Raw genomic sequence first — 72,089 nt, forward strand, 5'->3', positions numbered from 1 at the left:
CAGATAAAATCTACGACAATTACAGTGGAATCTTCACAGATTTGTGACATTTCCCATTCAGGACAACAACATGGAGGATCCAATGTCTCTTGATTTTGTTCACAGTCTGTAGTGGTGGTTGGACTCGACCAACCTCACCAAGGGGATGAAGATGCATCCTGCACCTCCAACAGTGGTGATGACGGATGCAAGTGCCCTGGGTTGGGATGCCATGATGGGGCATTTTTCAGTCCAGTCTCCATGGGATTGATTGGATACCAATTGGAAAAAAACTTTCAGGAGTAGAGAAATCCCACTGGTATTTTAAGTCCCACCTGATCGATTGCAATGTTCTGATACACTCGGACAACATGGTGACAGCGACATACATCAACCATCAAGACAGCACTCACAGCCATTCACTCAATCGGGTGGCTTGTTCGACAGCACGATGGGAGAAACTCCATCTACAATCCATATATACTGGTCACATTAGGGGCATGGGCGCTGTTCTGGTTGATGCCTTGAGCTGCAAGTTCCTGTCCTTATCAGGATCTGAGGCTCTCCAACAGGATGTTCTGACTGATCTGCAGGAAGTTTGGATGTCCAGAGGGGGATCTATTTACTTCTAAGGCCAATGCTCTCTTACCGACCTTCTGCTCTAGAACACCAGAAGTGGGGGCTTGAGAAATGGATGCCTTCTCCATTCTATGGCCTCCAATTTTGCTGTATGCATTTCTTCCCTTTCCCCTCATTCAGTCATTACTGATGAAGATGCAGCGGGAAAGAGCACAAGTGGTGGCAGTGATTCCATTTTGGCCGCGGAGATCATGGTTTCAGTTATTGAAGAGCATGGCCATTTTCCCCTATGGAGCCTTCCTCTGATTCCCATCTCCTCTGAAATCTATCAGTCCTCAGCTGCCTGTGCCTTGTTTGGAGGTTGAATGGAGGGCTCTAGAGAGACAAGGTTTGCCCGCTCACATTATTTCTGTGGGCCAAGGTTCACGAAGAGATTCTACACTGTCCTCTTATTCCAAACACTGAGCTAATTTTGACATCTGGTTTTCTCTTCATAACGTTTCTCCTATTTCTTGTACAATTTCAATTAATCTCCATTTTTTTCTGGATGGATTTGGGAAAGGATATGCGCTGTCTACTTTGAAGGGTCAGTGAGCTGCTATCAGAGCGTTCAAAGACTCAGTTTCATTTTCTTCGAATGGTGAGCCTCTAGTATCCAGATTGTTTTGAAGATTTTCTGTAACTTCACCTTCTGTGACACCTCCTGTTCCTTCTCGGGATCTTTCTCTGGTTCTTAACGCTCTCCAGTCTCCTTCTCCTTTTGAACCTTTAGCATTGGTGGATTTGAAATATATTTTCTTTAAAGTGCCATTTCTGGTATCCATCACATCAGTCAGGCGCTTGGGGGAAATGTCTGCTTTAAAGGTGTTCTCTACCATTTTTTAAATTTATGAAAGATGCAATGGTGTTAAAATTAGATTCCTGATTTTTTTCCAAAAACTCACTCTGAATTATTTTTTTCACAAGATCTTCCTTTACCCTGTCTCTGTCCTTCTTCTCCTGAAGAACAGATGTTTCACACTTTCGATGTTAAACGTGCATTGACTGGGTATGTTGACAGATCTGCAGCATTTCGGACTTCTGATGGTCTCTTTATGACTTTTAGTCTTGCAGGACACTAGAAGTCAGCATCTACGGTGACTTTCAGTCGTTGGATTAAGGACACCATCTCCTGGACACACCAGGCTCTGATTTGCCTTGTCCTTCTAATATCCAGGCGAGATCTACTACAGCAGTTTCAACTTCATGGGCTGTTTTTGGAGAAGATTCCTTGGATGAGATCTGTCTGGCAGGTACTTGAGGAAAAGAAAACACTTTTGTTAGACATTATCATTTAAATTGTGCTCAATCCAATCGTTCGAAGTTTGGGAGTGGTGTCTTACAAGCCTTTGCGGATTCTGCTCCTGTTTGACTGTTTCATTTGTTTTGGAAATGACATTAAAATCCCTTGGGGGCGCATCATATCCTTTATATCCCTTGTTGTACTTTATTTCATGTGTTAGCATTTGCAAAGGCCTTCATATTCCTTGGGTGTATGCTTGGGTATTCCTCATTAGTAATGACTGGGTCGAGGATGAGCAACGTAGAGGTAATGCTTTGATTACTTACCCGTTATCCTCATTGTCCTACTCGTACTAGACACAGTCATACTTACCACCCTTGGTATTTCAGGAAGTGCTATGCCAAGGCTAGGTATTTATAGCCCTTAGCTGGAGGTGGGTGGGGTCAGAAAGTGTTTTCTGTATTGTTTCCTGTCTCTGATTGGATATTACTCATTAGAAATTACTGGGTCTAGGATGAGTAGGGCTAAGTAACAGCGGAGGCTCCTCCACTAAGGTGGAGGAGCGTCGCCCTACTGCTTTTCAGCAGTGCAAAAAAGGAAAAATAAAATTATAATAATACAATGTTATTATCATTTTTTATTTCCTTTCTGAAGCCAGTTTAGGGGCCGGCTTGGCTGTTACAGCCAGCAGGGGGAAGAGTGGTTGGTGCACTTAAGTGCGCATGACGGTTTGGCTCACTTAGCATGTTCTCCACCTGCCTGTATTGCACAGCCTGGGTGGAGGACAAGCACAGGCTCCCCAGGGGCGGCTCTAGGCTCCTGGTGGCCCTGGGCAGGGAGCGTAGGCAGGGGGCCCCCGGAAGAGGGGGTCTGGGCAGGGCCCCGGAAGAGGGAGGGGGGGTCAGGGTCATGGCGGGTGTTTGGAAGTGGAACAGAGCCAGAGGCCGCCAAATCCCTGCCAGGGGCCGTCAGCAAATTTGTATCCATCCTCAGGGGATTATTATATTAAGGTTATATATTGGCGTGGTGGCCCTGTGCAGGTGCACAGCTTGCACATGCCTAAGGCCGCCCCTGGGCTCCCACTCCCTGTCTGAGCATCAAACCAGACTGCTCAGACCAATCATGATGCTGTTGTCATGCTGGTGACAGCAGCGTTGTGATTTTTTTAACTTTAAAAAAAATATATTTTTATATAGCACGACCTCGACCCGAAGATATCAGGTATCAGAGCCCTTTACATGAGCACCTATTTTGTTACAGATGGACACATTCATTTTTGTTAGGCGCGGGGAGATTAAGTGATTTGCCCAGAATCACAGGATGTTGAGTGTCCCTGACGAGACTTGAACCCAGTTCCCCAGGTTCGATGTCGCCAATCTAGCCGTAAGGCTACAGCCTTAGGGAAGATTGTGTGCTTCCTGCTTCTGAGGGGAGAGACGGTGGCCATGCAGAGGTGAGTGTTTTTTTCCACGCCCCGGCACCCTCGTTCCGTACCAGCCGCCACTGAGTAAGAGTAATGAGGATTACCAGTAAGCAATCAAGTACAGGTGGTGTATTGTCAGTGACATACACTAGAACATGGTTAGGGAAAAATTAGACAAAAAATAAAGAAAACAATTCTGGATTGGTAATGGTGATTTATTACCAAACACTGCGTGATTGTCAATAACAATACATAAATTTTATAATTAGCAAGCCCCGAAGGGGGAAGGGAAACAAGGGGAAGGGGAAAGAGTGCTCAAAGGAGTGATGAGAACATAGAAAGTTAGCACAGTATAAAAAGGTAACCAAAGTATTGCAAGTTTAGTGACAGTGTAAAGATAATTATAATGCAAAAGCCAAATTATCAGGCCAAAATCACAACATTGTCAATAGATCACATTCAACAGGCACATCTGATTACTAGATTGATCGGGGGTGTGCCGGAGTATCAACAAAGAAAAGTCGACGTTTCGACCCCTAACAGCAGGCTGATTAAAGTCCTTTCACGGGGTCTTCATCAGGACGTCACACACGGAGGGGGAGGGGGGCAAGTCTGTGAGAGAAAATATTTTTACTTTAGTACATGGTAAGGACGACAATTCATCCTATTATCTATACCAAGGAGTGAATTAAAAGCTAAAATAAAATTAAATTAAATTACCATGGGGTACGGCCAAGAAGAGGCTCTATACATGGAAGGGACGCCACGCTAGGAAGTCGTGGTCTATCGCTTGTGGTGGAAGCCTCCACTAAAGAGGAGACAAGTAATCAGTTAAATCTGCATTTTGGAAAAGTCAACCGGCTATTCTAGCAAATTAATATTTAAGGGTACTGGGACCCTCTGATGGAAGATAAGGCATCAACCCGAGGGATGACCGAGCCTTATTACCAAAAAGTCCCACTCAAGGATTAGTCACAATAAATATAGAGTTATACCTCTACGTTCTGAAAAAAGGATCCGCCAAAGATCAACGAATATGGCACACTGAGGAAGAGATGGCTGCTTGGGTCACCCTTAGTGAGCTGAAAAGAGTAAATTAAATACTTAATTTACCGGACAAGCGAATCTTATACCTTAAGAGTTTCCTGCAGGTGGCAAATACTCACAGAAAAGTGTTAGCGGACAACGCCGTCTATGTAGATTATTCAACCAAACTCCGTCACGTCAGTGGCGCGGAGTGGGGGATTTGAAGAGATCTGGCTCGAAAGCGGGATAGAGCTTCCAGCGTTCGTGTGTCCTTAGGACCGACAGTAGATAAATCAGTGGGCTTTTAGTCACCTTCAGTCAGCTGAAAAAAGTAAAGTGAATATTCAATTTACCGGACAAGCGAATCTTATACCATAAGAATTTCCTGCAGGTGGCAATTACTCACAGAAAAATGTTGGCGGGCAACGCCGTCTATGTAGATTGTTCAACCAGACTCCGTCACGTCAATGGCGCGGAGCGGGGGATTCGAAGAAATCTGACTCAAAACTCTATGTGGAAACAGACCACTTGCAAACAACGTTGTTCAGGAAGCCAACCGAGCGTAACTCATTATTACAATATCAGAGTCATCACCCAAGGGGCCTCAAGGATAATCTCCCGGTCGGGCAATTCTTCCGAATCAGGAGGAATTGCTCCACAAGAGCTGATTATTTCAAAGAGTCCGAGGTCTTGAGCGAACGCCTCATATCACGGGGGTACCCGACTAGGATGGTAAAAAGAGCCAGAAAACGGGCGTGGTATAATCCCCGAGATCTCCTACTTCATCCAGAAAACTCACCACGTGCCTCAACTGACCGTGTCATTTGTGTTACGACTTTTTCCACGCGCAGCAATGACATAAAGAAGATTATTAACCAAAACTGGCCTTTGGTTGCTGATGTCATTAACCAAACAGAACTGCCTCTCCACTCCTTTAAGAGAGCCAAAAACATAAGGGACATGGTGGTCCACTCGTATCTGGAACCAGTGAGCCAACCAACTTTAACATCACTTTGGAACTTGCCCCCTGTAATTGGCCATTACAGATGTGGCACGTGTACTGCGTGTGACACGACAATTCAGACCAAAACATTTGCCCACGAGGGACGAACATTTAATCTTAAACACTACACCAACTGTAATTCTACTGGAGTCATTTACATCATTCGGTGCCCATGTAGCCAATTATACGTAGGTCAAACGCAACAAAAAATCAAGTCTAGGATCTCTTCCCACTGCAGTAGGTTAAGATGCAAAGTGGCAGGTGCACCCCTAGTAGACCATTGGCTGACAGCGGGACACTTGGTCACAGACTTACGATGGTTTGTTATTGAAAAGGTCACCCTTGGGAGAAGAGGAGGCAACCTCTTAACAATACTGAACACACGTGAGTCCAAATGGATGTCACTTTTGGACTCCATTAAACATGGGTTGAATGAACAGGACAGCAGTTTAGCACAACTGGCAGCACTGGGTTAAAACTGTGTACTGCCTATACCACTAAATGTTCCCCATTGATCCATCATACCCGTTGACACTCGCAGTTTAGAGAAGTGCATGCACATGAGGCGCTGATGATCGAATGTCTTTTCAGCACATTTCTGGGATCACGTTTTTATAAATTACAGTCCTTTGATATTTGGCTAACTGGTTTACATCCTCCTGTGTGAGAGATGCACCTGTTTTTCAAAGATTTGTTGCATTCAATTTCTCCACCTGCTTGAATACAATTGTGTTATTTTACAAGGTCCACACACTCGTTCTATGACTATTTACTCGATCTCAAGTCTAGCTAATTGGTTTACATCCTCCTGTGTGAGAGATGCACCATTCACCGTGTGTTTTATAATCTGCATTTCAAAACTCCTTTTTTGCAAACAACATTTTTTCACTTAATTTTTTCACTTGGTCTGCATACTCGAGTTTAGCAAATTGGTTTACATCCTCCTGCGTGAGAGATGCACCATTGACTGTGTGTTTCCAAATCTGTTTTAAATTCTGTTGCATTATGAATTTTTGCAATTTAATTTTGAACATTGGGTTTATATACTCGCCCCATGCCGGCCCTTACATCGCACCCAGATGCCCATTCCGCCTTTCGGGAGTAACTCTTCCTTTTCCTTGAATCAATATACAAGTTGGCTCCTCCCACAAACTCCGCATTGCAGTTTCTGCGGAGTTCACGGCAAGACCGCTGCAGACGGCCCTGCGTTCCTTTTCTGTGAGTAATTCTCAGACAGTGTGGGCTTTAAAAGTAGGGTTTAGGTCCCCAGGAAACCCTCTGATTTATCCACTGTAGGCCTCAAGGACACACGAGCGCTGGAAGCTCTATCCCGCTTTTGAGTCAGATTTCTTCGAATCCCCCGCTCCGCGCCATTGACGTGACGGAGTCTGGTTGAACAATCTACATAGACGGCGTTGCCCGCCAACATTTTTCTGTGAGTAATTGCCACCTGCAGGAAATTCTTATGGTATAAGATTCGCTTGTCCGGTAAATTGAATATTCAATTTACTTTTTTCAGCTGACTAAAGGTGACTAAAAGCCCACTGATTTATCTACTGTCGGTCCTAAGGACACACGAACGCTGGAAGCTCTATCCCGCTTTCGAGCCAGATCTCTTCAAATCCCCCACTCCGCGCCAATGACGTGACGGAGTTTGGTTGAATAATCTACATAGACGGCGTTGTCCGCTAACACTTTTCTGTGAGTATTTGCCACCTGCAGGAAACTCTTAAGGTATAAGATTCGCTTGTCCGGTAAATTAAGTATTTAATTTACTCTTTTCAGCTCACTAAGGGTGACCCAAGCAGCCATCTCTTCCTCAGTGTGCCATATTCGTTGATCTTTGGCGGATCCTTTTTTCAGAACGTAGAGGTACAACTCTATATTTATTGTGACTAATCCTTGAGTGGGACTTTTTGGTAATAAGGCTCGGTCATCCCTCGGGTTGATGCCTTATCTTCCATCAGAGGGTCCCAGTACCCTTAAATATTAATTTGCTAGAATAGCCGGTTGACTTTTCCAAAATGCAGATTTAACTGATTACTTGTCTCCTCTTTAGTGGAGGCTTCCACCACAAGCGATAGACCACGACTTCCTAGCGTGGCGTCCCTTCCATGTATAGAGCCTCTTCTTGGCCGTACCCCATGGTAATTTAATTTAATTTTATTTTAGCTTTTAATTCACTCCTTGGTATAGATAATAGGATGAATTGTCGTCCTTACCATGTACTAAAGTCAAAATATTTTCTCTCACAGACTTGCCCCCCTCCCCCTCCGTGTGTGACGTCCTGATGAAGACCCCGTGAAAGGACTTTAATCAGCCTGCTGTTAGGGGTCGAAACGTTGACTTTTCTTTGTTGATACTCCGGCACCCCCCCGATCAATCTAGTAATCAGATGTGCCTGTTGAATGTGATCTATTGACAATGTTGTGATTTTGGCCTGATAATATGGCTTTTGCATTATAATTATCTTTACACTGTCACTAAACTTGCAATACTTTGGTTACCTTTTTATACTGTGCTAACTTTCTATGTTCTCATCACTCCTTTGAGCACTCTTTCCCCTTCCCCTTGTTTCCCTTCCCCCTTCGGGGCTTGCTAATTATAAAATGTATGTATTGTTATTGACAATCACGCAGTGTTTGGTAATAAATCACCATTACCAATCCAGAATTGTTTTCTTAATTTTTTGTCTAATTTTTCCCTAACCATGTTCTAGTGTATGTTACTGACAATACACCACCCTTACGGGGACCCTTCTACATATGTACCACATAGCGCCCAGGTCCCCGTGACTATATGGGTTTAACCCCCCCTTTTTGTAACACAGTAAGCAATCAAGGCCAAAATGTGGGCTAGGGCAAAGTCAGCACACACCAGAAATATTCAACTGTTGCCTGAGGAACGTGTCCTGCTTATCTGAGCCTGTGTCAGAGGACGTCCCGGAACTTTTCTTAAAATTACTTCAGCTTAGGACACAGTGTATACACACTGATACTTTCAGCATGTTCTGGCCTTTTTTTTTTTTTAAAGGTAGAAGCACTTCGCTTGCTGGGACGTCCAGTGATGCTTTTTGCCATTGACAGGGTGATCAGATAGCTCCATGTCAAAGAACACCATGTTTGCATTCCTGGATATTCTTTTACATGTCAGTGTATTCTGGGAGTTGTAGTCTGGGTTAATTTTAACTGGACCAACACAGCTGATAACAATAATATGTAAGGCAAAATCCAGCAATGGAAAAGTGGTGCGTGTCACACTAGCATTATACCACCTGGTCACCGTAACCATAAAGCATAAGGTAACTAGATTTAAAAGCATGCACATGCTGTTGATTTAAATTCTAGGACTGCCAAGAGGTGTCACATATGATATAGATCCAATTAGCAGCTGCGTGAGAAGGCAGTGCAGGGGTCGGGGCGGGATATAATGCCCATATGTCAAGCATGATGGACAGAATGTGGATCAATGTCACACATTCACCCCAGTCCAAAGATCTGGGCCCAAATCCATCGTTTTTCCACTCCACACCACCCTGGGTTAGACAATGGCGATATGCAAATCAGCGCTGACCCTGTGCCCCATGGGAACAGTCCAGTCCGAACTACAAAAGCCATGTCCTTCCCAGAACGGAAACAAGCATCCGAGGACCGGCCCGGTTTCGAGGTAACACCTCTCATCAGCCCGGCTAGCTTGCTTCCAGTGGTGTGGAGTGCCTGGGACTCACGTCTGAGCATCCCCAGTACACTTAGAGCGGTTACTGCAAAAACAACAATGATGGACAGAATGTGGATCAATGTCACACATTCACCCCAGTCCAAAGATCTGGGCCCAAATCCATCGTTTTTCCACTCCACACCACCCTGGGTTAGACAATGGCGATATGCATATCGCCGGGCTGATGAGAGGTGTTACCTCGAAACCGGGCCGGTCCTCGGATGCTTGTTTCCGTTCTGGGAAGGACATGGCTTTTGTAGTTCGGACTGGACTGTTCCCATGGGGCAACAGGGTCAGCGCTGATTTGCATATCGCCATTGTCTAACCCAGTGTGGTGTGGAGTGGAAAAACAATGGATTTGGGCCCAGATCTTTTGACTGGGGTGAATGTGTGAAATTGATCCACATTCTGTCCTTCATTGTTGTGTTTGCAGTTACCGCTCTAAGTGTACTGGGGATGCTCAGACGTGAGTCCCAGACACTCCACACCACTGGAATCAAGCTAGCCGGGCTGATGAGAGGTGTTACCTCGAAACCGGGCCGGTCCTCGGATGCTTGTTTCCGTTCTGGGAAGGACATGGCTTTTGTAGTTCGGACTGGACTGCTCCCATGGGGCAACAGGGTCAGCGCTGATTTGCATATCGCCATTGTCTAACCCAGGGTGGAGTGGAGTGGAAAAACGATGGATTTGGGCCCAGATCTTTTGACTGGGGTGAATGTGTGACATTGATCCACATTCTGTCCATCATTGTTGTGTTTGCAGTTACCGCTCTAAGGTTTACCGGATGGCTGTAATTTACCGAGTAGTCAATGTTATAGTCTTTATTTGCGGAAGGTACTGAAGCGCTTTTACTTGAGCGCCAGTTACGTTACACAAGGACACATTCATTTTTGGAGGACCAGGGAGATTAATCGATTGGCCCAGAATCACAGGATGTTGAGACGACGCCGGGGCTCGAACATGGTTCCCCAGCTCCGATGGCGGCAGCTCTGGTCGTTAAGCCACATCCTTCCCAATTAGGGTCTTGGGCTTAAATTTTATACCCAAATGCATTCTGGTACCTGAAGTTTGACTTTAGGCGAATGCAGTTCGATTAATAGGTCACCACTTTAGAAGAAAATTCTGGGGAGGACCATTGACCCCTTGGCATCATGCAGTCTTCACGAACTGCGGGGCACAGATGTTACATTCCCAGTTGGAAAGCTGAACGGGAGTCGGAGATCTGGGGCTGATGTGCCTGTTGCAGTGGCTGGTGCTAACCACCTGCTCTGTACATGTATGATCCGCAGTTAGGATGCTCGGGCGGATAGCGCAATTACTGCGGAGTTCGTCTTCAGGAATTCATCTGCTTGCGTTGGGTCGGTGAAAATCCCAAAGTCTCTGTAAGTGAAGGTGCAGCTCCCAGCCCAGCGCGACCCCCTCCCCTGCTTGTCTCAGAGGTGGACGGGGTTACACTACGGCTGCCCCCCCCCCCCGGGGCTTCCATATTGGCACAGCAGGGTGGACATGAGGTGGGCTGTTTTTCCATTCAGCGCTCCTGCATCCCGATGGGTGATGATGGCTCGCCTTTGTAATTGATGCTCTGCAGTGAGTAATGATGCACTCATTGGAAGGGTGATCTCGGGCGCAGAGAGGGGTAAATTGAAGGGGACAGGTGACGGGGGAGGGGGCAGAAGAGTGATCGGTGGAGGCATCATGCATGGGGAGGGGGCGGTAAAGGCCGACAGTGATGGCCTCGGGGTCTGGGAATCTGATATGGAGGGGGTGGGCCCAGGTAACGAAAGCTTGGAGGGGCTTCGGGCCAGGTAATGACATCTCCTTGTGAGGTGGGGGAGGGGGTAAATGATAGACAGGCTTGTGTTGTAGGAGGGGTTAAAGGTCACGGGCCCTGTGATTCCTCGTAGGGGGGTTCTTTCTCTTGACTGCACATCGACAGAGGGGTTAGGAGGAAGGGGGCACGGAGATAATCCCGTGCACCTCCGAGGGATAAGTGTGTGGGTGAGGGGTGATGCGAGCTGGAAGGAGTCTTAGTGTTTTTTTAGGGGTGGGGGGCGATCTCAGACGTGGTCGATCACTCTGGCAGGTCGGATATCTTATCCTACTGCTGGATTGCATACTGACGCCAACATTTTTCTAGGTTGACTGAGTAATAAGCAGTGTCTCTTTTACTCTTCCCAAGGCACACGTATCTTCCCCCATCAATCAATCAATGTGACAGTCAGTCACTGGATTCAACAATGTGGCTCCCTCCAGCCCGCAATCCCATGACAACTCGCTATATTTGGCATGACAAATCAGACGAGCAGGCACGTTGAAAGCGCAATACGCAAAATACCACATTATATTTACTTATTGCAAATGTATATACCGTGAACACGGCCGCAAGGTATTGGAGTGCTTTACAAGAGCAACAGTTACTTTATACACGTACGTATTCATTTTTGGTAGGCGCGAGGAGATGAAGTAATTTGCCCAGAATCACAGGATGCTGAGCCGACGCCGAGACTCGAACCTGGTTCCCCAGCCGCAAAATCGGCAGCGCTCTTATTAAAATGGTTGCACCTTTCCATTCCAGTTTGTTTTACAGACTTATTTGTCGCCCCCTGCCCCCACTGTCATCTTCCCCCACAAGAAAGTTTGAAAAACTTTGGGCCTTTTGTCCTTCACACTGACCAATCAGAGGCGGGCAGGTCTTCCCGCACCACGTGACCCTCCCCTCCGCAGCCACCCTCCCCCGTGTAATGCCAGCTGCTGCTGCTGCAACAGGAGGAGGGAGTCTGAGGAGAGAGAGCAGTGGAGGAAGAAAGAGCAACAGAGAACCAGGAACCGAAACGTACTCAGGACTGGGAGAGAGGCGGAGGGGAGAGAAGGGGCTCAGGGGACACAACCAGGAGAGACAGAGAGACTGTAGTCAGAGCAAGGGGAGGAAGAGAGAAACGCAACCGGACCAAGTGACAGTGAAGCCAGAACCAAGAACGAACCAGCCAGATTGTATAAACAAGAGACGGGGCATGTGCAGTAAACATAAGTGAGTGCAGCTAGAGAAGAGAAAGAAACATGGGACCCCAAGTGTGAGATAAAGAAGAAAGAACTAGAAAAGTAAGAGTTGAGATACGGGGCAGAGCTGGGGGGTTGAAAATAGAAGGGACCAGGGACAGCAGCAGAGGCGGAAACGTGACCGAAACCGAGACAGGATTGTCACCCGGAGGCGAGACCTGGATTAGATCCCGTATGAGCGTCAACAATCGACCCGGAAACCTCGAGGTTACCGGGCAGGAGATGGGCTCAAGAGCACGGGACTGGGGACAGAACCGGGGATAGAGTAGAAATCAGAGTCAAGCAAGAGCTGGACGAGAACCGTGCCCCGAGGCAGAACTGGAGAACCAGAGAGTGTCGCACCGGATCCAGTCTCGGGGACAGAGGCAGACCGGGGCAGATAGGGACGGGCCTGGGGGCAGCTGGGGGTGCCAAAGGTTCCAGGTCCCAGTCATCGGACAGCCCCAATGCCCCGTCGAGCTACACCCCCTTCTCTCTGGACCGGCACTGACCGGATCCGGGTCGGGCAGCGGCTGCGGGCCAGCTTAGCCGGACTTCTGGAGCTAGAGGTGCTTAGAGAGAAGCACGCCGAGGGTGTACGTGGGGCCCTTGCGGGGCTCCAGGAAGGGGCCCCTGAAGATGACAGGTGGGGGGTCGTGAAGGAGGTGTCCGAGGGATCTACCGACCAAGAGGACGACCAGCAGAAGGAACCCGCTAGCCATGAATGGAAGCCCAGGAGCCAGAAACCACCAGAACCGGGAGGAGGACAGCTGGAGCAGGTATATATGAAATATTGCACAATATTATACGTGGATATTAATGCAACCCTAAATCAACACACCAGCAAACTCATTCAACACTGAAAAAAACTTTCTTATGGTTATGACATGTACTTACCCCCTCCTTCTGTTCCCCCGAGTCACTTCCATCTTATCTACTAACCTGTTGCCATGTACAACATCTCTAAGGCAAGCGCAGATCTACCATCCCATCATTATTCACGGATTCTACTCATCCAACACTGAACTCCCATCCCACCATCACCCAGGGCAATCCACAGCCAACATCCATTCACCAACACATTGTAATATACAGAATTTACATACACAGTCAGGTCAACCAATCCATTTTAGTCTACTCTAGAGCATCTTCACACCAAACACAATCCACTAGTCCATAATATATATCCTCATTAAACTCAGGAACCTGCACATCTTTAATTCAGACCGTCGCCACATCGATCTACCAGGCAGTCATCGTCCACAATGTCAGCACACCTAACACTGTCCTACCAGTAGCTCTTGTGGCTAGTCACCTGAAACTGATCTATTGACTTATCGTCATCCACTGAATCTTCACGTGAAACGCGATCTACCAACAGTCGCCCATAGCATCTACACAGAACGATCACCCAACCCGTGTCCTTCCAAAGTGTCTCAACCCCCAACACTGATTTACCAACCAATCCTCGTCCACTGCATGAATATACCAAATCGTGAACTACAAAACTTATTGGCATTTAATGCATCTACTCATCCAACACTGATCTATTGACTCATCATCATTGTCCACAGTATCTACACACCAAGCACGACCAACCAACCCATTTTCCTCCAGGCATCTCCACAGCCAACAGTGTTTTACTGACCTTTCGTCCTCCTCTATACCACCTCCTCAATCATTGATATACAACTAACGATCATCCATGGAACCTACACACCCAACTCTGTACCAAACTGTTGTCATCCAGGGCACCTCCGTGTCCATCACCGATCTACCAACCATCTTCATGTAGGCCACCTCCACTTCAAACACTGAGCTACATGTCCATCGCCTTCCCCCAAGTATGGCCTCCAAGAGCAATTGACTCGTATTGTATGTGCTCATTGCCTTTCTGAGGATGAGGTTACCAATGGTATACAGAGCTACTGTTGTTCACCAGTATACTAAGGGACGGTTATGGTACACTGTAACCTACAGGTGGCAAGTGAAACTTGCTGAAAGGCTCCCATGGCAACGATTCCTGATGGCCAATTAAAAATGATGTTTCTCACTGAATCCATGAAACACACAAAAGGTGATGGGAGGAATACTTGCAATTTGTCTAACCACTGGCAATTACTTGGGGTAGCATTCCAACCCATCGTTCTCTTGCTCACCATGCCACCTCAGTTTGGACCCAACCAAATGCTCTTAGCACAAATTCATATCTGTATTTTGAAAACGCATATAAAACGCGCTCAGTGTCCTAAGTGGAAAAAAAACACCCAACACGTTTTAAGTGACAAAAATATAACATACACCTTGGTTTCTCAATACAAGAAGACAAACATTATGTAATTCAAAACGAACCATTTCCAGTCTTTGAAAATTACAACAAAGCTGTTAAATCATCATTGTTTAATTTATAATGGTCGTCTCCTTGTATTGAGAAACCAAGGTGTAGCTTATATTTTTGTCACTCAGTGTGTTGGTTCTATTTTTCACTTGGGACACCAGGCATTTTTTAAATGCGTTTTCAAAATACAGATATGAATTTGTGCTAACAGCATTTGGTTTCCTGATTGTATTTTGTGTGCGTCTCCCGTTCAAAATCCTTCTCTAGCTTTATTAGTGATAGTGCATAATTATCAAGTGTTTTTGTATGTTTACAAGAACCATTGTTTTCTCTTGTACATGTCATATGCCCTGGTTCCGTGTGAGTAGGGATGCCTTTGTTTCCTCAATACAATCTTTTTAACTAGCGGCACTTTGCATGCTAGGAGTTTTATTTGTATACTTATAAGTGGCTAAATAAAAGCTATGCTTAATTGGATGTGAATGCAGTTGAATTGCCCAGTGTGGTTACTAGTCAAGGCCACTGGGTCTACAGAGGGCAAGTGGAACCACCTGGGAGTAAGAAGGGCTGGGCAGCAGAGTCATAATATTGTGGCCTACTGTTGATGCCTTCTAGGATAAACCTGGGCACAGTGTGCTGTCCAAAGGATGATTCATAGTTTCAAAGCTGTTCTTCATATCTACAGGTTGCTGTTGCCGGTTTGTGAGTGGTGTTTACATGTGGAATCTGTTCTCAAAGGTCATACTGGATCTTGGTTGATCTGAGGAGAGCAGAGGGGAATACTGTCACATTAAACACCTCCACTGACTAATTCACAATATTATCGAAAAAAGAGGAGCTTTGCAGTTAGTTATTAAACAGGAGGGGGCAGGGTCAGATGGCAAAGCCCCTAATGTTAAAGGTCACAAAACAGTTGCACATAGAAAGGGAGACAGATTTTAATCACATGTGTTGGTCCTGCCATACTAACTCTAGAAATTATGGTGAGTTCGGAGGTGATTTTGCAATGTGAAAAATGCTGACCTTCTGCTGGAATTTTATAACATGTTTGAGAAAAAGTTTTTTCTGTGCTGAATTTCTCTTGGAAGTTTTACCAAGTACTCCAGAAGCCAAAATGAGAAAACATTTTCTATAATTTCGCAAACGTCTTCCTCAGCCATGTGAGAAAAAGTCAATAAGGATGAGTATCAAATGTACTTTCAAAAGCAGAAGCCTGCCAGTTGTTTTTATTTTTACCATTTGCTTAATTCCTTTTGTCAATAGTTACCTCTCTCCATGAATGTGTACTGGCATTAAAATCCTTTTATTCCCCTCAAATATAAGGAACTAATGTCCATAGAAATATTACACTCTGTACATAACAAAATGACTTCATACAAACCTAATTAACTAAAATGTTTTGAAATAAGTAGTATTGTAAGTCAACCAATATAATGTAGACACTATTTTTAAACAGTCAAAACTGTTATGGACTACTCAAGACTTGGATCACTTTAAATACATAATAGGACCAGTGCAAATAAATCTTTTCGGGGACTTGTGTATTTCAGTAATTTTTAGTGGGACGGATAAACATTTTTATTTCCACATACATTTTCAACCTTTTGCCTTGTCATCACCAAAATACCAAAGTTTAGTTGGACTGCAGTTTGGTCAACAAACACTGTTTCCATGCTGATGCAAAATAGCAGCTGGTCTTTTTGTGTAGGGCCCATAAACTATACTAAGGCTTTATGGTACAGCTGGGCCTGATTTATACTGTCTCGCTCAGCCGCCTGGTAACCCAGTTCTCCGCCTTTTCTGTCATCTCAGGTTTCCCCCAGCGGGGAAGAGTGTTTTTTTTCTCTCCTAAGCCGCTTGATTTTGGAAAGTCTGTGATTTCAGTTCAAAGACAGCGTTTCTTCCTATGTGTTTTTTTCCCTTTAAGGATGAGCTCGTTTTGTCTTCTAAAAGACCCATGTTGCTCTGGTTACGGTGCTGTGTCTCTGTGTGGAGACTTTGCTTACTCACTCTGTCTGTGCCCTGTTTGCCCATGTCGGGCATTCGTAGGCCTCATTAGCTATTCTCTAGGATACGAACCGCTGTTCGGCCAGCTGTAACTGTTCGTCGTGCTGCGTCAGTGTTTGAGTTTCCCAGTGGGTTACGTAAGACGTTAGCATGTTTGCAGCAGCCGTAATGCCTTCCTCGTGTTGAGTACCTTTCCCCATTTGTCGCCATTGTCTTTACTTTGCAGTTTCTGTTTTTTTAGCTTCAAAGAAAGGTCGAACCATTCAGGGGAGGGGTGCGTCATTTCCATGGTGTTTTTTCCATATCAGTAGGGGGCCTTCTTTCTAAGCGCTTTTGACAACATATGCGATAGGAAGGCGCTATAAAAATACCATTACAATAGGCTATCAGTAAGAGGGCCTCCTAGCCTCGCAGAGGGTGTTTCCAGCTTCTGCCCCTCGGGCCTGTCCTTGTTTACCTCGGGTTGGTTCTCTCCGGGGCCTTAATCATAGGGGAGGGCCTTTGCCTTTTAAAGGCCCTTAGTGCACTTTGCTGAGGTGGAGATGTTTATCTTGGGTAATAAAACTCATTGTAGAAGGTTGTTCAAGGGGTGGACAGCCCACTTGCCGATCTGAAGGAAGAGGTTCCTATAAAGATAACGTTGTACTGGCGAGGGTCGGTGCCCATGTCTTCGTCGAGGCCCTCCTTGCAGCCCAGCCCGTGCCATTATTCAGAATAACAAAGCTTTATTGTAAAGACTAAAACATGCATTCTCTGATACCGCTTGGTGAGACGTGGTATTTCTTAAACCTGTACAGCAGACTGGGGGAGTGGGGGGCTATGTACAAATATGTGTAAGTGAGGCGTACTCCTGTAGAACTCCTGGCTGGCTACTGAATTCCAGGAATAGTACTGGTTTACTCCCAGAGTTCATGACTTTGCCAGGAGCAGTACCACTCTCAGCAACATATTTGAGGTTCGAGCCATAACAGTGTATCTACCAAGGAAGCTTAGCGGATCTCTCGCATCGAGGCGCTGTGGTGCAGGCCCTGTGAGGCCCTCCTGCCTGTGAGTCCTTTCTGTGACCTCACACTGCCTTCCGGCCATCTTGGCTTTGGTTTGCCACACAGGCCGTGCTGTTTGGCCCGTCTCCTGCAGGTGTTCCTGTTCTCCATGCTGGTAGCATGCGCTCCAGGCCTTCTTTATTTGTTCATGCTGCTTGACGATAAGAAAAGTCGTAGGTAAGGGTAATGACGGTACATATAGGAGTCGGACTGAATACGTAACGTGAGGTATGCCAGACTGGGTTACAGAGATGTACAAAGAGGCTGCTGTGTGTTGAGGGGACAGCCGGAAACCTGTATTAGGTTTTTTTCAGATCTCATATTTATAGTTTAGAGCACAAGAATGGAAGTGGCTATCAAGCTGCTCCTGATTCCATATCCTTTGCGGTACTCCCAGTGTTGTTGTCAGAGTACAGCGCCCTCAGCTCCAGGCCCACGCAGTGCGCAGAGTGGCCCTGTCCATGCGATGCTCACAGTTGCCATCTCCTTCAGTCAGGGCAGGGTTCAAAGTTGCCCACCTCTGCGGTACTCACATGAACCAAGGCTGAGGCCCAGCTGGGCTCCCATTTTGGAAAGTGCAATGGCCCTGCCCCCTTCCTATAGTAATATATATAGCCTGTGCTGTGGTCGCAGCTCATAAGTGTACGCAGTTTGTTCACTTCCAGATCCCGCACCCCAAAGTACATTGTTATTAGACTCTAGATCCAGATAGTAAAAAAATAAAATAGTTGACAAATATTGTCTTAAAAGAACAGAAGAATAAACGCGCAATAAAAAAAGTAACTTATAAAAGAGGAAAGGTAAAACATATATGTAGTTTTACTTTCTCTCCTATATGTACCCCATTTAGATATCTAAACTTTAAAATACCTAACACTAGAATAGAACATTAGATCCCCGTCTCTATTCCACTTAAACTAAGCACACAACAAGGCGACTCGAAAATGGATTTATCATTCACAAACACTGCACTGAAAATACTTTGACTTCCAGTAACCTAGGTCTTTGCAAGGGCCATTTATGTATCGTGACCCACCCACGAAGCTAATGTGACTAAATTAAACAGTTCCCAGGGGAATGCACTTTATGGCTTTATTTATTCTCGCAACTGATATTAGCTGTATCCTTTGAAAAGCATTTGTTTGGACTACATGCACAATGTGGGCGTTGCCGCCTGCTAGTACATGGTTATCTTAAAAAAGATTGTGCTTTGTGTTTGCTGTGCCTTTTTTTTCATTTTCAGACCTGGTTTACTTTTTATTATCTCTGAGGTGGGTTTCCTTTGTCCTTGGTGAGTTGGTCTTTCTTTTCAAAGCTGTCTGGGAGACACTGATTCCTGATCCTTTTATCGCTATCCAAACTACAAGGAGTCGTTTCTTTACTGTAGTACTTCAGTCTGTCCTTTGTCTCCACCCCCCTTCTCTATCTAGCTGTTCCCACCTAGGATGCCCATCCAGGGTATTCAGGTGAAGGGCAGAGAGCTGAAGTTCGTATTTCCTGTTTGGATTAGCTAGGGTCTAGAGTTAGAACTCCTGCCCTACTCCCTCGGTTACAACGTTCAACCTCTATCGCTGTCTATCTTACCTCTTTGAGTGCCCTCGGAAAGCTTATTGCATCCCTCAGGATTGACCACCATAGACATCCACTCACCTCAAGACCCTCGTAGCACTCCCACTGTGGGTCATACCATCGCTGTCACTGGGTGACCCTAACAGATGCACTGTGATGGAAAGGGCCAGCCCACTGCCTGACCCATACCGGTAAGCCTCCTCTCCACAGAACTAACCACATTCTCCCAGGCAGAGCCCGTAAACCTGTGTACAAATGCCGTTAATAGATTTTTTGAGGTGTAACATCTCAGACTTATGGTAGAGCCTTTAAACCCGCACATGGAAAGTGTCTGTTTACTTTCCTCAGGCCCAAAGCTTTCCTCCGTGGGGTGAAGCACGTGGAGCCGTGTTAGAATGACACAAGTAAATGTAATGTAAATTGTAAATGTAAAATTGATACTTGTATAGCGCACTACTCACCCGCAAGGGTCTCAAGGCGCTTGTACGAATACCGCTGTGGAACTCATCCTGGCTTTCCCTGTGAGGTGTCCACTCCTGGGCACCCCCAAGGTGGAGGCCAGGCATCCTTAGCGTTGTGGGGGCCGTTGTGGAGATTAAGCAAGCTATTGCCCAGAGTTGCCGAGTGGGACTCCATGATTGGAATAGGCACCGAGGCGAGAATTATCAGGTCTGTGGAATTTTTTAGCTCAAGACCCGCCGAGGCGGGGAATTGAACCCTGGTCCCAGGCTAGACCTCTGCATCAGGGTCTGCCGCTCTAACCATTGAGCCACACTTCTCCACAAGTGAACTATCCTGGGGCCCAACGTCTTCCGCTCAGTGGTGAACTGAATGAAGTTTTCCTGGTTCATAGTAGTTATATTAGGGTTCCCACATTTTGCAGAAGGCCAAGTGATTAGTGAACACTGTGGTATATGAATACCCATCAACATAAGATAACAGTAATAACGTTACTACATCCAGGTTTGCAAATGTTTCCTAAAGCTCAGCTGCAGTGGTCCTAGTTGTCCAGTCCTGAAAGATCTTACAAATTCGGTAGTGTTTTCTGTTCCCAGACCATGTAGTGCTTTTCGTTTATAGAGTCCATGCAGGAATTCTGCTCCCTAGATATTGTAATGCTGGTAGTCCGTGTTGTGCTCTGTTACCCTGTCTTTGCATTGTCCAGTGCTTTCAGTTTTGCAGTGTCTGTGCTGCTTCACTATGTAGCAATACCCATACAGTTCTCAGTTTCCTGCAATTCTCAGTCCCCCAAACTCTGTAATGCTTTCACATCTACAATCTCTGCAGTGCTGCCAGATCGTGCAGCTCTTTCATTCATTGCTTCCAATTCCCCATACCCTTCATTGATTCCAGTTCCTTCATTGCTTCCAGTTCCACACACCCTTCATTGCTTCCAGTTCCTCCATTGCTTCCAGTTCCACGCACCCTTCATTGCTTCCAGTTCCCCCATTGCTTCCAGTTCCACACACCCTTCATTGCTTCCAGTTCCCCACACCCTTCATTGCTTCCAGTTCCACACACCCTTCATTGCTTCCAGTTCCACACACCCTTCATTGCTTCCAGTTCCACACACCCTTCATTGCTTCCAGTTCCTCCATTGCTTCCAGTTCCCCATACCCTTCATTGCTTCCAGTTCCTCCATTGCTTCCAGTTCCCCACACCCTTCATTGCTTCCAGTTCCTCCATTGCTTCCAGTTCCTCCATTGCTTCCAGTTCCACACACCCTTCATTGCTTCCAGTTCCCCCATTGCTTCCAGTTCCCCACACCCTTCATTGCTTCCAGTTCCACACACCCTTCATTGCTTCCAGTTCCTCCATTGCTTCCAGTTCCCCACACCCTTCATTGCTTCCAGTTCCACACACCCTTCATTGCTTCCAGTTCCTCCATTGCTTCCAGTTCCCCACACCCTTCTTTGCTTCCAGTTCCAACTCCCTGTCCTTGCACTGCTCTCAGTCCTTGCATTTCTCCCCGTTTACATTGCCCTCACCTCCCCAGTCCCTCCATTGCTCCTAGCCCCTGCTTTTCTCTCTCTTCTCTACATTTTCCCAGCTCCGCTCTGCGTCACTGCTTCCTTCCACTTCCGCATTCCTTTCTTGCCCCAAGTCCCCGCATTGCTGCCAGTGCCCAGCGCGTGCAGAGGCCACTGGTCCCGGGAATCAGTTGGGTGGGGTTGGGGTGAGGTGTGGCACTTATCCATGGACTCCCAATCCAGTATAAAGTATTTTTATAACTGTGAGATGCGAGATACGATACTGCTCGGAATGTCCCGCCGTTTCCTCGTGACGCTCCGCGCGCCCCTGGCTTGATTGTGCGGCTGACAGAGGTTGTGAGAAAAGGTCAGCCGTGGCGGGGGGGTGTGGGGTGGTCGGTCGGGCTGACGCCGTAGTTTCTGAGCTGTTGGTTTTGGGCTTAGTTTTGGGGGAGGCGAGGCAGCCGCGGTGGGAGTAGGGGGGCAGCAGGGGGGGGGGGGGATGCTGACGCTTGATATTTTTAGCAGCCAAAAGTCAGTCCCTTAATGAGAAACCCAGGCAACATACACGACCCTCCATTACTGTTGCGTCGGAGCACTTCTTGACGGCGGAGACACTTCACTCCATTGTCACAGCCTGGTCCCACGAGGCCCTTCAGAGCCCACACTGTATCTTCGCTGTTTGCTCCACGAGGCCCTGTATTACCGCCAGGTGGTGGGGCCAGGGGTGTTGTAAGTGTGCTCTGAGCCCGGGTGCAAAAACACGGAAATGGACCCCACCCTGTCCTGTGGTTTTGTAGTGAACGACAGGGCTAACTGGGGACAGTGGCTCCTCGCACGCCAGTGACCTCCCTGTGCCACTGCACCTGCTGCACTGTTCGTCACGGTTGATTGCCCAGATGTTCTTTAAAGCACACTCTCCCCTCTTTGCTTAGTGGTACTTTCCACAGCCTATTCCACCAATTCAAGAAATACTGTTTTTACCAGTGCGGAGGAGAAAATGTCAATTTCTAGACCCTAATGGTGTGTGGGCAAAGGCAGACCGGATATAGGCAGGTTAGACAGGCATGTAACATACCTTGGTTTCAAAAGTAAAGTTGGAGACTACGTTGATGGAAGCGGAATGATGGGAGCAATCTGACGTTATTGGACAAAGTGGATGGGCCCATTTAGGTACAAGGTTAGTTCTACAAAACGAGTTTAAAGATGGGGCTGGCATAGTGTGCTATACTGTCTGTGGTTAGAAGAAGGGTAGGGAATGAGCAGACCCGATGAGCCTGGGGCATGTAATAAAAGCAATGAGCATTTCTGTACCCATAGATCCCTATAGTGCGGTGTCTTGATATCCTGGTGTCCCACCATCTCCACTTTGGGGTAGACCATTTGTTTAAGATACAAGTAGTGCTTGCTTGTCTCCAGGGGTTGTACAATTGCTATTACTAGATGTACTCAACCATCTTCTCCTCATCACTGGAGTTATAGTTCAGTAAGCTGAACGCTTGCAGTGTAGCAAAGCTGTGGGTTCTAATCCTGGAAAGGCTAACTAAGCCTTCCATCCTTTTGAAAGTCAGAAAATTGAGTATCAAAAGTGGGTAATAGTAACAGTTGTAATTTAGAGTGCTTACGGACTGCAGAAGGGTTGTGTGAAACGCTGTCTAATGAAGAAAAAAAAAATTGTCAGCTTGGCCGGTTGCCACAAATTTGATACGGTAATCTTCACTGTAGGTGTGAGCAAATAGGCATTTTTCTCACATATCTTTCAGCCTCACACCTTGCTGGAATTCAGCTATAAAATAAAGTTGCTGCTTCACCGTAAAGTCTTTGAGGCTTTTTGACAGAAAAGACTGGGCTGTACTAAAACTACAGTGCATATAAGGGAAGTACTGGAGACCACGCATGATAGCATGTAGAAGATGGACATGTTGTATGTCTGTTGGGTAAACATCAGGTTTGCACTGCTAAAGCTTGAGTTTGCAAGGAGTTTGTGGCCTGCAGGTCAGAGGCAGGCCGAATACGTCTTGAGAAACATTAGGACTTACTACAACTTCTACATAGTCAAAGGTTAGAGACTGTGTAGGCCTTTATGATGAGTGCCATGGATGGACTGGCAATAGTTACTTCACCTAGTAAAATCTAATTCCCCATAGATTGGTATTTATCGGGTGCTATAATTAACACCAATTACAAATTCACCAATCAAAAATGGGACGTCAAACTCGTGACAGGCTGTTTTTCACCTGTTCAATTCGGGCAGATTTGATTTAAAGAAATTTAACGGATGTGCAGACCTTATTGTACCTGGTACTTGCTGGGTTACTATAAAGGTTTCACAACTCAAAATTCCGACTTGTGCGTAAACAGGCGGTTATGCAGGGGAGGGGGGACACATTTTCCTGCTCACTTGAAATAAAGGCCTTAGGATGTGTGGGTGAAGACTAGACCGGAAACAGGCATACCGGATCGACCAGGGCATGTACCAGGGGAGTGGACCAACTTCACTAATTAAGCAAGGATAACATTTGAGTCCACACATGCCCTGAACATAAAAAGGACAGAAAGGTATAGGGTGAGCCATTTCTGGTAATTAATGTATCTGTCCCTCCATCGCTCTCCTGAATCTTGTCTCTTCTGAATGCCTCTTTGTTTGTTGGTTCCTGTTGTCATTATGAAGGTGTGGTGAGGGTGAGGCATGGGGAGTACCTCATCTGTCTGGGCCAACAGCCAGGCCTGGCCACAGAAGAGGCGGCGTGGGCAGGTGCTCTGGATGGTGCATGCAGTGATGCCCTTAAGCGTGAGCAGGTATTATTTATAGTGCGGGGTTGATGTGCTTCAGGTGCAGGCATTCTAATAATGCACTTAGGGCGTGGTCGGGATAGGTTGTGTTAGCGCATGCCAAGGTGAGCCGGGAGGCAGGGGATGTTGAGGGCGTGTAGGGTGCTGTCAGGGTGAGGGCAGGTGATGTGATGGTGACAGTGCAAGCATGTGGGTTCAAAGGCAGATATTATTAATAGTGTATGGTAAAGAAAACTTCAGGCTAGCAGTTGTCGGGTACAAGCAGCAACCACAGCCGCCAAACCGTTCCCAGGTAATGCCACAAAAATGTGGAACGCCCTACCTGCACACAGATAAGGCCGGCGCCACCTCTGCAGTTTTTCAAGCGCCTATTGAAAGAGGACCTCTCAATCAGACAGCTTGGTATAAACCTCCCTATCTCTCAGACTTCCTGACCTCCTTTTCACTCCGCCAGCTTAAATTACATGACTGATTACTCTATGACAAAAAGTAGTACTTTACAGTCCATACTTTTACTTGATCTTAAATTTTTTTGTACTTATTAATCATGCTTTTACCCGGAAGACGTACTCTGGGTTTGCTCGCTTCTAATTTGCTCGTATCCTTGCTAGAAGAACTGTTCCGCCACCCTGCAGAGTGGCAGAGATATTTACAACCCACACAAGATAAGGACCAATAATGTCTGCAGCTTGCGAAAATGTGATAAAAATAATGCAAATAAGTTCCCTCGTTCTTGGCCCATAGCAGGGATGCACCCTGTTTGTACTGTTTTTTTTTTTTGTTGCAGGGTCAGGCTTTTCCAACGAGTAGCGCGTAAGCTACTGGTAGCCTTCCAGCTACCTGTAAGTAGCTCTACTGTGAGCCGCCCAGCTAACTAAATAATACGCCCTTGCTTGGTTCAATTAATAAATGTATGCCAAAATTGAAAAGTGTGCATTCGAAATAAAAATGTGTGTATTTTCAGTACTCGTACACTGATATTTGGAGAAAAATTGTTGAATTTCCCAAAAATATTTAACACTGATATTTGAGTGATGAATGACACTGTGTTAGGAAGACATTACTAATATTATTACTTTGGTGCCAGTGGCATTGCATCTATGGCTGTTATGCATTACCAAAGTAGAGGCCTTCCATAATGATATATTCCATATTTTTATATTACTGCTGGCAACCCTGCCTGATGCACCGAGGTGACCACAGGTGCTAAGCCTGAATGGAGTGGCCACTAATGTAATCTGTTTGATATTGTCACTCTACAATACTAATACTATTAGTATCTCAGAAAGATTTTCAATGAACATAAGTAGCTCCTATTAAAGAAATAGTTGGAGATCCCTGCTATAAGTGTTTTGGTCAACACTTGGTGATGTGCATGCCTGGCACCAGCAGGTGGTGGTGTGTATTTCACTGACCAGCAGAGGGCACACTTGGAGTCTTGTACCAGGAGGAGGGGCAGTGTATGTCCTAGACCAGTAGAGATCTCTGTTAATGTCTTACTTAACAGTAGGTGCTATGGTTACATCAGTAGCACTCCAAGGCCCCCAGTCCTTTCTAACCCACAGTCACAGTACACTGCACCTCACCATTTTGCCCTGCACTTACTCTCTCACCCAGCATAACACAACATCATTCTCTCCTAGCAGCTCATGATCCTGAGTGTCTATCTTTTAACTGCCTGGGGTTTGCACCCTGCATCCCTAACAGACCATACACAGGCACACGCCTAGGTCGGCCCAAGAACAATATGGGGTCCAGCACAACAGCACACTAGGCAATAGAGTGTTAGGCCTTGCACTCTGGTTGCCGCCACCTCAAGCTTGGTTAATGCGAAGGCAGGGCCATCTGGATCCAAGGGAAGGCTCATCCTTGGAACCCTGACATCTCTGCCCTCCCAGAAGTCAGAGAACCCATGAGAAACAACTGTGGATCTCGCCCCAGAGTCAAATTTATCAATTAGGGTGAGGCATCTGTATGCTGTAAAGAGGGACGAAGCAATGCTCTTACACCATTGGGACTCTCCTGGGCCTAGAAACCCTCTAACCGTCTGTCTTTAATTTTAATCGTCAGACAAGCTCAACTTATGTCCACCGACACTCATGCACTCACACACCCTATTTCCATCCGTCTCTGCCTTTTTCATTGCCTTTCTCTTTCTTCTTACCTCTCTCTTATTAACCAGCATACCGGTTGCATAAAAATAATGCCTCCCTCAGGAAAGTGGTTCAGTGCCATTAAAAAAGTTAAAGGTTCCAAACAAATGTGGGTAACCCACAACAACCAATGCCCTGATATTCATTAATTCAGTTTATTCTTTTATTATTATCTGTTATTTATTTATGGCCTTGAGCATAATCATATGAGTGCTGTAGGCTTTGAATATGTGTGACTGAAGAAGGTATTTCATTCTCTTGTACTTTTCTCCCACAGGCCAATCCAAATGGGCCGTGATGAAGCATTCTCCAGCCCCCCTAGAATGTATTTAAATGACTTTGGTTTTGGAGATTTAATAGTTTTAATCGAATAGCTTCAGCTGTCCAAATGTAAAAGTAACAAAATCTGCATTCAAAGAGTATAGACTGCCCTGCAACTCGCACAACCTATCCTTGAGCTTTCATCGAGCATTCAGCAGCACCCTACAGCCGACAAAAACGCCTAACACAATAATTTCAGCCTCGCCTACAGATGATAAAACTGAAACATTACCTCTAGCCAGACTACCTCGAGATCCCGAGCACAACGTGGCTCCAAAGTCCTATAGTTGCGAAAGCATGGCCAAATGACGCACTGTTGTGCACCAGACCCCAGAAACCTTCAGATAATATTGGTGGAAAATAACACCCTCATGGGAACTTCACATTATAAGACACCGACTTGACTTGTGATGCATGCACAAAAAGCACTAGACTCTTGCTTAGAAAAGAACAGTGGGACCACCCGATCCACAACCACTAACAAGAGAAAAGTATTTTGGCACACCCATCTGTACACATAAAACACCACCAAGATCATCTTAGTTCAAATTCACTGTACCACAACACCAACTCCCACAAATCATTGTCAAACTCGAGATTGAACTAACTCAATAACCAAATATGAAAAAATCACAGTACGAAACGTACGATTGCTGGCCTTCGAGACCCACAAGAAAGGGGACCCAGATTGAGCGTGCACTACAATGGTGGCTGGCACCATACAGATAATGAAATACATGTGGAGTTTCATGCTTGCAATCAATAGGGGGCAATAAATATGGCACACTAACAGTGACTCTGTAAGGTTGCTAAACCCACAGTTCACAACTGTCTTCATCTTTGTTTCTTGCAGCACGAGGGGTCCAAACTGAAGTGTGGTCTCTCAGAAGATATCCTGGAGGGCAGCGAGAAGTTCAACTGCTCAGTGGAAACCCTGGATGCTGACACTGTCACCAAGCAGGCCGCAGATGGCACCACGAATGCCGCCTTTGGTTTCAGCACTGGGAGGACGGCCGAGATCAGTTTAGGATCGAGGCTGCGTCTCGGGAGTTCAAGCGTGTTGACTGATCACCTCATGCTTGGGAAGCGACTAATGGTGGCGGCAGAGTCTGGGACAACCCTTGAAGACCCACGGGAGGTGATGGACACGGACTCGAGACCAAGCTCAGGTACACGGGCAGTTCACAGAGCAAGGCTCTGTGCCACTTCTGCTTAATGGGGGAAGGGGAGATTGAAACCTCTTTTATTGTACGGTGGGTGCCATGGGCTAGATATTTCTTCAGTAGCTGGGATCAGAAGTGGGATGGGAGCGCCTGCAGTAACTGGTTCAGCAGTGAAGTACAAGCTCCATCATTGGCTTTTAGGAGCCGGAGGTGTAGCTCCTGGGAGCTTCTGAAGAGACCGGTGGGCAGAGGTGGAGTAGAACCACATCACTGACTCTTAAGAACTGGAGACAAGTGCTTCTTAGTATAGTCCATATACTTTACCATTAACAGTAAGTGTAAGTATCAGGCACAAGGAAGCCACTCCAGATCAAAGAATGGGGAACAAGAAAAAGTACATGGTAAGTAAAAGAAAATCTTGCTAGTCACAGAAAGTAGTGCCAGAGTAAAAGCCCAGAGGAAGATTTGTGCCGTCAAGTACATTTTCACGCTGTGACAAGTAAACTAATTATAACACCCATAGAGCATTGACCCTAGTCTGGACCGACTAGAATCAAGTCTTGCAAAGATAGCATCGTGCCATAAATCTGTAAATGCAGTATGCACCGTCATGCCGGTGAGAAAGAAAAACAAAATATCTATAGCTCCACAAGTCAGGTGGAGCTGAAGGTTAGGAACGCGCTCAAAAAGTATGGCAAGAAATCAGAAAACAGACCATAAAACCAAGCAATCGAACACTGGACCTTGCACAGTGACAAAGGAGAGAAATGATTGACCTTAACAGAAGCAAATAATTAAATAGCAGGCAGTAACAGATAACAGAGGTGGTGCAAAACACTATACTTTAGCAAAGGAAAATCTCACAGGGAGGAGGAAGTTTTCTCTTTATCCTGAAGAAAAACAGGACGGCTTCCCACTGCTGTCAGAAATGGGGGGGCTAGTGACGCAAAGCTATGTTTATAAAGAGGACATAGAAATGCTGCGATTAGCTGAGATCATGGAAGCCGAATGATTGCATGAAAAACTACCATAGTAAACATTTGATATGGCCAAGCTGAGATGGGACAAGGGAAGCTAACCAGGCAGTCTAGAAAAAAAACAGGAATCCGGATTGTGAATCCGGGCAGATGTGTAAGGACAAAAGAAGCCAAGCACAGTTAGCCATTCTCAGACTCTCCGGATAATGCAAAGGGAGCATTTGAAGGCAATCTGCAAGACCAGGGAATTGAAAGGTGTCCCCTATGCAAGTTGAGGAACTAGGATGTTGGTCACTCTTGGACCTAGCCACAAGACCAGGTAATTGAGAAATGGTACAGTGACAGGTGCTGTAGACCAACTGTGACATAGGTCAACACTGCAATGCAGTAACGGAGGCAGAGGAATTAGGGTTGAAGCACTTCAGAAGGCCTTCAAGACCAAGACCCAAGAAGGTAACCAGTAGGAGGCAGCTGACAAAGTGAGACATTTAAATGTTAGGTTTAGATGGCTCTGGTCCAGTACTGTGAAGTCAAAGTGGGCAGATGTAAGCACACTGTTTATCAGAAAGCTTAGAAAAGAGAAAAGCCTTAACTGGTGAGCAAGTCTCTACATGTGAAACGGAATCCCGGAAATGTCTCTTCTCACTACTTAATCTCACCAGTTCCCTCGCCTGGCGTGAATTCATGCTGCAGAACAACACTTAATGTTTTCAGGAAGGGAGTCATGAATAGGATGTTTAGGAATTCTTGCCAATTTGAAATATTAAGGCCCATACATGTTAACTTATTTTTCCATAACCACTGAATGGGAACACCCTTTCATTCATCAAGCCCCTTCATTATCCCTAAATAATTGGCTTCTCTCGGTTGGAATTCTTTGTAATAACATGAAACTAAGTTGAGCACTATATTTAGTTCCCAGAGTAGCTTCCATCAAAGTATGAAAACTCCAGCATGCATTAAAGGATTGTTAGATGCTTGGTTTTCATAGAAAAAATAATAATGGCTAGCCCAGCATTCCCCAGGAGACAATTTTCATCTTATTAAAAGGTCACGGTGGCAGCCTTGCAGGGGCAGTATTGTTATCTCGTATCCATGTTATTTTACATTTTGTTATAGCTTGTATGTCTTTGAGTAGCTCATAAAATCTTGGCTATTAAGGATGGTAATTTAGCATGCGAGTTAAAAATGTGATCTTAAATGTCATACACATACATGTATATTAAAGGAAAGATCAATCTGTGTTCTGTTTCAAGACTTCATTTAAAATCTGTTTGATGTACTATAGTTTCTGTTCCAAATGTATGTTATTGGGCACATAGGAATAAAGAAGCAGCAAAATAGTTTTCCGTTCTTTCCATAAAGTAGATGCCCAAAGTCATGTGTAAAATAAGAAACCGAGGCAATTGTGATTAACAGGGAAGTGGGTCTTCATCATATTACAATGTTTCACCATGTACTGAATGTCAATATGTTTTGGCAATCTCATAGTTATTATTGGGGCACCCTCAGGACCAAAGAGTGGCTGTGCTAATTGGTGCCACTACGTTTGCTCTATCACAACTTACTGTTCTGTAGAAATAGAGGAGAAGGAATACAGTTATCCAGTGTCTCGTTTTAAGAAATATTTAGTGGCTTTATTCAAAATCATATGCACAATACTGAAATAAATGCATGTGAAATTATTTAAGAATAATGGACTATGAACCCATAAATGTACATGGTGCTCATATCAGGGAGATGGTCGTGGGAACAGGCACGCTACAGGCACAAAAGTCTTCATAAACTTGTAAAGTGGAGGAGAAGGGATCACTTTTATTTGTGCATAGCCCTCTGCAAAAGCTTGTACGCCTCAACCTTGGTGCACATTGGCAGTGGCTGATACATGCGTCCGATAACGCTTGGCCATCTTTAATTAATTGCAGTTCTTTAAGTGTCAGTTGAGCACCTGATAGAAACCTATGCTTTAATCAGCATTTGGTGTACAAATCGTTGCCACCCTGTTTGTTTTGTTACCCCCATTGTACACTTTAGGCAGAGCATTGTCCCATTTGTGCACATCTCTCCTTGGTCCTTCTGTATGCACCGTGATGAGGTGTTTGTCACTCAGGAACCCACTGCATTTTTTGTCAGCCTCAGGGTACACAATGCCTGGGTCGTTGCTCCTTAACATTCCACACCTCAGCCCAAATTGAAGAAGGGGATAGGAAAAATCTTCTTGCACATGACTGGGTGAGTGATTCCCTCACCAAGAATCACTATGCTGATGTCCACTCTTCAGACCAGCACACATCTGATCGGAGCTGCCACTAGAGTGAATTAGTACTATGGCCAGGTACTACCTACACCCCCTCCTCCCTTATCAAGACCCAGATAATGACATGAGAAGAGTTTTGGATGTCAGGGTCGTAAGAACCCCGGCCGTATTTATTAAACATAAAAGTAACAAGCATACTTAATATATACAATATTTACAAAATTAAGCAGAAAAATATGGCATTACATTGATTACAATTGATAAGTACAAATATCAGATGGCTAACCTCAATATAACTCTAGTACAAAGGTGTTTTCTATCCCAATCTAAAACATATCCATAATAATCACAGCATTTACTTTTTCTGCGTATCCTATGTGGGCCTACGGCAAGGTCACTTACTGGTGTCCAATCCTTATCAATTAACCACGCTCTCCAACAGGATTGCGCATGTGCAGAGGGCCCGTTTACCGTGAGGGTACTCCCCCCCCCCCCCCCCCCCTGGTTACCCCTGTACGCTCTGTATATTATCTCCATAAAGGGGCCCTTGCAGTTCTGCGCCGTTTACTGGCGCTATTGTGCACGTGCGGGGTGGCCAACCAGCCTAGAGAAAGGGTGACTCCCGGGGTGGCCAACCAGCCTAGAGAAAGCGTGACTCCCCATTCCCCCGCACCCATCCAACCAACCGGCTGTAACAGCCCCTGGAGTTCTAGGAGAGACCACTTGTCCCTCCCCCCTTGGGCGACCCCATTCAAGAATGGCAGCGCCCTCTAAGGACCTTAAATTTACTGCTCACCAATCATGACCTTACCAAGGAATAGCTCTAAATACGACGATTGCTGACCTATAAATGGAACAAGTTGGTAAAGAAAACACTCCTTGCTCCTTAACAGTCCACACCTCAGTGCAAATTCAAGAAGGGGATAAGAAAAAGCTTCTTGCACATGACTGGGTGAGTGATTCCCTCACCAAGAATCACTATGCATATGCCCACTCTTCAGACTAGCACCTGTCTGATCTGAGCTGCCATTAGAGTGAATTAGTACTTCAGTCTGTGCTAGCTTAGATGCAACAGCGGCCTTATAACGTATTGCAGTTCATCCCTCATTTTTCTCTATACTGTCTTTCAGCCACAGAAATTCAAGCAAATAAAAAGTATGTAGCCAATTTCAGAAAAGTTTGAAAATATACAGGATTTGAGCGCATTAAGCAATCTATTTCTTCCTGCGAACAAAATCTGAATTGCAAATCATAACTGTTGCTAGTCCTAATCCTTTTCTTGGTTGTCCGGACTCGTGGGCAACGCTACCCACTGGCTGATATGTAAAATCCTTTCAAGCAAAGTGATGACATTGGGAAGGGGAGTCTTACAGGCGTGGGGGAGGGACTCCAGATTTCTCACCATTTTCCCTTTGTCCGGCAGGCTTTTATGAGACCAGCGAGATGGACTCCTGTTCCCTCTCCACCTCTTGCACATCCGTGTACAGTGAGGGTCCCCAGGGGTCCTGCTGGAGCGTGGACTCTCTTTGCCACCTGCCAGCCTTCCCTGATGGCAAGTCTGCCCGTCCGCACTCCACGGATGAGGCTGCGGTCCGGCTCATGGACCTGCGGCTGCAACGGCTGATGATGTCCTCCACTCATCCCACAAGAAATCAGCAGACCGACTCCCGGAGGCCCGTCTCCACCGGTATGTATATCTGAATCCACTTGTGCCTCTCTGCCGCTTACCTACCTGTGCTCTACTGTTGCTTCCCTTGTCCTCTCACCTGCCATGTAGCATCATCCCTGATCCTCTTCACCGCCTTTCTGCAGCACCCTTGTATTATTTTTGGCTGTACCTCCCCACTCCTGATATCGCTGTGCGTCTTTCCTTTCTCCTCATTACCCTTGCTGCTTCTGCTGCCCTAACATGCCCTCTTACACAGGTTACTTCCCCATATCTCTTAGATCTACAGTATCCCCTGCTCTCATAGCTAGGCAACTTTCTCTGCCCTCTCGCACCCATGTAGCATACCCCCGTCTCACCCAAGCATCTTCCCTACACTCTTGTACCCGTGCTCCTTCCTGTGCCCTATTAACTGTGTTGCTTCTTTTGCTCTCTCCTTCCCCCGTCCCTACGTGCTCTTACCCCCTCCATCTTTCCTTGTCCTTTCATATCCCTACCACTTCCACTGTTCTATCCTTGTCTGAGCAGGTCCTCTTACGGTCTTCTTAGGATGACTTTTCTATTTTCAAACTGTGCTTCCTGAAGGCCAAGCACTCTGTGACTTATCTGATATGTGAACTTGTAGGATATGAAAATCTCTTGAATAATGTATTTTCAGCGTGTGTCATTGTAAATCGCGTGTTTTGAGCTCTCCTGTCATGTAGGGTTGTGTTCAGAATATTGCCCTTTGTTTTTGTTCTGAGCATGCATTGAACGATTGATAATCGTGTCCCCAAAAGCCACAATACTATGGGACCATTTTAGATTTATTTTTTTCACCACCCAAAGCGGTTTCCAAAGGCTCCACATTGAAGCTATTCCTTCACGAATACTCCACACTAAAGACAAGCAATGCACAAACAAAGCAATTGCAGATTAACATATGCAAAGAGGTAGCCTTTGAGAAAACTTTCAACAATTTACACATACAGATCTCAGGTTATATAAGAATGGCTGGTTTAGGATGGTCATGGAAAACACTCAAATTGTAAAATGGTTACCTTGATTGGAATTTTATTGGATTTGAAATGTATGTCTACCAAGGGACATCTATGAAAGTAATTTGACTATTCGGCATTTTAGAGATAGATGCACTATGCCATACTGGAGCACAGGGAGTCTTCTGAGTTACCTCTGGATACATTTTAGAAATAGTATGATGAGACCGATATTGGCAACGAGAGGCATAGCATTGATTTCAGGTGTCATAAATCTAAATGAGTGGTGCCAATAGGCTTTCCATTAATAGGCTGCGATTCCTTAGGCCATCCTGAAGAGATCCAGGGTGCTATCTCCCTACTCAACTCTGGGAAGACGCCGGGACCCAATGGTTTTCCACAGGAATATTATGCCACTTATCGCGACGTTTTGGTCCCTCGTCTGGTTGACCTTTTTCAATATGTGGCAGAGTCTGGTTCTTTTCCTTCCGAGACCGACGTGGCCACCATAGTGGTCATTCCAAAAACCCAACCCCCTTCCCTTTCCTGCGCAGAGTATCGCCCAATATCTCATCAACACGGAGATGAAAATCTTCGCTACTGCATTGGCACAACGTCTCCGCCCCTTGCTACATGAGCTGATCCATCCACACCTGTGTGGTTTCATGCCCGCCCGTGGTACTTGGCATTGTATACGGCGATTCCACCTTGCCATGGCCCATCGACACCTGCTCACCCCATACTTGTCCCTGTTGCTAATAGACTTTGAGAAGGCCTTTGATACGGTAGATTGGAGCTACTTGGAGGATGTAATGGTCACTTCCGACGTCTTATTCGAGTCCTGTAGTCGAGTCCTAGGGCAGAGGTTTTGACCAAATGCCCTCTCAGAAGCATTCGCAGAGGCACCCGTCAGGGCTGCCCCCTCTCACCGCTTCTATTCACGCTGGCAATGGAACCACTGGCGTGCCTCATACTTTGCGACCCTCAAATCCAAGGGTGGTCCTGGAACCCTCACCAGACTGACAAAATTGCCCTCTATGCAGATGATGTTCTGCTTTTCCTGGCCGACCCGGAGACCTCCGGCCCGCGCTGTTTGGAGGTGTTTCGAAATATTGAGACAACCTCTGATCTGCGCCTAAACCTGGCGAAGTCCACATTGGTCCCCCTCCATCCCTCGACGGCCTGCTTTAATTGGCAGTCAACTATCCCTCTGCAGAGGCGATCGTTCAAATATCTGGGGATTTGGATAAGCCTGCTTCCCGAATTGGAGTGGGCTCTTAACCTCACGCCCCTGGTCACGAAAGCCAAATCTGACCTTAATCGTTGGCAGTCCCTCCCACTTAACCCCCTGGGCAGAGGGGCCCTTTTTAAAATGATGATCATCCCCTGTTTTTTATACATCCTCCAAAATATCACTTTCCATCTCCTGGGTAGTTGGTTCCGTGAGTTTGACGGGGTACTGACCACATTTCTGGGGGGAATGGGAGACCACGCATGGCCTTGTCCCGCTGTCGGATACCTCCTTTTGATGGGGGGGATAGAGGTGACCAACCTACACCTCTATTACCTGGCCACCCGCATTATTGTTATCCATGACTGGTTCGCTGGAGGTTGGTCTGACCTGGCCTACGGAACTGAGCTCAGAACTATGGACTTTCAACAGATTTGAGCCTATCTGTACGGGCCCCCCATTCCGCTGACCATCCCACCAATCACCAGAGCGGCTCTAACAGCCTGGCGCACTGCTCTGCGTCACACACAATGGGATAAGAAACTCACCAAAACACGCCCTTGTGGCATGGTACATGGCTGCTTGACATATCTGCTCTGAGAGTTCTAAAGATGGGATAGGATCGGGATTACACTCCTTGGGAACGTCTGGATGGGAGACCACATTTGGGCCTTCTCTGACCTGTGGCAACAATACTCCCTTCTCCCTACTCAATTCTACAAATATTTGCAACTTTGTCACGCCCTTACTACACATGTCCCAGCTGTTACCTCACTCCCTGAATTTAATCAGTTGGAAGCCCAGGTCATGATGGGCAATCTAGGTAAAGGAGGAGTGTCATCAATATATTGCTCTCTAGTGGATAACGGCCCCATCACTTTGGATGCTTTGCGGGCCCGCTGGGAAGGATGGGTGGGTCCCCTGGAGGAGGTGGACTGGCGAGATGCCCTGATGGCTCCCATGACTCTGACATGCTCCTCAAAACTATGCCTCATCCAGCTGTATTACCTCCACAATGCATACCCCACCCCCGTTCGCCTGCACAGGGCGGGTTTCTGCCCCTCACCGAACTGCACACGTTGCGGCCAGGCCCCGGCAGACTTTTTCCATATGGTCTGGGAATGCCCAGATCTCGCCTCCTTTTGGGTGGGTGTAGAATCCGAGCTCACACACACTCTGGGGTGGCAGGTCCCACATGATCCCATCCATCTCCTACTAGGGGTGTTTGATGGCCTAGACGGCTCCCGAGCCGATAAGTGTTTAGTGGGCACGGCATTAGCAGTGGCTAAACAGGACATAGCGGCCACCTGGTCGCAGGTAGGGCCTCCCACTGTGCGTAAGTAACGCAGGGGGTTGGACTGGTGCGCGGCCCAAGAAGAACCTCTCTTTGAGGCCCGGGGTTGCCCTGAGAAGTTTGAGAAGGTTTGGGGCAAATGGCTAAACATATTGGGTTGACCTCTACGGTGACGTCTCACTGCTTTGTTGTTCTATTTTCCACCCAAGAGGGCTATTACACGAGCCTTGTATTTCGAATGGGCCCCCTTATTATCTGTTGATGATGGATACTGATGTATTGGGCACTGTCTCGCTGTCCTCTTAAGTTTTTGTTCTTATAAATGCTAATAAAATTGATTATCAAAAAAATACTTAGGCCAGATACTGCACCGACACCAGTTAAATTGCTAAAAAGTGCACATAATTAAGTGGCTTTATAAACACTGAAGACCGGCTTTGAGAGTTTGGCTTTGAACTCAGTCTCCACACCATGATAAGGAGTCCGTCTCAAAAAGGTCCTCACTCGATCGTCCCAGTTGGAGGATTGTCAATAAGGCGATGACTGCCCTTGACAAACCAAGCGACCAACCTAGAAATAGGTAGTTCAACCTAGAAGAGTGGCTCTGAAAATAAGCATAGAAAGTGCTGCACCAAGGATTCAAAACAAGAAATGTTGGTGATTACTAACTTTTTATTTTACTTTTTATAAATCTTTTTATTTAACAGAACTTAGGTTGACTTTACAAGATACAGTAGTTGAGGCAGAAACCAATATCACATGCCATCATGATTACAGAGTACATAGGTAAATCGTAGGAGTTAACAATGACTATGGGAGAGCCGGGTCTTCTGGCTCTAGGACAGTGGGGGGAACACAGATATCTCCTCTATATTTGTTCCATTTATTCCAGATGGAAGACCACTTTCTGGGGCACGCCTGGCAGACATACACAGTCTTCTCACGGAACATGCACCAGTCTGTCTGCCCTCCAGAATACTACCATGGGTGGCTCCCCCCCCCCCCCCTCCTCCCCCCCGCCACAGTTGTGCAATATTCCGTTTGACCACCATTAAACCAAGTGTGACCCATATTTTGTCTTTGCCGCTGAGATCGATGGGTTCCCGTATGTTCAATAGGCATCGCTTGGCCTCCGGCCATCTCCAACACCCTGTTCACGCATTCATGTATTTTCAACCAGTAGGATAGGATGTACTCACATTCCCATATTATATGCTTAAAGAAGCCCAGCTGACCCAATCCCATATACAGTTGCCGTCCTCTACTTTCCCCATTTTGACTAGGGTTGGTCCGGTGACATATATTCGATGGAGAATTTTCAGCTGCACGAGACGGAACCGGGATGAGATCGCCACCTCTCTTAGGGATGCAACTGCTTCCTGCCATTCTTCGTCTTCTATGTCTAGCCCATCCCTCTCCCAGTGCTACCTGAGTTTCGTCAGAGGGTTTGGAGAGTTAATGATCAGCTTTTTATAGGTCAGGGATACTGCTTTGCCAGGCATGTACCCATCCAACAACCTGTCCTCTAGTGGCGAAGCGTCTAGCAAGGTGGTGCTTGTGAGTATATTTGACAGTAATGCATGTCAGACTTGTAAGTAGCGGAAATGCTCTGAGTTAGCAAGCTAATGGCTCTGTTGTAAAAAGGCGAAGGTGACCACCTCTCCCTTGTCCCATAAGTCCCCATTTTTTGAGATCCCAATAATGTCCCATTTGTCAAACCCCTCTCTGTTGCCTAGTGTGCCGAGCTTCTCTGTTTCCCATAGTGGAGTGGCTTGTGTGAGCTTTTTATCCCACCCCAGGCATTTTGTGGCTGTGTGCCAGACCCATACGGAGTGCTTGGTTGGACTAGTCAGGGAATATTTCTGTGGACTGGAGTAGAGAGCTTGGTGATATGTCCCTCCTGGGAGTAGCCATTTGTCAAGCCTGTACGCCGGGCGATACAAGCAGTGGTTCATCACGGCCAGATGTCCGGCCCAGTAGTAGTTCTTGATGTCGACAAGTCCAATTCGTCCCACGGTCCGTTTCTGAAATGCTATTCGAGGTCTCCCTTCCCACAGTAAATCTCACTGTATACTTTATATCTCACCAAAGTATCTAGCTGGGACTATGTCTGGGATGTTTTGTAATGCATAGAGGAAACGCGACAATGCCATCATTTTAAACAATGCCGCTCTCCCTAATAGCGGGAGCGCCTTCCATGTGTCCACGTCTCTCTTGGATGATTACTAACTTGATTCCTCCGAAGGATGATGGAAATTTAAAAATATGAGAGTTGAACAGGAACACGTGCCCACACCATAGAACAACCACAGATGCAAGATCACACAGTATATACACAGATCAGAACACATTATTGCAGGGTTACCAGAAAGGCGACTTATGTTAAAACCTCCACAGAGGAAGGGGAAAAAGTTAGCATTTGAAAAAAAAATATCTCCTGAATTTAGTGTCTATGTTACCAAAAAACACCATCCCTTAATTCGTCATGTTAGACCTGGCACCACAGTCTGATGTAATGGAGCTTTTGGAACATTTGCCGTAACTACATAGTAAAAAAGTACTCCACACGGGAACCCAAAACACTGGCACCAGGAAGCATTTTTATCAAACCTTGAACTTTCCAAGATAACCATTGAGCAAAGATAGAGTTTGATAGCACCCATTGAACAAGGAGATGTCAGGAAGACCATAAAATAATTAAAGTCACATAGGGTGGAAAAACCAACTGGTTTTACAGTGGAATTTAATAAAGCCTCCGTTGGCCACCTAATATCGACGGTTGTATTACGGAATCATGCATGCGTTTAGCACGCATGCCTTTTCAATGCCGGCATTAGAACAAACGCGTTGTTACGATTTGTTCATTTTGTACGAAAGTCGTTACAACAACTTGCTTTGGGGGGGCGCTGGACTTTGGATTAGTATCATTTACTAATCCAACTCCTGTCTGCCCAACAGTAGTGAAGGTGTTGAACTTTAAACCCACCACCACTTTACCAATGCGACCCTTAACGCAAGTCGTTGTAATGACTTGCATGCTAAACTAACAGGTGGTAATGATACATTCGTTCTATTTTTGGCGCTGTAAAGGCACAGCATGATTCCAGCTTCGTATTAAAGGATGTTTTTCAATATCGACCTTGAAATGGCTGAGAAGAGGTGTGGCGACGCGGCTAGGGCGACTGACTCCGGCTTCTGGGTATCACGGTTCGATCCCCGGCACCGGCGGCAGATTAGCTCAGCACCATGTGACTCTGGGCAATAGCTCAATCTTCCCGACGGCCCCCAGCGCCTAGAGACCCTTACGGGTGATTGTGCGCTTTACAAATGTGGATTATTATTGAAATGGCTGGTCAAAGAAATAGCAAAGAAAGGAATGGTGTCTGCTGCCATGAACAATGAATGTGACTGTCCTCCCAAAACAAGGGAAAGGCGCGTCTCTTGGATTGTCATACAGACCCAAAGCCCTTGAATATTGATCATTAAATATACATGCAACTACTGGTGACCATACTCTTATTAATCCATCTTGACATCCTAAATTAAGATCGATCTTGGTTTATCCCAGAGCGGCAAATGTTTGACAACAAAACACAACTTAGAAAAGGCAAATAACGGGAGCATCCCACTAGCCCTATTGCCTTTGGATGCCATAAAGACATTTGGCAGGGTCAGATGTGAATTCCTGAGAAAAGGGATGGGATATGTCTTGCTAATTAATGCTGTAAATGTGTTGTTTCAAACCAATGTGACCCCTTGATTAAACGCTATTAAGAGAGACCACGCCCATCTATAAAAGGGGGACTTCATCCTGCTATACACGGGAAATGTTTACAACTCCTGAAAGGAGGGAAATTGCGGGATGCTAGCAGACCTGTTGACAAAGGGATGATCAGTTTTAAGACTAAGAGACTGAAAAGTTTAGACTTCAGGAGTTGAAACACTAGCCAACCTATTCCTCAAACAAAATGGCAGCCACGTGGGAGCTAATTGGGTTTGAACATTTGATAAAGACGATAGAGGGAATTAATGGGGCAGTGTCAAACATCCATAAACTGTTTTTAGAAGGACCAGAGCCACAAAAACAGGGATACAAGGAGAAGTAATTATCGGAGTGGTATCTGAGTGGGAACGGTTAGAGCATTGGAGAGACAATGTGAGGTATAAGAAGTCCACGCTACAACAGGGAATCAAGTCTTAAAATAATTAGATACTGGTGTCTGGCAGCTTGTAAACTAAGTACCTGTAAGCTTAGTAGCAACAACAGCTCAAGCACCTCAAAAACACAGCAGGGGCCATTTGTGAGGCAACATAAGATAGGGTGGCCAGGCGTCCCGGATTTGCCGAGTCAGTCCCAATTTCTCACTAGCTGTCAAGAAATTAAGCTCCTGTCCCGGTTTTTAGAGAGGCTCGGCTGAAAACGGTGGGAGGTATACTTTTATGTTTTGCAAAGCCGGGATAGTTAGCAGCTGTTATAAGAAAGTAATTTCATTAACAGGCATGCTACTGGCTTTAACAATTGCATTTTATGTATGTTCTTACTGACTCTTCTGTAATTTTCTGCTAAGGAGCACTGTCACTCTGTGCAGTGGGTTGCAGTAAAATTGGAGTCCCTCTTCTGTATTTTTGGGAAATGTCCCGGTTTTTGGCTTTAAAATTCTGGTCACCCTACATAAGAGTAAGAGGTGCTCAAGGAAGAGAAGCCTCTGTGTCCAAAACATGACTAGTTACGGATTCCTTCCATAACACAATACCTGTGGAGAGAAGACTACGGTTGTTTGCATATCAAAGGAGGACGATTACCTCAGACATACAGGTGCGTTCTACAATCAGGAAGGCTAGTTCAATCCCTAAATTGTGCTGGTGATTTCAGGTGGCGGGCACCAGCACTCGTATTTGGGGACGGGACTTATTTTTCATCAGCTACCTTGGACCCAAATCAAGAGAGAGAAGAAAGGATGAAGTCAAAGAAATTAAGAAAAAAATGAGAAAGGGAGAAAACCGCGATTTAAAAGAAAAGACGAGTGAAATAAAGAGGCAAGTGTAGGGTTGTGGAAGCAAGAGCGCACTGTGACAGGCTTCTAAGGCAAAGCCTGGCCCCTGTGCACTTTTTTTTCCTAACAAATGAAGCCCCGGTCAGCTTTATTGCATCACCTGTATGACACCCTCAAAAGAAGGACAATACTATTGACATTACTCCATGTACACCGCCAGAACACGCTGTACTAGCTGCTTTACGTATGTAGTGTTGTATAAGATGTTAACATTTTTTTTGCCTAGAAACCGCGTGGCATAAGTGTACGCAGTGGGAGGATGTGTTGGGGGGGGGGGGGGGATAGGGATCGTTATTTATATTATGGACTGTAGCTAGCACTGTCTCATCCGGAACACGGAGAACTCGCTGGTGTATTCCCTAACTGTCAATGGAGAGAACTTCTATGGGTTGATGACATGATTCATTTAAACAAATGTATAATTCTGAAGTGCAAAAGAAAAATAAAAAGTTTTACAAAAAAAAAAAAGGACAATACAATTAAAGCTCATCTTCCACTCCTTATGGAATACATGATCGCATTATTACAGAAGGAGCACTGAAAGATGTGCTACCTGAATTAAAATGGATGTGGTGGATTCGGTTTATTTTGGTGTCCAAAAAGGAAGAAACATTAGGTTCAACCCTAGACTCTTCAACATTTATGTAAAAACAATACACTTCAAAATGGCAATGCTTCAAGAAATTATCCTAATGCTACATACAACAGTAGCTCTATATGGTGACCCTAGATCTCAGTGATATGTACTAACATATACTGATCTTCTAGCTCCCCTCAAACAAATCACAAACTTCACACCAAGTCAATGTCTGCCCATATTTGAACAACTAGCTGGTATGGTGAGAGCATGGCAGAAATGTCAACTCCCTTGCATAAGAGATGACCTACTTACTACCTAGTTTGGGTTCCATTTATAGAAATCCCATGTACTACCACAGGAAATGCAAAACTTTCTAGGGTCCAGGAAACATTCTCTGGAGGCTAAACATACCCAAACAGGGATAGAGTACTTGTGTTTCACATACAGGTGTACCGTTATCTGGTTGTGGGTCCTCTTACAGTGCAGAACATGATGACATTACTATGTATGATGGCTGCATGCATTACTCTGGTTCCAGAATTCATGCTTACTCATTTGTAAATCACACTAATGCTTGGAACGTCAGTTGTCACAGGCATCTGGAGCTTGGGAGGTTCCAGTGGTATTGGAGTCCAGCTATATACAATACAAGCTTCAGTGGTGGAACAAGACACATTTCCTACTGGGCTGATCTTTTCTAAAACCAAAGACACAGGTGAAATGTTATATGCCAGGAATGTCAATTACAGGCAAGAAGTCACAACACAAGGGCTCACACCAAGGCTGTACAGGGAAAAAGCTGTACAACAAAGTCGTTTTTATACCCGTAGCCATGACAACCATGTACCAGTGTGAGACATGTGAAGGTGGGGCAATCATTCCCCCAGCTGTAAAAAAAAGATACACATGCAATTTGTCGTTGGGCACAATGTCGAAAAGTATATCTGCTGGCAGAACAGTTGAAGGGAGTAGACAAGGACTTTGTGGATATCCTAAGGAGAAGTCCCCAGGAGACACACAATTGGGGCATCAACCCTCCCATTTCATCACAGTACTTTCAAAAATAGGTGACTCTGCAAATAAATCTGTTTGTCAGATATGAATATGCCACCCTTGCCACATAATCCATCTTTTGCTGCATAAGTTGTTGGAAAAACAATTCTAGCTCATATTTATTTTTGAGCTATATAAGTCCACATTGACTAATGCTACACCTGACATTTTGCAAAAGTTGACTAGTTAACTGCTGAATATGTGATATATTCATTAATTGAAAGAGATACCCATTCTGACCATTGTAAACAACCCAAGTGAGCTGTTGGAAGTGGCTTATGTCTTTAGTAAGGAGCAAAGACCTTAAATATTCGGATGTAATTCATACTGCGTGGGGAACATTAATCTTCATTGGAAATGTTTTGTTTCGCTATTCACATGAATTCATATTTACTTCACATACAGTATTCTCAAAGGAACAGTTACTTTAAGTGAGCGATCACAGTTTAGAATACTCCCAAAGGTGTTGCAGGTCTTTGGAAAGTCCAATATCCTGAACCCTACAGCACCTATAAGTTAGAGACTTAGATAATACATACTAATATACTATACCATTCTACAGATCTGTTTAATGATGAAAAAATATTGTTTTGGAGGCCCTACAGTGTGAATGTAGAGTAAATCCAAAATTAGAAACGAGTTTTAGACAATAACATGGGTGGAAGCAGTCGATGAGGCACCATATTTTATTGCATGAAGTGCGGATATGAAGATGGTTCAGCTGAGTGCATACTTATAGTCAACAAATATAAAGGTGTGAGGAGGGTCTGAGGGGAAACTTAATTTATAGACCGACTTGCACCCTGTCCCCCAACTGAACAATCAAAAAACACTAAAGGGGGTGCAGAGGGTCTCAAAGCATACTGCGGAAAAAACTGCACACTCCAAAGTAGTGTAACGTCAAAAGGTAAAGAAATCAACCCAGAGGAGATAGAGAAAGCACAAGTAAGAAACCCATCAGCCCACCCGTGGGCGGAACCTCATCACCTGGGTTTTTTTAAAGATGTAGACTGGTATCCACTAGATCCTTACTTGAATGTTGTCAAAGGATACTAGTACAAGGATCCACCAGTGAGATGGACAGCCAACAGGAAGTGTTGAAGGGCTGTGGGAAGAAAATAGTAAAGGGTTGCAGTGCTCAGAAAGTGAGGAAATTAAAAATGCCTGCTATGATGACAAAGAACAACTTTATTGAGGGTGACCATCATACCGGCATGGTTAAAAGCAGAGTGATGATAGTATGGAAGGAATTACTATCAGTTGAAGATGTTACCTGGTCAACATGTTTCAGCCTCAACAGGCTTTCGTCAGGACCAAAAGAAGACACTACTGCAACAGTGGGTCAGAAGATACCACCAATGAGAAACTTATAATGATTACAATGTAGACCTACCAGTAGAGCAAATTTTTCCTTGTGGTAGTCTCATTCATATGTGACACACACTCTCCTGAGGGAAAATAACAGAAATACAAACAAAGTGGAAACATTTTTGAACATTCAGCAATTTGTCTACATGTTATTTACCACAGTCAAATAAGTTTAATAAGTTTAAACTCACCCATATGTTTTAAGGAGAAAGCCCCACCTCGCCTGGCACTCGCTCAGGTCAGGAAAAGGCCACGCTCTAAACATAAAAATTAACGAAATGGAAGAGGAGAATTTATATCACAAATGTGATTTAATCGCCAAAAAGTGTGTCATGAAAAACTTAAAATGATACTCTGAAAGGGCAGCAGAAAACGGCAGAAAAAAGCTGAAAAAGCATTCAGGGTTAAAAGCCCTTTGGTGTTTTTTGCATATTTATAGTACCCGGATCCATCTGTATCACTATTCCGGTGTCAGATAGCCAGATATTAATGTCATGGGTATGCACCTTCTCTGCTGCAAAGTTCCAGTAGCCCCGGTTATCAGCTGGCCCAGTGCCACTAATTTTACTGTCCTCAACATTTTAAAGAGCAGAGTTGGGATTCAAACTTTGAAATGCTGGCTGCTTATCAGGTACTTGACCCAGCAATCTATCATTCTGGCTTGATGCCAGAATTAATAGTTTTATATAGCTATTTATTAGTCAAATAACGTAAAACTGCTCGAAGTGTTTCGAACCACTCTGGTCGTGTAAGTGGATTGAGCTATTCGCCTGGGCTGGATGTGTGGGCTTGTGTGATTGCATCTTCTGTAACTAAGATTGTTTCCCTAAAAGTGTGATCTGAGGCAGTGTTATCAAAAGTGCCCTGGGGTCAAAACGGGGAGAAGCACCTGCTTTTTGCTGCCCCTGACACAATGGTAATATAGGAGGGGCCTCAGATGCTTGTGCAGCCCTTTTGTAGTACAGATAGCGTTGCAAGGTTTTTTCTCAATTGCATGAAGGCATGACCCGTGCAAATGAGGAAACACTTAGCCTCAGTGCCCACGCCATATTTAAGATGGAGACGCAAAGGAGCTGTCATGGAGTGCACTGACTGTGACATAAAAAGATGGCACACAGTCAATACGCCCCTAACCGCACACCCCTACTCTCCCCAGCGAGGGTACATTTTGGAAAGGGGCTCCTAATGACCCCTCCAGATGGGGATATTTGTGGATATTCACTGTGCCCGCTTGCAGGGGGAGCTCAGCCCCTGTTTCAAAGGCAGGCTGGGTTGTCTCCTCCATAGTCAAAGGCAGACCGGCAGCTTCAAACAGGCAGTCTGCCTCTCACTATTGTGCTGCCCCGGGAGCAGACGCAGGTTTGTGGCGGCAATGGGGCAAGTACATTAATTGTAATAGGACGCATTGACTCAGTCTGTGCGTGGTGCACCAACTGTTAAAGTTGTGTTTATAGCAGATGGAAGGGAGGAGGGGAAATGTGCCCTGGTGCTTGAGATAATTGATACTTGATCATGTATTTACTGTGGTTAAGGTTCTAGCTGCACTAACGTTCTTCTGTTCCATTGCAGGTGACCTGGACTTCTCCCCACTGCAGACATTAGGTGACCTCCTTGCTCCAGGGCTCTCAGCCCTTCCGTACAAGTGTGACCTGATCTCCCGTAACACCAATGAAGTTTACCACTATCCGAGCCCACTACATGCTGTCGCCCTGCAGAGCCCACTCTTCACCACCAGCCCCTCAAATGAGGAATTGAGTGCAGCCGCAGCCTGTTCCACCGAATCACAAGGGCGTCTGTCCTCAACCCAACGTCCACGCTCCGAGGAGCTGCAACGCTGTAAGCTGGACCGCTACATCTCCAAGCTGGTGCTGCAGCATCGGTGTCGCTCTGTGGCCTCTGGACTCTCCTTAAGCCGCTCCGAGCCAAGCTCACTAGCAAGCCACCAGAAGAGCTTATCCATGTCATCAGTCTATAGTTCTCCACCTGCTGTCACCCAGCTGAGGCGTTCGGGCTCCAAGGTCCGCAGACGCATCTCAACATGCATCCACATGAGATCTGCAGATGGATCGGCTGGAGTTCGGGACTCACAGCGCAGCCGCGACTCTGTCATCTCTGTAGACACCGGCTCAAGCACCGCAGATGGGCCCCAAGGAGGACCATACACTGATGGCCAGGAGACCCAGGTTGAGCACTCTTCGGCTTTGGAGGACTTACAGGAGTTAGTCAGCCCGGATCCTATCCGCCGCCTTGTCCTCGTGCCACAGCGTTCAGTGTCCAGCACAGACGACCTGTACAAAGGTCGTCATGCCTCACGGGACCTGGTAAAGGCAGCACTGCCCAGCTCTGAGCGAAGCTGGCTGAGCCCCAAAGAAGTCTTTCGGAGATTGAGCCTGCGCAAGAAGCGCAGTAGCGCCCGATGCACCTCTGAAATGAATGTAAGTGCTGCAGCCATCTCTTTCCCACGGCATGAGGCTTTGTGCAGGTGTGGTTCACGACTTAGCCTGACTGCCGACAGCTGGAAAGTATACGCCAGTGCCCGGCACCAGTGGACATCGGTGCTAGAGATTTCTGCCAGCCAGGATCGAGACAGCCCTAGGAGGCTGAGGAACGAGTTCTGCCAGGGTCCTGCTGTCTGGGCCTTCTCCTCCGACGGCAATAGTGGGAATGGCCAGGTTGTGCCGCAGCCCTCCATGAAGGTCGGATACCACTTGTGCAGCAATTCTGGCATCAGTGATGTGGATGCCTGTAGCGACTGTAGTCTGAACAGTGACTGGTGCGTCCAGCAACATGTGTGTAATGGTGCCCCCTGCCATGCTTTCAACTCGGTGGATGATACAGGACCACGCAGTCCCAGAAGCAAGCTTCAACGTGCACGATCCTTTAAGGAGCTGAAGAAGATGATGTGCAGGTCCATGAAACCCTTCCATCCAAGGGCGTCAGCTAGATGACATCAGCGAAAGAACCATGTACTCCCCTGCGCCCACATCAGGCGACTTCAGTGGGTCTGTTAAACCGGATTCTGTACCTGTAGATAGGTACTCCTCCCCAGTGGGGACAGTGAAGATGACACCATTAGAGTGGGAGGTTTTCCATTCTGCTGTATTCTCTTATGAAAAAAACCTGATTGGGATCAACATTAGACATAACTCGAGGTGCATCACCCTGTCTAGAGGAATCATCAGATGTGCAATCACTAGAGGAGACATGTACCCGAAGACGTGACAGTTCCTCCAGAGTTTTGATCCAACGGACTCTGCCAGAAAGAAGCTTGTACCGCAAGATGAGTCGTCTCATCCAGTGGAAATCTTCCAGGTGATAAGATGTAATTTCTCTTTCTTCAAGCATAAGGTCTTTCCCTCCAAAGACTTCTTCCAAAATGATGCCTTCTTGGGAGAGACTTATACAGTGACATGTATCCATCTGTGGATCATCTCCTCCATTGATCCCTTTGCAGGACGTGACTTCATTGAGACTTCTCATTTAACACTACAAGATGAGACCCACCCTTAGACAAGGGCTTGGACTGGGTCCTCGTCAATATGCACCTTTCAGGTGACACACTCCAGGAGTGGAAGATGTCTTCCTCCATGAAATGAGATGGGACCTAACAGGTGGTACCCCAAACTTCCACAGGCATACTGGCACAAGAAAGGTTTACCCTTTCAGAGTGCACCTTCCAAGGGCCCTTGTCCTGTAAGATGGAAGGTGTACCATAAAACAGGTCTTTTCCTTCACAGAACAGCAGCTGAGGGACCCATCTCCAGACGCATACCTCGATATGATTTCAGAAGGACCTTCGCGGTGACCATGCCCAGGACTATACTCTACCAGTCTTCTCTTCTGAAATGTTACCTCGTCTTGACAGAGGGCTGGCTCAGGTGCGGCCTCTTGGGTCAGTGCAATTGTTTGAACAGGTTTGAGGGAGGTGTTTTTAAGCATTAAATCTCTGTGCTAATGATGACAACTCAGGTCCTCATCACAGTTAGGGGCTGATTACGAGTTGCGCAGTACGGGGCGGGGGGTCTCCCGGCATATGGTGAGTGGGAGAGCCAATGCTGGTCATTGGGTTGGTGGTCGAGAGGGCGTGGATGGTCAGGCTCTTCTGTGGTAGAGGGAGAGTACCATGCTCCCCCTACGATGAAGGAAGGAGCATGGTGGGGGCCTGACTATGCCAGTGCCCAAGGTTATTTTACACACCCACAATAATGTACCAGTAAAATGGGGACAAATCTTTCCGCATGCAATATTTTAGGTGCAGGAACACTGGGCCACATCGAACGGGTCCCGGTGGTATTCCTCCAGGGATACCGCTCCAGCTTACTCCCAATCGGACACTTGTCAACATGTCATGCTGCCTCTCAGAAAAACACAAAAGAATTAAAAAGGGCGTGTAGCGCCTGAATAGTCTGCCCAGACTCAAGATTGCTGACTACCGAAAACAGACTAAATAATTTTATACATATCAATGTTATTTTTCTTGCCTTGTTTAAGGGCATTAAATGGGCTGTGAAGCCATGTATTTAATAATAAAAAAAGAGTTTATTTAAATAGTGAGCGATGTTGTCTTTCTGCAAGAGTTTCCAGGAATGGGGGTGAAGGTGAGTGGAGATGTTTTGTTTTGTCTTTCAACCCTTTCGGAGTTCTCTCAGATGAGAGCTGAGTCTTAGCATACCGTGAGCTTTGGTGCATGCAATGCATGTTTATCGTACATCTGAGCCCTTGCATACTGGTTGCATATTGTTGTGTATCCTTCCCCTGCTTGCTCATTCAACATTACCCGTTGCACGCATTCCTTTTGTGGTCGCTGTAAACTGGTATGTCTCTCTTCCCATAATCGAGGCATGGTACCTCATATCAAGGATCCTTTGCATGGCCCCTAGAATGGATTACTCTCGCACATTCCTTCCATTGTTTTATAGATCCCTTGCACATACTTCTTGCCCCGCACCCTCATGTTGGGAATCTCTCGCACAAACCCTTACATGGTCAGCTCATGTCAGAGATCCTCACACAGTCCATTTATGGTCCCCTCAGGTAATGGATCCTTTGCACACAACATCAGTCTATTGCAACCCCTCCTTATAAATCCCCCCTCCCCCTTTTTGCAGAGCCACCACACATACAATATGTGTATGGTCAGCTGATGTCATGGATCCCTTGCAGATTGTTCTTGCTTGAAGGATCTCCTCAAGTTACTGATCTCTCACGCACACCCTTTGCATAGCCCCCTCATGTCCTGAATCCCGCACACACACTCCTTGTATGACCAGCTTATGTTATATATGCCCGCATATCTTTGCACGGTCACTGTAAACTAGCACGTACCCTGCACCAACTCCTTGCATGGATCCTTCTCACACATTTCCTTGTGTAGTGCCTCATGTAATAGATGACCCTCATGCACTCCTTACATGATCCCTCACTGCATGACGCTCTTACACACCAACACACACACACACACTTGTTGCACGGTCCACTCATGTCATAGATCCCTCTCAGAGAGTTCTTGCATGGTGCCATGGTGCCCTGGTGTCCTGGATCTCTCGCACACTCTCTGCACAGTCCCCTCATGTCACAGACCGATCGCACTCCGTACATGCATGAGCATATTCCTCACTCACAACATCCGTGGCCAGCTCATGTCATGGATCCTCCATACACAGTTCTTGTATGGTCTCCTTGTGTTACTTATCTCTCGTGCACAGCCATTGCATGGCTTCTGTCACGGATTCCTTGCACACACGCTTTGCATGGCGACTAAATCATGGATTCCTCACTGCCCTTGCACAGTCAATGTCAATTGATATGGGCCCTCTGCACAAACTCTTAGCATGGTCCTCTCACGCTACTGATCCCTCACTGACCTGTAGTACATTGATGCCTCTTATATATACATTCCGTACACAGTCCCTCGCCACGCACAACTCAAGCATACACTCCTTGCACAGGCCGTTCATGCCTTCGAGCACTCGCCCAAAGTATAAACACCGCCTCCAGAGTCACAGTTTCCTCACATACATTCCTTGCATGGTCTCATGTAAAGAATGTCCAGCAAACACTTCTTTCATAGTACCTCACTGCATGAATCTGTTGCACACATATCATGTGTGGTCCCCTCATGTCATACATTCCTTGCAGAGTCCTGCATTCTCCCCTCATGCCATGGATCTCTAGGCACACACCCCTTGCAGAGCCACTTTCTGTCCTACATCCCTTGCACTGCCCCAGTGTCACGCATCCTTTACACACATTCGTTGCATGGTACCACATTTAGTAGAGGTTTGGCACACACTTGTTGTAAGACACCTCACTCCATCAGTCTCTTGTGCATAAGACCTGTAGACCCCCACACCCCACCCCACCACCCAACGAAACTGACAAGACATTGCACCATGGTGTGGGTATTGGTAATCTTTATTCACAACACATAACAAACGCAACATTGTTAAAGAAGTCAAAGTATCACACCACAAAGAAAACATTAGTCTACGGTTTATTGAACATAGCATCACATAAAATGCCCGGCAAGAAATTAGTGCAAACTACACGTAAAGGCTGATGAATCAGTTGAATGAGGACTTCCTGATGGAAACAGAATGCCGCAGTACTATGGACTGGACCCTTAATCCTAATTGAACCACACAGGCGAAACCACCTGTGTCCCTGAGGGGCGATACCGCCACACTGAGCAATTGACCACCTGCCATGGTCCCGCCCCTCCGCCGACACTAGATGCCTCTGGAGTCCCTAGGATGTGAGACCAGGGGCGACAGCTCTATGCCCTATACTGATGAGCCATGAGCTGATGTGAATGGCCCTACTAGGACCTGGGTTATTGTTCCTGTCACCTCTGCGCTTACTTAGGAAATATTGGAAGGATGGTTCCTCTATTGTGGAGAAGAGTTATTGTTCCGCGATGCTAACATGCCACGAGGGCAACCAGGGCAATAAGGTCCTTAGCCCTACCGCCCAAAGAACAAGGACTGTGAAAAAGCCCAAATGTCATCAATGAAGAAGGTGGTCCATGCATCCGACAAATGCACTCCTTTGGTAAATATGTGCACACCCCCTTATTAATTTGTGAGGGATTTTCTATAAACGCTTGGGTCCCGGGCACAGTTTTGTAATTTCGGCATTCAGTTGCCAGACTGACACATTCATGGCTCTGGATTTTGAATTCTCTCTACCCGAAAAACAACATGTGGAACCAAGTGATGATAGCATTGGGAAATGTACACCCAAACCAAGCAAACTCTTGCAGAATGGACTCAAAGTTCTTTCCTTCCCAGCCAAATTAGCTCATTACCCTCAAGGTGCACAACGACCAGGTCTGTGAACTGCAGGCATGCACGATCTTGTGTCCTCCTCCAGTGCTCACAGCTGTGTAATCTTGAGTCCCCAAGACTGCACTAACTGAAGAGATCATTCTGGGGGGAACTGGCTTAGGCTTATGGAGCTGTTGCAACCGATCTGTCAAAAAAGGGATTGCCGTGCAACCAAACAACCTTGGACGTCATATCTACTGAAAATCAAAGAGAAAAGAGAGGTAAGCAACCAATAAAGACCAGACAATGAAACAAACTTATTTACGCCCAACAACTTCACTTCCAAACCCCCTCCCTTTCACCCGAACTAGGGAAAAGACATTGTCGTCTGCTGAACAAAGAGGTGCTCAGGTGAGGTCTTTCAAGGACTGCCTAATCTCACCCAGGGCATAAGCACCTCGTCAGATTCGTTGTCCCTGGGAGAAACAATGCTAGGCCCTGAGGGTGGCCCTCAGGAAACATGCTGACCATAAATCTAATGTCAATTCAATATGCATATAATGGGAGGAGTTTCAATGGGCACCTATAAACTTTTGAAATCATGTCCAAATGTTATTAATAATTACTGCTTTTGAAGATTGGTGCATGGATATTAAAATTGTGCCTTTTACTACTGCCTCGTGTGCTGTGGCTCTTTTTCGGCCTGCAGCACAAGCCGGAATAGTAAAAGGCATGTTTCCGACTGCCCACACAGCAGTCTCATCATAATATGGCGGGAGAAACCACCGACTACTTGGCGGCTGGTCTCCATCCTGCTACGATGCCTCCATCGTAATGTCGCTCTATACGTGATGAGCACCTGGGTTAGCGAAACAAAGTTGGGATCTAAAACATAAAGCACTGGTCGTCTGTGCTAATAAGACTTTTGCTACCGAAAAAGAATGAAAGCTTTGAAAAAGCAAGACTCTAAACCTATGCCTTGCTGTTTGCATGAAGCTCCGTGATGCTGGTTTATAGCTCAATAAGCTATATTGGAAGGAATGTAACTTATTAACTTTAAGTAACATCAGGATCTCTTTGACAAAAGCAGTAACCGACTTAAATGATTTACATAAAATACAAATCTGCATGTATCAAGTAGGGTTGCCACCTACCCTAATTTTTACTGACATGACCAGTATTTTAAGGGTTGAGCCGGTACACAATCACCAAAACCAGAAAATGTTCCCTCATCCGTACATGTTTTAAACAGTAAATATTACAAGGGATCACTTTAAAATGTGTTGGAGAGCTGCCTTAACGATCCATGACTGCTAATATGTAAAAGGACAGAAACGCCATGTTGAAAAGTAGTACAAGGGATTTTATGTAAACTATTTAACTGTCACACCCAGGCCTCTGAAGAATCTTAAAAAGTGAAAATGTTTCCATGGGAAAAGTATCAATCCTACAAGCTGTGTTTTGTGCAAGCCACATTAACCCTCTGTGCTATTTTATGGCAGGTAAACCTGTGACTAGGGAAAAGATTGATCTCTCTAGCAAGATAATTACCCATCAGAGGTCCTTTACTGTTTTTTTTTGTACCCTGGAAATTACTGGCCAAACATGGACTCTCATGCTCAGCAGAGCAGCAGCAAGCTGCTGGACGGGCCAACAAGACGAGCTTGGCCCTAAGGCAGTCAAACATACATATCCTTGAACCCTTAACCGCTCCAGTAGTACCGTCTTTTTTTCAGGACTTACCAGGGTCCTCTATTCTCTATAAAAAAAATATTGTCTGAGTTTATTTATTTATTTACCTTTTATAAAGCGCCTAGTTACACCCAACCCCACTCTAAAATCTGAAGTTCTAGCAGGGCGAAGGAGACAAAAGGACAAAAACGGAACCAAGACTAACAGAGCAAGAGTACTAAGAATAGAGAGCTAAAAGACGATTTAAGGTGCAAACAGGCAGGTTTTTTAATCCCTTACGGAAGATCCATTCCGCGGGTTCAGATCTCAAATTCAGAGGTAAAGTGTTCCACTTTTTAGCTGCAAGGTAACTAAAAGATTGAGGTCACATCCTGGCTCTTTGAATTTTCGGTACCTTCACTCTCCCTTGCACAGCACAGCTTGGTACAACTTTCCTGTCGCACCCCTGTGCAGCCCCAGCAAGTTAAAGCAGGATCACAGATCGTCAGCGGGTACGGAGAGATGCACCCCTCACCTATCCCCTCAATAACAGCTCTCCCTGGAGGTCTGGATCTTTCTACACATGCTTTCACAAACCTCTAGAAACCTGCCCACATCTAATGTTGCCAGCAGCTCCCTCTCTGTCCATCCCTGCCAAGTGTCACTCTTCATGGGTTAAATTAACTCATATAGGCACCTATCCCCGCATTACCACACTAAACTTAAATATCATGCAAATTAAGCCGCTCACCCTGCCGTCCCTCGTGATTTGTCAATTCCCATAGTCTGGCTCTGATGCTCCGTGCTCCGACAGCTTTTAGCTGCTGATGTAACTCTTGGACTAAAAGAAAAGTGGTTGTCAGGGGTTATAGTTGCTCTGTTAGGCTGTCCCCCCCCCCAAACTGTGACTGAGAGATATAAATGACCACCTGCAGTCTCCAACTGCTCCAGCTATAAATGCGGGCAGTTGCTGTAGTCTCCAGTAAACCGATTTTGGTTTGAGTCAATGTTTTCTATCTGGAGACTGATGGAAAACAGCTGTGCGGGAGAAAGAAACCTGTTCTGAGCTCCAGTTGAGGTCAGTTTGTGCATACAATTTAAGGAGAGTGGGTCTCTCCAATCAGTCCTCAAGTTGTGCCTTGTGTCCTCTAAGTTGGCTTTTCCTACATTAAGTCAAATAACCCGAAAATAAAAAAAACCACATTGTTTTTACCAGCAGGTGCAATTTTGGTTTGAGTAGTACAATGGGCCCACTGATCTCAGAGTTCAGGCTTACTTGATTCTGGCCCAATGAGATCTGCCCAGAAGAGCCCATGCTTTGTCTTTGGAAGTGAGAGTGGGAATCTCAGAGCTCATTATGTTACACAGGAGCCAGCGAGTTAGCGAAAGCGCTGTCCCCAGCTATATATTTGTTTTCTTCAGGGCCTATGCCCCATATTTTATGGATGTTTCCCAAACTTTGGGGGAAGCTTCCTCTCTCCTCCACATTAACTCCCTCCCACATTCTCCTTCCTCTTCCAGGAAGGCTACTCCTTACATCATATTATGGATTATTCTGCATTAAGGTATCATTTGATTGCTCTAGAGAACACCACTGTGGGTTAGAGGGGTGGGCTGTGGGGGTAATGGGTGTGGTTCAATGCAAGTCCTTTATGTCTTAATACATATTATTAAATAAATGTGTGGTCAAACTCTGTTACACCACAGATACAGATAACATAGCATGCTCTTCACACAGTATTTCCAAACACCTCGAGGAGCTATAAGCTTGTTCTTTAGTAACCGTAACTGTCAAAGATGAGGCATTGACCATTCTGGAGTCTAAAGTCATTTTTGTCAGCAGTTGCCTCTTCCGCCAGTAACATTATGGGATTGTAAACCACCAAATTTGGACATGGCACATATATTCTGCTGCTAACAGTTTAACAACTGGTCAATTTTATCCTCCACATATTCACACTGTCTCAAATAGGTGCAAAGACTGTGTACCCAGCATGGAAATGAATTATTGCAGCTGTTTTAAGGAACTTTCTAGTCCACGATCTTGCATATAAGAAGGAAATATGGAAATAACGGCTTTGTTTTACCCTTGATATGTCAGTGTCACACATACACCTACTAAAACATGTAAATGTCATACATAAATGTAAAACTTGGCAGCTATGTCTGCTTCATATCCCACGTCTGTTGCACTCCCCACCTTGCTGTTCTCCCATCATCAGCAGACCGCTTGCCCAGCTTCCTTTCGTTCCCAAGCGAAGTTAGCATGCCTCATGGGTGGCCCAATCATAACAAAAAAAATAATAATAGGCCCGCCCCTCATGACCACATTGGTCCACACACTTTGGATGCAGGACAGCAGCATGAAGCAGAGCCATCATAGATAGCGCTTTTGCTGCACTGTCAATGATTGAAGGCCCTGCCAAGCTGCATACAGTGGCCTGAGAAACACTTTCCCTGCATCCAAAAACAATTGTGCACAAATAGGCAAATAAAGCCCAAATTTGTACAACCCGCTAGGTGAGATATTTACCTCACAAATTGGCAAAAATGTCACCCATTTGTGCGGGAAATACCCCAATCTGGCAACACTGAAGCCCAGTCAAACTGGGCCTAAAATAGCCACCTGGCCCCACCACTGCCATTACAGGGGCAGAAGTGATGTGTAATTCTTGCAGCCCTTTGGCCAAGATGGTCACTAAAAGTTGGTCCACCTGGCTGAATGTCCTGTCGCAGGTAGACCTATAGGTCAGATCTTGGTGCCCTCACACACCTGTTAGGGCGTCATGCTTCATCATTGGCGCTCCTCATCAAGCTGGCGCTGCAATGCCTGACTGGCCTGGGGGCTCTTTGTCGGAGATCTCTTTATCCTGCGTAGATGAATGCATGCGAGGGGGCTAACTAACATTGTAACTAGTGATGTTCGTGGGTGGTGGATAAAATAGGCTCAGGTATCCTATAAACGAAATTTCATAGAGGAAGGATACTCGGTCTAGATAAAAGCAGTGGTGCTATCATGTGGTCTTTATGTACCAGGATAGCTTTGAATGCAGAGTGGTCAACATGTTTCGTGTCTCAACAGCCCAAACATCTGTTTCCTGGTAGGAGTTTGGGTGTAGGACCTCGTAAAAACATCTTGCTCTTTCTTCCCCCCTTTGATTTTGTGTAATTCTTGCAGCCACCTTCCAGTTCCCTGCCCCCAGCCTCGCATGACTAGGAACAGGAAATGCCTTGTGACACAATCCCCGTCCTCCCCTGCCATGGGTTAAAAAGTCACGAGAGCAGGGTAATTGTATTTATGTAGTGCTTACTACCCCTAATGTGGCGTCGAGGCGCTTTACGCTGTCCAGCACGCAGCTCCAGAACCCAAGGTTGGTGGTTAGTCCAGTGTAATGGGTTACTTTTAGTTACTGGATTTAGTTTTAGTCTTGTGCGCTAAAAACAAACCATTCCATGTCGTCACTTCCGTTGCTGTGGAATGCTCTTTGTTTCACAGACATCCTCACACGCAACTCGGCCAGCTCGGGTCACACTTCTGTCTCACAGTCCTTCCACGCCCCCTCATGCCACTGATCCGTCGTGCACACGGCGAGAACTGGCACGGATCCCTGGCACGCCCCGTGCCCGCCGTCGGTTACCAAGCTGCGCCCGGTGTTTAAATCAGGAAGATGAGATTATCTTAATTGCTGTTTACTGAGCTGCGCGGCAGGTGGTGGGGGGTTAATTACAGCCCTTGGAAGGAGAGAATGCGCGCTTTACTCCTGCCCAGGAGGCGTGGGCATGCTTACCTCATTTTACACTGAGTGTTCCATTATTTCCCTGCTGCTGGCTGTGTTTTTTTTTCTTGACGTGTTTTGGCCACCCCCTCTTACAAAAGCGCACCAAACGCACGCCTACACCTCCCTCAAGCTACAGATTTTGAAAGGACATTAATTAAGCTGAACAGGTGACGCAGGCATCCTTACCGCCATCTCTGCTTTAATTGGATGTATTTTTTATTGTGAATCGCGCAGTAAGGCACATAGTTGGTGTGCTCTCGCGTCACACGAATAACCCAGCAAAGGACCTTGGGAAACATAACTTTGAATGACATTGTTGTGACATAACAAAGAATGCAATATCGGGGACAGAAAGGTGTTCTCGATGCATAGGGTCAGAGGTCGAAATGGGCGGGAAACCAGGGCTCAATTCTCCTGCGCCTTCTTTTAAAACTATCACATATCGTTTCTTATACTTCATCAAAATGAATTGTTCCTGAACGACACCCGGTGCATTGCTGCTTGGGAATTACCTACAAAGCTTGCACTGAACCCGGAAAGTTGTACCATTACCAACACAAAGGATGAAGACTTTTCAGTCACAACTCTTCTGTTGTAGACCTGATCACTGAAGGGGTGAGGCCAGTGCTTAATTTGAGCCGGTGGTGCCGGCTCTTAATTAACACCGGCGCTGGTATTATCTGCCACAATGTGGCGCTGGCTGTCTAATTTAGAGATGAATGCCACAACAGTTAATTATTCATTCTATATACATTTAAAAGGACTATCACCTGCCGCCCAATTCATTCTTTAGCTTCGGGGGCCTGAAATAGTCCGAATTGTCACACATCTGAAGGAGTGTGAAGGTTGGCAGCATACAAATTAGCTCTGCGTGGGGCTGCAGGGGGCGCGTGGTGCCAAAGTCCTACGGGCTCTTTTTTTGTGCTCCGCAATACGGCTTGTTAGCAAGCCCCTTGTCTCAGCCTATAAGTAAATGTTTTCCCACTATCATTTAGATGTGGCCTTAAGCGTTTGAAAGCCATCTCTTCACCGCTCGCTCTACTGAGATTCAACTCTGATGGCCCCCTAGTAGGTAGGAGGTCTTTCCATTTAAACATCGAGGGTCGCTTGTTTCACGTGCAGAATCTACTTGCGCTGTCAAAAGGCCCATGTGTCGTGCAGCGTGACTCCTTAATCCGGGCATGGATTGTTTTGCTAATGGCACTTTGCATTCAGGCACTTTTTTGTTTTTATTTTTCAAGTTCTAGTTTACCGTGCACTGCATTACGTTGTCTAGTTTATTGTTCTTCCTATCCGTGCTGGAAATGGAAAAAAAATAAGAGAGCCTATACATTTGGGGGTAAAGCAGAAAGATGGCATTAGAATGGGGGCGGAGCCATGATAACCAGAGTCCCGAGGAGTGGAGTCTGATAATCAACTTGTGTGTTTATTTATAAAAAAAAATTAAAAACGCCCCGAAAAAAATTGACAAGGACAAATGAAATAGTAAATCTGCTCTAGAATATGTACATTCTTACAGGCACTGCATTTTAATATATATGACAGGTTTGGAGCACCTGCTTCAGCGATCTGGTAAGATATCTCTGGTGGTTATTGCACTGGCTGGAGAGCTCTGTGTACAGTTCAGTCACACGTTTGACTCATCATAAAATAGCATAGAAGGATAATGTGCCTGCTGGGAAGTACAGCTTGTAACATACACGTCACAGTTTTGTATATAGTGCAGGATAACGGATATTCACCGATTATCACCAAAGACGTAGATGCAAGGGTGCCAACGGCATGGATCAAAGAATGTGCATCTGGGGGATGGAACCTTCAAGGGAGATGGAGAAATCTCCCTTTGGCTTCTACCCCAAGTGCCACCTAGGTTTGCAGAATAGAGCCCGGACCCCCCAGAATGTCCCCCGCCCCAACCTCTTGCAATCCCACAATCAAAACTTGCCAGTCCAAGAGTGTGGGTTAAACGGCCAAGTTTAATAACCATCAAATATTCATAAACATGAAAAAAGCATTTATAAAATCACATTTATAAATTCAATATTTACACTTTTAATATTTACAATCGGCCCCCACCCTAGCGGCCCACCGGGGAAATGCCAGGAGCCCGCTACGGCCAGTCTGGCCCTGGGCGCAACCCACCTGCATCCTCGAGCGGTGAGCCCCCAGCCCTTGGTCCTTGTCCGTCATTTCTGGGGCCCACCCCTCTACCACCAGGCTGCCAAGGAGGCTTGTGTGACCTGGCGCCCTTGCCTCCCCAGCCGGGGCCCCCATTCTCCCTGTGGAGAGCTTATAATCTCTCCCCTCAGTGCTGGCCTCAGGAGTATGTAAGCAGGCCTCCCGTTAACCCTAAAAAATCAATGTTCTGTGGTCTCTTTTGCGCCACTAAGGTGACCAGGGCCACAGGTCCTTCACCATCCCCACCTGCAAACAAGTTCTGAACAAAAGACCAGATCCCCTTGATCCATACGTCTGTGCCCATGTCCGACAAATGTACGCCGTCTTGGTGAAACATCATGTCCCCTGTGATTAGTCTATGTGGAATATGACACAAGTGGCCCGGGTCTGAGCACAACTTGGCCAATTCCTAGTTGAGGTGCCTCACCGACACGTTCAACGCTCGAGATCTGACTCCGGTGGCCCATGTGCGGCGAGGTATCATACAAGACCATGCAATCCGTGGATGAAGAAATGCTCTCCCTATCCAAGCGAATTCGGTCAATAAGGCTTCCCTGACTGCCATGCGTCCCAACTCCACCATGTCGTTGCCGCCCAAATGCAGGATAACCAAGTCCAGGGATTGATGTCCCTCGTTCGCCCTCATATCCTCAATTTGCTGCTGAATTCGCAGGCTGCCAACGCCTCGCCATAGGAACGACGTCCACCTTAAACCCAGCGGTTTCCACACTTCCTTCTGCCATAGCCAAACTGTGGCACGCCGCACGAACGAGTGCCCCAACACCCATATCACCTTTGAGGACATACTAGTAGCAGGAAGAGAAATGGAAATGTCAGAATGGTCATATCAACATATCGGTCCGGTTTCCTACAGTTGTTCGGGCTGCACATAGCGCTTCAAGCTGGCCGATGACCAGCGCCCCACCTTCTTGACTGCCTCAGCTGGTAAGCCGGCGCCTGCTGCCAGTGTTGTCGCCCCAGATCTGAACGAGTGTGAAGAATACTCCTTAAAATCCAGACCCAGACACACCAGCGCCCGCCCAAACACAGAGCTGAATTGATACTGCGACAAGCAGTCGCCCTGTTCATGTATGAACAAGGTCTGTACACCCCCGATGGACGAATCGCCAAGCATGTTTTCATCCTGGCTACCGGGCAAATATCCTCCCCAAACGCAGGGCACAAGCGAATCGTGGCCTCCCTACCCAACGGATCTGTCTTGGATTTCCTCAGAGCCACCATCAGGCCCCCTTGCAACAAATTTGTGTCCTGCCACTGGAGCCCTCCTGCGTGATCTAATTTGGAGGACCCCACCAATTCCCCTAATCGAAAAGCCCCATAAAAGGCTAAGGTAAATGCCGCCCTTATTAGGATGCTCTCGTAATAAGAGGAGCATACCGTCTGTAATACCCCCAGAATGTCACCTAGGGTTTTCACATCCAATGGCCTTCTACTATCTTTTTTGACCCCTTCTAGCCTAGCCCATCCTGACAGCGCTTTCCTCACCACAAAAGCTGCGCCGGGGTCTCGTTCATCCGCTAATTAAGCAAAGAAGCCTATCGCCGTCACGTGTGCCCTAGCATAAGACGCTGGAGTTCCCTGATCTTTTAGAGCTAGTAAAAATTCGCAGAGCACCCATGTGGAAAAAAGGGCCAACCAGCCAGCGTGCTTAGCAAATATCATGTAAGCTTTGAACTGTTGCTGGTAAGTTCTTCTAGTGTGTTTGCGCAATGAAGCTCCCAACAGCCCTGCTAGAGCGGGGCTCCAATCCTCCACAGAGATGTCAGAAACCCAGTCATCCGCTCTTCTGCCTGAGAGTGATACCTTCAGAAATCCTGCCACTATAATAGGAAACAGTTCCAAAAATGCTATGTTCCTGGTCAAGCCGCTCTCATGCCAGGATGCCGGCCAATCGCCCCTGCACCACTGGGACCCCAACACTGCTCCAAAACCAATGCTACCTGCTTAGTCAGTGAGCAAGCTCAAGTCCGTGCTGGACACTGCCGGCTCTGGCCAAATTACCTTACCATTGAATTCACTCAGGAAACTACGCCATACCCTTAGGTCCTCCCTCACATCTGCCTGCAGTCGCACGTGATGATGCTTTTGAGTCAACCTCTTATACCAACAAACAAGTAGCAGAGGGTCAAAGAAAAAGAAACTACAAACTGAATGTCTGTGTAAATAGAAGAAGGAGTGAGGTCTTGAAAGAATCACCTAGGGTATTCATTCATTGGGGAAAAAATTTTCCCATCAGTTGCCGACCTGGACCGCCCTTCATCATCTGGGATCCTTCATTCCCTGAAGGCAAGAATGTAAACCCACAGTGGACTGGCAGATGTATCAGCCTAATCTAACCTGTGGGTCCCAGTGATCGAGATAAGACATGGGGGTTAAAGGTATCAACTGAATAGCAGTGCAAAAGGTATAGTGAGAGAAATAATAAGTGATGAGACGTGTGTCTGTAAATAAAATTGGGTGGTGAAGGGGTGAAAAGACTTTAATATGCACCTCTTCAATCCCAAATCTAACAAGCATTTACAATGCAACGGTTTCGCCTTTGACAAAGTTAGAGCTATTGTCATTGTAAATGACAAATTGTTTATTTATGTGTTGGTTTTGAAAACAGATAAATAAATGGCATTGTCATTTACAATGTCAATAGCTTAATCTTTCGCAAATGCGGCAGTATCTCAGACCATTCCCCGTTTCATGGCGGAGCGGTCGGTAGACGGAGGGTAGCATCAATGCATAGGTTGGTTCAGGTTTTTGCATACTCTCGAATATACATTCCCAGGAGCAGGACGATGCGGTACTTGCGAAGGGTGTCACAGCTTTCCTGTAGCTAAGGGTCAGCCGGTGCTGCTGGGGAAAAGGGGTGCATCTCAAAGGCAGGGGCAAGCAGAATTTGGATAAAGGGCAGAGGCAGCTTGTAGGAAGGTGGCTACCTGACTATGGTTACCCCAGATTTTTTGCCTTGTGTTTAGCTGGTTTTCGACTTAGTTGGCCTAGTTCCCTGCTAATCAGGGCCCCAGGCCATCTGCTCTCTCTGTAAAATGGATTCCATGTACCCTAGGTGCATAACTAGATTGGCTTGGGTCACCTTATCAGCCCCTGTACAGAGCACTATAGGTGCCCAGGGCATAGGTGCATCCAAGGCCTACCAGGGGCTGCAGCATATCTTTTGCCACCCCTGGCTGGCTATCTAAAATTGACACAACTGTCTGATCACTCAGCTGGGGCAAGGTGGTGTAATCACCCCTTGCTTAGATATAGTATGCCTATATCTAAACCTATCTGGACACATATAAACCTGTGAGCCACTCCTATGGAAGGCCTTATCAATCCTGGAGGCAGAGTGCGTGGTTTAATGTGAGATGGAGCTCTAGCATGAGCTGAGCCTATCTGCAGCTGTCGGGAACAACTCCCTAAGCTGTTCCGGGATAATGCCATACCATATACTCTTAAGTGCATTATAATCCTTGCGGTTATATAGCAACTTTGGTTTGGCTTTATCAAAACATGTCGTGTAAGGTGTCATACGATTTGGAATACTATCCCCTCGCCAGTCCTGGCGACGGGGATAGCATTCCACCCCTCTAGAGGGAGAAGACATGTTACTTTACTGAAATGTGGTTAATTTTTAAAAGAGCCTCAGATCCACAAGATGGATGCTTCTGCCACAGACACAAGTCTGACCCCCTGTAGCTGACCGAAACTCAGCCAAGGAGGCCTGGACAAAGGATTTCCTGTCGCAGGGAGGTGTCACACCCCCCCAGACAGGAGATAGTGGATTGTAGCAGGGAGGTTTGAAAGAAACCAGACACATGCTTGGGGCGCACAAGGCTGCCCCTTGCATAATCCGGCCAAACCGGTTCTGGGGCACACCAGCCCCAGACCCAGCACGGCCGGATCAAAGGAAAGGGGTGTATCCACCCCCTTCCTGGGTCCCACCCATAGGAGGGGACCTAGCAGGTAATCCAGCCCCCCAGATTCGAATAAGAGTGGGAGTAGTGCAAATGCACTTCAGATTATCCTGATGAAACATAAGAAACGAAACTCTGGACCCTTCAACATCCTACTCAACGTAGAAGACTGAAGAATCTCCCTTGTGGTCAAGGAGTGACCACCTTATGCAAACAGGCACCATCCAGCCCTCGACGTCTGCTTTGTTGCAGTTCCCGCCGGAACTCGAGCGACAGAGATCGACGAGATCAAGCTTGCCTGCCTTCTTACAGCCCGATCCACAGTCCCTGCAGAGCTGAGACCCGTGGAGGCGACCGGAAGCGTGGGGCACGCCATCTTGAAAAGACCACGAGACGCTGACCGTGCAGCCCATGAGTGACCCTCGAAGCTGTACACCGGGGTTTGAGAAGCCCCAACCCTGAGCCACTCTTGCACCGAAGTTCACCCCTCTACACTCGACGAGAGCTGCGTGGGGTCCTTCTGCTTCTTTTGGCTCAACGCATTGGCCCGGTCACTTGCCAGCCGGCTTGTGGCCCCTGTGCCGACGAAACTCGAAATACGACTTGTGATTCTGGTTGCTCCAGATTTGCACCAGCTCCCCTGAAAAGGAGCCCCCACTCTGACCCTCCTGGTCCGAGTGAGAAGCAATCTTCCAGTTCCGCGTGGATTGCTTTTGCCAAGTGTTGTTTGCTCCAATCTTGAAGCCGACAGCGCCGACGGCGAGAGCCTACGTGGGACAGATCGTGACCTGCTCCTGGACGTCGCAGATGCCCCAGAACCCACGTGACAGTGGAGAGAAGCTCCTCGACAACCACCTGATTGCGCCCGACATTGCCTGGTTCCGTCCTGGTTCCACCCTGGTCACTGCTGAGTGACCCAGACTCAGTCCCCTCTGCTTTCAGGTACTTTTCGACTTGGATCCACCCTTGGATCCCACCAGACACTTCTCCTTCACATCGCCTGCAGCCTCTTCAGCTTCAAGCACCAAGAACCTGCGTGACGAAACCCGACGCCACTTCGACCCTATGCACCCGCTTCCTGTGGGCGAGGTAACATTGCAATGCCGGTGTTCCCACACTGGTACACACCTCTAGGGCCTGTGTCTAAAGTTTTGTCTGTCTAGGTTCAGCGGAAGTGTCCTTAAACTCTATCTGTGTAACTTTTACGCACCATTGACTAACATTGGTGCATGCGTGCGTTTTCAGCGCTGCACCCGAATCCCGCGGGCTTTTCCCGACTTCAGCATTGCTTGTCCCGACTGCTCCCAGCGATTCCCTAGGCCCTAGGCCTAACCACTGATCGATTGGTATCTCTTATACCATTTTTTTAGTATATGGTCTGAGTGGCCCCTCGCACTCAGCCATAATTGTGCTACTTTGCATGTTATACTGTGCTTTTGACTTAACGCTTGTGCCCCTTTATTCATAAAGAGTACTGGGGATTATTCTGAGTATTAATACATATATTTTTATAATATATACTTGTGTGGTGTCCATTCATTTGATATTACAGGACTGCGATTGGTAAAACAGCTCGCTTAACACGACCTCTTGAGTTAAGCCTTTAAGGCTGCTTAGTCTATTCTACCATTAAGATAGCTTGTCTACAAGGTTGACTTACAACCAGACACCATAAGGGGTTATTTGGACTGATACAAGGTGGTTCCAGAATTGGAAACATCACATATCAGGCCAACTTCTCACATTGTTGCGCAGCGGTGCGGATTTGAGCTTGCTGTTGTTTTACCATTGCAATCTTTTTATCAAATTGAAAGATCACATCAAGTACCTTAGGTACATATAAATCAAAAGCTTAGCATATTAAGTTCTATTGAACTTAGTAGTTGTAGATAAAAGGGAGTAGCACACCCGGACTACAACTCACTAGCAAGGTACAGTAGGGAAACACTTAGTGTAGGTAGGTGCATCACTTACACCACACTAGAGTCATGTCTGGCACAGGACAAGTTCCAAGCTCTCTACCTGTGACAGTTGACCTTACCAAGGCAACTTCCAGCTATGACAAACTTAGCCACAAAGACTTGATTGCCTTGTGCATTTCAAGGGGGCTAAAAAGGGGTAGAAGTCCCATCAGTCCTACCCTGATAGCCATTCTAGAACAGGATGACTTAGATAAGGCGAGTGCAGCTCCCTTAGACTCAGGGGATGGAGTGAACCCCCCTGTAACTGAGACCACTCCAGAGGAGGAAGAAGATGAGGAGATAGAGGAGGAGGGGGACTCAGATGTAGAAGATCTTGATGATCAGGATCAGAGGGGTAACCAGGTTGTAGTTGCCAGGCTTAACCAGGCCAACTTAGACCTACTTGGGAATGGAGAGGGCCAACACCTCCCCAGATCCCATAATATCATTCTCCCAGGCAACAGAAGGGTGAGATCTCCATCAGGGGACTCTCATATTTCTAGTGCCTCAAGAGAATCTCAGAGAGGAATGACTTCCTCTCAGAAGATAGAGCATAGGGCCAGGATGAGGGCTGTCAAACTCCAGATAGAGAGGGAGGAGGTAGCCCTGGCTCAAGCTAGACTTGCTTTGGCAAGAGAACAGAACATGTGTGGCTTAGATGCCACTGGTGGCAGCAATATTCCTAGAGAGAAACCCAGGTCCTATGATAGTAGAAACCTGACAAAGATTGTGCCCCCCTACAAGGAAGGGGATGACATCCACAAGTGGATAACTGCTCTTGAGAGAGCCTGCATGGTACAGCAGGTTCATGAGGAACAATGGGCAGCAATCTTATGGTACTCCTTTTCAGAGAAAGGGAGAGATAAGCTCCTCACTGTCAGACATGAGGATGCAAACCATTACAAAGTCCTGAAGAGTGTTCTGATAGATGGGTTTGGCTTAACCACTGAACAGTACAGGTTAAGGTTCAGAGACACCCAGAAGACACAGACTCAGGACTGGACTGATTTTGTAGATTGTGCTACTAAGGCTCTGGAGGGTTGGCTACATGGCAGCAAAGTACATGACTTCACAGGATTGTATAATTTGATTATGAGGGAGCAGATCCTAAGTAATTGTCAGAACCAGCTCTTACACCAGCACCTGGTGGACTCAGATTTGACCTCTCCCCAAGAATTGGGAAAGAGGCCATATAAATGGGTCAGAACCAGGATTAGGCCTAAGAATCAGGACAGTAACCAGAAGAAGGAGTCTACCAAGCCTCAAGATAAGGTTGGGGATAAAAGTAAAGAAAAGACTTCCCCAGGGCCCCAAAACTCCAAGAATGAGGGTGGGTCCCAAGACACTTCCTCAACTGAGAAAAAGCCTTATTGTTATGCCTGTAAACAGGTTGGGCATTACAAAACAGACAACTGTTGTCCCAAGAATAGCAATAAAGAAAATATACCTCCAAAGCCAGTTCCAACACCTCCTGTTACTGTCAGCAGTAATCCCCCAGGAAGTGGGAGCACCCCCAGGAATCTGGGTAGGTTTACTTTTGGAGCCCAGGTGGACCCTGGCCTATCCAGGTCCCCATCCCCAAATGAACTAGTCTATGAGACTGGCATGGGGTTTGCCAACTTCTCTGACTGCCCAAATACTTTGAGCAAATATAGACAAGAACCCATCATCAATGGTTTGAAAGTTGAAGCTTTTAGAGACACAGGGGCTAGCATCACCATGGTGGCTGATTGTATAGTTCCCTCTAAGCAACTTTTACCTGGTGCCACATACCAGGTAACAAACATTGATGGCATCCAAACAAATCATCCCATGGCAGTAGTACGTCTCAGCTGGGGAGGTGTCACTGGCCCAAAGAGAGTGGCAGTGTCACCAAACTTGCCTGTATACTGCCTACTTGGTAATGATTTGGAAATCTCAGCCTGGGCTGAGGTTGAACAGGAAACCCATTCTAGAATGGTAAATTCCAATGGAAAGGTTAGTGGGGCTGTAATGGCTACAGCCCCAATTCAAGATGTCCTTCCTGAAAAGGTTGGTAGGGCTGAGCAACTCTCTGCCCCATCTTTAGCAGAAGCTCTTCCTGAACAGAATAGCAAAGCTGTTATGATAACAGCAGAAACCCAAACTGAGTCTCCTCCTGAAAAGGTTGGTGGGGCTGTGATGGCCACAGCCCAAACTCAAACTGATATGTGTGTTGTGAAGCCTGAAATGATGGATAGCTCCACACAAACTGAGAGCATGGAGGAGGAAGAGAAATCTCCCCCTCACCAGACATTAGGACAGGATCAGCCTCCTCAGGGAACTGATCTTACCCCTGATGAAGGAACTGCCCCAGAGATTGTTAGGCCTGGCCTGACAGAGCCTCTGATAGCAGTGGACCCTTCTCAGGTGGGACCCAGTCTGGAGCAGATAACCTGCCCCTCTCTACCTTGCCTTAGTCAGCCCAGGGCTGCAGATGACAAGAAGGACAGTGAGACCCAGAGGGCCCCCTGTCAAATAAAGCACCCCATCAACAGATTAGGGGCACCAAAACTAGTAGCCCTAGTAAGGTGAAAACTTTAAAAACTCCTGAGGGAGCCCCCTTCAAAATAGCTAGGGACCTCCCACAGATGGATTCTGTTGGGCACAGCCAAACCTGGGACCCAAAGGGCCCAAACCTGAACTGTCCCTCCAGCAAGCCAAACAGAGGGACCCAACCTCCAGCTTTAGGTAGCCAGAGGTTGACCCTGAGAGCACAGTGCAACTCAGTTAAAGAAAGAAAGGCACACATGGTGGAAGATAATTGGAGGAAGCTGAGCCCTAAATTAGTGGAACCTCACTTCAATACTCCATATCCAAATCAGCCTTTGACTTTGCATAAACACACCCAAGGTAGTGATTCCCTATGGTGGAGACCCTCTAATACCCCAAGGGTGAGGGACTGCTTAGTGGACCATGAGACAGGGGGTACCCATGCTAGTGCAGGTACTTCCTTATATGGCCACTCAGGCAATATAGGCTTACCTGGCCAAGGATAGCCTTATCTCCTTTCGTTTGGGGGCGGGGGGGGGGGTTATGTAGGAAGGTGGCTACCTGACTATGGTTACCCCAGATTTTTTGCCTTGTGTTTAGCTGGTTTTCGACTTAGTTGGCCTAGTTCCCTGCTAATCAGGGCCCCAGGCCATCTGCTCTCTCTGTAAAATGGATTGCATGCACCCTAGGTGCATAACTAGATTGGCTTGGGTCACCTTATCAGCCCCTGTACAGAGCACTATAGGTGCCCAGGGCATAGGTGCATCCAAGGCCTACCAGGGGCTGCAGCATATCTTTTGCCACCCCTGGCTGGCTATCTAAAATTGACACAACTGGCTGATCACTCAGCTGGGGCAAGGTGGTGTAATCACCCCTTGCTTAGATATAGTATGCCTATATCTAAACCTATCTGGACGGGGGCGTGGCTTGGTAGCCGATGGAGGAAGACGTGTGAGCGCTGAGCTCCGCAGCGGCCTTCCCCCATTAATCCTGTAATTGCTGATCCTGGCGGCCCTGACGCCCTGACTTCACCCGCGTCTCCTCCTGCACTCCTGGGGACCTGACCGGAGACGGCGGGAGCGGGCCCCCGGCTGGGAGGAGCCCGCGCTGCACCGGCGGATCGGTGGGCGGCGCCGGCCATATTGCGGCCTTGACGCTCGGCCGCATCCCCGGCCTCAGGTGCTCCGGTAGCCGGCTCGCAGCGGTACCTGGCCGGCCACCGGCTACCACGTGACCCGGGGCCCTGGGTTTGGAGTTTGCGGCGGCGGCGGAGCTTGAGCCGCTTTCCTGAGGTGTGTCTGCGGGACCCGACGGGGGCGCCTGCGGGTGTGAGGACCGGGTGCGGCCCCTGGCCCGGGGGGGCCCTGCTGCTGGCCGGACGTGGAGCTCGTGCTCGTGCTCGGACCTCTCCCCACTCGGCCTGCCAAGGACACGACTGCCCGGTGCTGCCCCCTGCCAGCTTGAACTTGGGGGGCCCCGCTGAGCGCCGCTTGTGGAGCGCGGGCTCAGAGTGCGGACCGGCCCTGTGCTGCCCAGAAGAGTGAAGGGTCGCAGGCCTCAGACCCCGTGATTGGGACGAGTCCGGGTTCTGGGGCTGCCGACCTGTAGGGGGGCGCTCCTGTGCTGACCCCTGGCCATTTCCCGTCGAGGGACACTGCTGCCACCAAGAGCCTAGTGACCTGGAGCTGGGGACGCCCAGCGGGACCTGTTTCTTGGAGCCCGGGCACGCTACTCCCTGACCCCCGCGCACTTGGATCCCTGCACGGCCGCCCCTGCCGCCATTTTGGGCTGGTGGCTTTGCACGTTACATTCGGACTTGGGGGAGAGTTGCGACCAGGGGGCCTCCTGGTGGTCGGTGGACTGCACGGCGACGAGTGGGGCCCAGGAACCATTGGAGAGTGGCTGGTTTTGGGGGCCGGCAGACCCAGAGGAAGTGCCGTGCGGCGAGTGACCCCGAGGATCGCGGCCTGGCGAGTTGGACACGGGGTAAGACGCTGACCCTGTTGCTGCGGGGGCGAGACGTGACCACCCCCATGGGGAAACGCCCCTTAAAACCCCCCCTGAGGCTGCTGGGGGGCCAGAGGTTGATGGGGGCCCCATTCCGGACACTGTCCCGGCGGCGGGTCTGCCGCAAAGCCAGCTGGAGCAGATTCTGAAGGCAATCGCAGATACCAGGGAGGCCCTGCATCATGATATCGGGCAGGTGTCCACGAGCCTGGGCCTATTGCGTGCAGACCACGGCAAGCTGGCGGATCGGGTCAGGGAGACTGAAACCCGGATTGATGCGCTGGAACCTTCGTCGAAGGCGGCAGACGCCTTGCTGGGGGAGCTGCAGCGGAGGGTGCACCTGCTGGAGCAGAGGGCGGAGGATGCTGAAGGGCGCAACCGCCGCAACAACATTTGCGTGGTGGGCCTGCCGGAGAAAATTGAGGGGGCCGACATGTTGGGCTATCTGGAGGCCTGGCTGCGAGATGTGGTTGTCCCGGCAGGGCTATCACCGTTCTACACTCTAGAGCGTGCTCACCGCGTGCCGGCTCGTCCTCCAGCCGAGGGCCGGCCTCCCCGCCCGGTGGTGGCGCGATTGCTGCACTACAGGGATCGGGACCTCATCCTGCAAAGGGCGCGAGCTCTGGGGCCCTATAAGGTGGACAACGCCCAGGTCTCCATATATCCTGATTACTCCTTGGAAGTCCAGCGGCAGCGGTTGACTTTTCTGGCGGTCAAGAAGGCGCTTCGGGAGGAGGGCGTCCGCTACTCTCTCCTGTTCCCGGCCCGCCTACGGATCATGCTTGATGGCAAATCCTCCTTCTACGACACTCCCGACGACGTCTGGAACTGGCTGGAGCTCTACAGGACCGGCGCGGATGCGCTTCATGCGCCTGGGGAACAGCGGAGGGCGCCGCCGAGACCTAGACGGGATAGGAGACGCAGGGAACGACCACCGAATGTTCGGACACCCACGGTCTCGCAGACTGAGCAGGAGCGCAGGGATGCCCTCCGGGCGGTCTCCGACATCTCCCAGACATTGGACTCCGCGACGGCTGTGGAATCGGGATCTCGAGGTGGCACTGACGGGGGGTCCTCGGAGGAGTCGGTGACTGGGGACCCCGCACCACCACATGTCACGCCTGGGACTGCAGATGGTTTGCTGGACGAGTGAGGCTGATGCTCCCCTGCACTGGTATTGTATGCCCTGCTGTGTTCCTGCCCTGGGATGGTGGCATTGACCTGATGGGCCTGGGACTGGGGTTGGGCGGCCACCTTCTGTGGTGCTGGTTGCTTTCCTTGTGGAGGGGATGCGGGGCGTATGGGGCACGTAGGGGAGGCCTAACTGACTCGGAGGAGTGAGCTACTTGCGGTCTGGTGAGAGAGGCGACAAGCCACCCCCTCATCTCCCGCGCCTACTGTGGGACTCTGGTAGTTACCAGGGATTGTTACTGTTGGGAACTACTTATTTGGATGGGTTTCTGCTGTTGGGGACCTATTCTGGGGAGGGGTGGGACGTGGGGATGTTGGGGAATATCGGGGTTCATTTCTTGGGGTGTAGCCAGTGTGCGTGCGAAAGTTGCTTTCATGGGGGTTGCGCTTGTCATGAGGAATGGGGACCCTCCTTGATCTGAAGTGTGTGACCTGGAATGTGAGGGGTCTGAATTCCATGCTGAAACGCCACAGGGTCCATGCCCATCTTGTCCGCAGGGGGGTGCAGGTTGCCTTCCTGCATGAGACCCACATTGATCATACTGAGGGGCGGGCCCTGCAGCGCAGGTGGCGGGGGCGTATGTTTTACACCACTTACTCGGCCTTTGCACGGGGGGCTTTGATATGGGTCCGGGCGGGGGTTCCCTTTCAGCCTTTGGTGACGATAGTTGACCCTGAGGGAAGGTTTGTTGCTGTACAGGGCCGCCTGGATGGGAGGGACGTGACGCTCTGCAGCGTCTACGCCCCGAACGTGGACCAGCCTGCCTTCTTTGCGCGACTGTCTGGGAAGCTGGCGACTGTCCTGGCTGGCACGGTCCTGCTTGGGGGGGATTTCAACTCTGTGCTGGACGTGGGGCTAGATCGCTCTCACCCACCGCTAGCGCAGGCAGCAGCTCACAAGTTGGCGCAGAGTAGGAGAGAGTGGCAGAGTAGTTGGGGCCTAGTTGATGCGTGGCGGACCCACCACCCAACGGAAAGGGATTTCTCCTTTTACTCCCCCCCGCACGATCTGCATGTTCGCCTAGACAGCATTCTGTGTTCACTGGACATCCAGAGCCTGGTCCGCCACAGTGAGTACTTGACCAGGACGGTATCTGACCATAACCCTTGCCTAGTGACGGTACAGTGGATGAGGCGACACCAAGCTATTCCAACGTGGCGGTTGAACCCGCTGACGCTGGAGGACCCAGCCTTTAAGGCCAGTGTGCGTAGTGGGGTGGAGGGGTATTTCGACACCAATGTGGGCACGGCTTCCAGCAGGGCTATGGAGTGGGACGCCTTTAAGGCGGTGGTTCGGGGTGTCTGCATCTCGGCTACCGCAGGTGTCCGTAAAACCCTACTGCAGGATGTAGAGCGCAGTGAGGACCGATTGCGCGCGGAGGAACGGCGCAGCCACGCGGACCCCGAGGCTCATGGTGCGGTATCAGAGGCACGAGAGGTGGTGGCGACAGCATTGGAAAAACTGCGCTGCTTTGATTATAAGGAGTTCCTGGTCCGAGCTCACGCCGAGCGGGACAAAGTAGGTTCGCTACTGGCGTGGTTGGCCAGCCCTGGGGCCCGTGGCACCCCTATAGTGGCGCTCGCCACGCCGGAGGGGCGCATGGTCTACACGCAATTGGACATTAACGACCAATTCCTTCAGTATTACAAACACCTTTATAGGGGCAGGATGCCGGGCCCCCCAGCGGAGCTGGAGGAGTTCCTGGTGACAGCGCGGTTGCCCAGGCTCGACCCGGAGCAC

At 47.4% G+C, this 72,089-nt stretch overlaps 1 protein-coding gene across 2 annotated transcripts; it reads left to right on the forward strand.

The window, feature by feature from the left end:
- Window positions 1–1,743: 1,743 nt before the first annotated feature.
- On the forward strand, window positions 1,744–48,407 carry LOC144781633 (uncharacterized). 2 transcript variants are annotated; one of them, XM_078660588.1, is made up of 4 exons: window positions 1,744–1,850; window positions 27,093–27,408; window positions 32,060–32,323; window positions 45,429–48,407. In XM_078660588.1, exons 1-4 carry the CDS (start codon window positions 1,833–1,835, stop codon window positions 46,805–46,807), a joined length of 1,977 nt encoding a protein of 658 aa, XP_078516714.1. In that variant the 5' UTR covers window positions 1,744–1,832; the 3' UTR covers window positions 46,808–48,407. The 2 variants fall into 2 exon arrangements, with proteins under 2 accessions (XP_078516714.1, XP_078516713.1); XM_078660587.1 differs by lacking the exon at window positions 1,744–1,850 and adding an exon at window positions 11,756–12,824.
- The last annotated feature ends 23,682 nt before the right edge of the window (window positions 48,408–72,089 follow it).

The sequence above is a fragment of the Lissotriton helveticus genome, chromosome 9, assembly GCF_964261635.1.
Source record: "Lissotriton helveticus chromosome 9, aLisHel1.1, whole genome shotgun sequence".
In the NCBI taxonomy this organism is placed as follows: Eukaryota; Metazoa; Chordata; class Amphibia; order Caudata; family Salamandridae; genus Lissotriton; species Lissotriton helveticus.

Excerpts from the sequence above, each read along its gene's own strand:
- LOC144781633 (XM_078660587.1), top strand. The coding sequence starts at position 12,513 with ATGCCCCGTCGAGCTACACCCCCTTCTCTCTGGACCGGCACTGACCGG. Across the intron at positions 27,409-32,059 it reads GGACTCGAGACCAAGCTCAG|GCTTTTATGAGACCAGCGAG; the intron begins GTACACGGGCAG and ends TTTGTCCGGCAG. Across the intron at positions 32,324-45,428 it reads CCGGAGGCCCGTCTCCACCG|GTGACCTGGACTTCTCCCCA; the intron begins GTATGTATATCT and ends GTTCCATTGCAG.